Source organism: Benincasa hispida, chromosome 4 (genome assembly GCF_009727055.1).
Source record: "Benincasa hispida cultivar B227 chromosome 4, ASM972705v1, whole genome shotgun sequence".
NCBI classification, from domain to species: Eukaryota; Viridiplantae; Streptophyta; class Magnoliopsida; order Cucurbitales; family Cucurbitaceae; genus Benincasa; species Benincasa hispida.
Window position 1 is genome coordinate 60,271,345 of NC_052352.1, and position 72,089 is coordinate 60,343,433.

General features: G+C 33.1%; 1 protein-coding gene and 1 long non-coding RNA gene across 3 annotated transcripts; both read left to right on the forward strand.

Annotated features, from left to right (window-relative positions):
• Positions 1 to 16,130: 16,130 nt before the first annotated feature.
• Positions 16,131 to 21,252, forward strand: LOC120075278. 2 transcript variants are annotated; one of them, XR_005481275.1, is made up of 5 exons: positions 16,131 to 16,651; positions 16,758 to 16,806; positions 18,103 to 18,301; positions 20,367 to 20,483; positions 20,821 to 21,252. It is a non-coding gene; the product is annotated as an uncharacterized LOC120075278 (long non-coding RNA). The 2 variants fall into 2 exon arrangements; XR_005481274.1 differs by having other exon boundaries at positions 16,132 to 16,651; positions 20,367 to 21,252.
• Positions 21,253 to 37,063: 15,811 nt separating this feature from the next.
• Positions 37,064 to 40,782, forward strand: LOC120076854. The gene is made up of 4 exons (XM_039030801.1): positions 37,064 to 37,482; positions 38,889 to 39,283; positions 39,841 to 40,034; positions 40,133 to 40,782. The coding sequence occupies exons 1-4, from the start codon at positions 37,190 to 37,192 to the stop codon at positions 40,538 to 40,540; spliced, it is 1,290 nt and encodes a 429-aa protein (XP_038886729.1). The 5' UTR covers positions 37,064 to 37,189; the 3' UTR covers positions 40,541 to 40,782.
• The last annotated feature ends 31,307 nt before the right edge of the window (positions 40,783 to 72,089 follow it).

Sequence of the window (72,089 nt, forward strand, 5' to 3'; positions counted from 1 at the left end):
TGCATAAACTTCTTCAACCAAACAACTTTGTTTACTACTGAAACAACTGCAATGAACTTCGCTTCTACAGTTGATTGAGACACTATGTTTTGCTTTTTTAAACACCATAAGAAACAATTAGAGCCAACAGTGAAACAATACCCAAAAGTACTCTTCATATCATCAATTGATCCAACCCAATCACTATCTAAGTAACCCTACAACTCAAAACTCTCAACTTTGCTAAATTCAATCCCAAAAGACAATGTGCGTTTCTGATATTTTAGAACTCCTTTTGCAGCAATTATGTGATTCTTACTTGGATAATGAAGAAATCTAGATAAGACACTTATAGTGTAAATTATGTCAGGCCGAGTGGATGTGAGGTACATGAAGCATCCAACTAGACTTCTATACACATTCTCATCTGTAGGTTCCTCTCCATCAGCCTTTTGCAACTTCTCCTTCTGAATCATTGGAGTGTTCATACTCCTACACTCCATATTAAACCTCTTCAACATCTCTCTCAAGTATTTCTTCTGACAAAGAAACATTTCATTTTTTCCTTGTGAATCTCTATACCCAGGATGTAATGCATCAAACCTAAATTAGTCATCTCAAATAGCTTCATCATTTTTTGTTTAAACACCTTTATTTGAGCACCATTACTTCCTATCACTAGTAAGTCATCTGCATAGAGAGATAGAATCACAATATCAATACCTGATTTCTTCACATAGAGTGTAAATTCACTCAAAGCCTTTACAAAACCAAGTTCATCAAGTTTTCATTCATCTTGCTATACCATACCCTATGAGCTTGCTTAAACCCATAAAGGGCCTTCTTAAAAAAATAAATCTTCTCTTCTTACTCTGTTGTGATGAACCCATCTGGTGCTCAATGTAGATCTCTTCTTCTAACACCCCATTTAGTAATGCTGACTTCACATCAAGTTGATATACCTTCCATCCATGTTGGGCTGACATAGTCAGTAGTTATTTGATTGTGTCCATCCTTGCAACAGGTGCAAAAGTCTCGGAGAAATGAACTCCTAAACTTTTTCATACTCTTTCACCACTAATCTGGCCTTGAACTTGTTCATAGATCCATTGGGATTCAACTTGGTCTTGAAAACCCATTTGACCCCAATCACTTTCGTATTTGCAGGCTTTTCCACCAACTCTCATGTCTTGTTCTTCTTTATCATTCTCACTTCCTCCTTCATAGCCTCCATCCACTTCTGGTCTCATTTAGCTTTTTCATACCCTGCAGGCTCCAACATAGCTACACTACTTCTCTCATACACCTCATTTAAGAGTCTAGTCCCTCTAATTAATGCATCTTCAATTAGTTCATCAGGATCTAGAGAGATTTCTTCTTGCTTCACCTCTGCTTTTTCTGTCTAGTCTCAGTTCTCATCCTCCAAGAACTGAACATTCCTACTAACCGCCATATTCTTTGTGTGAGGATGATAGATCTTGTAGTCTTTGGACACCATGTTATAGCATACAAAGATTCTTGGTTCTGCCTTTTCACCCAACTTGTCTCTCTTCACATGTGGAATATGAAAAAAGCACAAAAAACCAAACACCTTCAAATTTTCCAATCTTGGTTTAGTATTAAACCAAGCTTCGTAAGGTGTCATCTTTTCTAATTCCTTTGTTAGTAGTCTATTCAATAGAAAAATTGATGTGGTAGCTACTTCAACCCATAACTCTTTTGACAAGTTCGTTTCATGCAACATGCGTCTTGTCATCTTCATAATACTCTTGTTTTTTCTCCCATTTACTCCATTTTGTTATGAGGTATATGGAACAGTGAGCTGATGCTCTATCCCAACTTTTTCACATAAGGAATTGAACCTGTGTGATGTGTATTCATTATTTAGTCCCATTATCAGACCACACTGCTTAATTTTATAATTATTTTGATTCTCAACCCATCTTTTAAACTTTATAAAGACTTCTACTACTTCAGATTTTTGTTTCATGAAGTAAATCCAACTCATTTTGGTATAATATCAATAAATATAATATAATGAAATACATACTACCATTCAATGAGAGGGTTGGTTGAGGTCCACGTAAGTTAATGTGGATAAGTTATAACTTCTCAGTTACTTTCCACATTGACCTCTTGGATGGCAATCTTGTTTGCTTTCCTGTCAAACAAGCTCTACAATTTGTGTTCAACTCCTCTAAAACTAGTACTCCAATTGTCATCTCATTCTTCTACAAATACTGCAATCCTTTCTTATGAAAATCCCTAGCCTTTTGTGCCACAGTTCAATATCGTTCACTTGACACTTGAAAGCTATTTGTTCCTTCTTGAATGGATCCAGTGAAAAGCTCTTGTGCTCCATCTTTATGTTGAACAACTCATTCCCATTGGAGTCGAAAATGAGTCATGTTCCATTTTCAAATAACACTTTAAATCCCTTCTTTACTAGTTTACTAACACTTAACGTTTCGATAAATCTCAGGAACAAGCAACACTTCATTAATCAACTTGGTTCCTACATAGCTCTATATTGACATCGTACCCTTCCCCTTCACTTTTAGATATTCACCATTCCCAATCTTCACCTTTGACTTGAATGACTTGTCAAGGTCCTTGAACAACCCCTTGTCACATATCATATGATTGGTACAACCACTATCAACCAACCAACTGTCACATTGAGTGGCTGATGAGAAACAAGTAGTCACAAAGAGTTGATCATCATCTTGTTGTTCTGCAACATATGTTCCTCCTTGATGTTGAGTTTCCTTATAGAAAATCTCAATGTACCCCATTAGATGATACCTTCTGATGATTCTGCTTCTCATAATGTTTGCATGTACTACCTTTATTGAAACTCTCACTTCCAGCATCCTTCGTAGTTTCTGAGCTACTACTGCCACTTCCCTTTTTTCCTTTCCACTTCTTCTCCACCTTTTCCCTATTGCATTCTAACTTTCAGTGCTTCCTCAATGCTTCTTTCCTACCTCATCAACCTGATCTACTTCTGTGCTTGTAAAGCACTAACTAATTCGATCACTTTGAGTTAAGAGAGATCCTTGGTATTTTCTAAGGAAGCAATAGTTGTTTCATACCTTTCACGCATTAAAACCAAAATCTATTGAACTAATCTATTGTCAGATAAATAAGTTCTCAATGTTCTAGCATTTATTGGCAATTTCAATCAACTTGTTTGAGTACTTTTTAACAGACTCGGAATCCTTCATCTGCATCCTCTCGAATTCTCTCACCAAGTTCAACACTTTCATGCCCTTAATCCTTTCATCTCCTTCATACTCAACTTTGAGGAATTTTCAGATCTAATTTTCTGACTTCAAGACCATGATTCTATTAAATATGATAGGAGTCATTGCTGCATATAGGCAAGCTTTAGCTTTTTCCTTCCTTGTGACCCTATCCTTGTAAGTCTTGATCCGGTTCATTGTTGGATTATCAAGAAATGGAGCAACTTCACAATCTTGCTTAATTTCTTTCCAATAATCACAACCCTCCATGTAGACTTGCATTCCAATAGCCTATGCTTGACAATTCTCACCATCAAACATAGGTTGAAGAAAGATTGCTTGCTCCTAACTCCATCTCACTCAATCCTCACAAGGATATCATTCAGTTTCTCTTAGGCATATTTCACTCTCACTCACAAATTCCTTAAGAATTCAGCTTTGATACCAATGTTGTTTTTATTAGAGAGAAAAAAGAGAAGTGAGGAAGTGTATAATTTTATTCAATCATTTTTCACTATAAATACTAATGCTACATGCTAAAAATAGGTTAGCTGATAACAAACTTTACTAACTTAACTCTATAAAAATAGCAACTTTTATGCTATCTTCTAGAACCTTTTCTGAGCCTTGTACTTCTATTTAAAATTCAAGTTTTATTATCTCTATTTCGTTTTTTGGATAATGCATTTAAAAATTTTATGTTGAATCATTAAACACTTATCTTTCGCAATGACCTTTACTACTTAAATTTGATCCTCAGTTTCTCAATGTAAAAAGAGACTTTTGAAGTTTCTAGTTTCATCGGGTTAAGATGGTAATGATTTAGTAATCCATACTTCTAAGTTTATAACAATTTAGTTTCTTTACAGATGCATTACTCCAAGAACTCAAATATAATCTTTTATTAATAATGAACAACTAATGGCTAAAAGCCAATTCATACATGAGTTTGGACCGTCAGTTAAAACAACCTAGGTAGCTAGTCATAAAACAATAAAGAAACATAGCTAAGCTTCCAATTACACAAGGTAAAATCGAGGATTTACATTAATGGAAAGCATCTGCCACCTAGATCGCCTACATCGACTCTACCCACCCCAAAATGAAACTCGCTAACGAGTTTGGCTAGGTTGATTCAAATTGGTTTAAAGTGTGGTAAGGGAAAATATCGGATACATTGAATGTATTACTAATCTTCATGGTAGGAGGTAGATCTATACTGTTAGCATTGGAGCCAAGCTTTTCCAAAATAGGGAAAGGACCAATCTTCTTGTTGGTGAGCTCAGAATGTAGACCAGTAGGTATTTGAGATTTCCTAAAGTGCAACATCACCAAGTCTCCAATCTTGAAATCAATAACTCGTTTGTGAGCATCAACCTTAGACTTGTGGGAAGAGTTAGCAACTTCCAAATGGGCATATTAGTTGCTAACACATTATATGTAAGTTGAGCTATATTCACTTGAGATTTTTTTTTATTTTTTATTTTTGGTTTTGAGTTCAACAACTACAAGGATAGGAAACCAAACCATTGACCTTTAAGGAAGAAAGTTATACCAATTATCATTGAGCTAAGCTCAGTTTAGCTTCGTGCTTTGATGAGTTCTAACTTCAGTATGACAATTCAATGAATAATGAATATTTTATTATTCATATTGCAAGTCGTGGGAAAATGACAAAAGGTAGACATACATATCAATAAATAAATGAGTCATTATTATTGTGATTAGTTTTGGCTTTTAGGTGGTTTTGGCATATTTTATTATATAGACAAACTATTGTTCAATATAAGATACCCTTTCAAAGTTTATAGATTTCACTCTATCCTCTAATACTTGAAATTGTTTCTAATATCAAAGTTAATATATAGATTAGTTGCTATGACCTTTTCAATTAAAAATAACCTAATAGAAATTGATCATCCTATTCCTTCTATGATCATTTAGTTGTGTTTCCTTCTCAATGATTTGGGAACACAAAAGTTGAAACAAAGACATGTTTCCTTGGAAGAATATAAAAGTGAGAAGATGGAAGAGGATGAGAGTAAAGAAACGTATGACAAAGTTACCAAATCAACATCGTCAAGTTTTTGAGTTTGATCCCAAAATTTGGAGCAATTTTGATGGCCAATCATCTTCCTTATTCCAATTGGCTAATGAGTTTTCAAATGATGTGGGAATATGAGAAGAAATAGTTGTTGAAGGCATCCACATCAACAATAGACATTTGGTGGTGTAGGGCCAAATAATCGACCTTGCAAGATTCTCAAATGATGAACTTGTTCCTGTTGCCACCATCATAACAAGTATGTAATTCTAATTCTATGTATATGACCTCGTTTTTCTTAACAAAAACATATTTTTAGTTATTATTATTATTTTTCCCATTTTGACGAGTGAAATTATCATTTGATCAATACCATAAATTTTGCAAACCATACTAATAAACTGAACAAAAATCTAAATAATCTTCGACTTTAATAACTTTGTGAGGTCATTTAAATCTAGGTTGGTTTAAAAAAAATTACTATATAAGTACCTTGGATCAAACGTGAATAAATGTATGGAAATGATTGATCATTTAGTTAAAACGGAGTTTTATCAATAGAGATATGACAAACAAAAATGCACAACGAGAGGTATACGATTTCACACCCCAAGCTATGCGATCGTGCACCTCTTGGTGCATAATTGCATTGCTCGCATGTGCAATTTTTTTTTTGTCATATCTCCGTTGATATAACTCCATTTTAGATAAATGATCACTCATTTTAATAGTTGTTTTGTGTTTTCAACCATGGTTACAAATTGAATGAAGTGTTAAAATATCTTGAATTTTAAGTGACCTCACAAAGTTTAAACTGAGATCATTTCAGCTTTTGGAGTATTAAAGTCAAAGATCATTTAAGTTTTTCAATTATGAGCATGATTGAAAAAATCACAATAAAAATTATGCAAACATGTTGTCATTTAGCAAAAACGAAGTTGTATGTGAAGGAACTCTTATACAAGATTACCTATGAGTGGAAGCTCCAATTCATTGTGACATAATTTCCACATTTACATTCACATAAACAAATATACATTAAATAACTAAATTACTGGCATGCTTTCAGATAAATAACACAGAGAACAAGGACTTACCGGTTGAAGACTTTCTTCAGAACAAAACTCGTTCTCACGCGAACAGACTCCTTGCACTCGAATAGCAAGTTAACGTTCAGCACCACTCCAGTCGTCTACCACGAATGGCTTCACGCGAACAATAGGAAAAGCTAGACATCTATATGATCATTTAGTAAAGCTCAGGCACTACGTGATCGCTTAGGAAAAGGTGGGCGATCGTTTAGAAAAGTGCATGCGGGTGAGCGATCGTTTAGTAAACTGATGTACTATTGTATAAGCTCTGAATTATTAAGCAATTGATTGCAAACACCTCATGAGCAATTTTAGCGTGTCCTTTTCGATCTCTTTGTAAAATGAAAACAATTTTCATTTTATTCTTTAGTTACGAAAATCGAATTAAACTCCCACTAACGCATGGTTACGGAGAAAACTTCGGACAATTATCCCATAACTGTCCAATTAATAAAATAATATATATAATCATATTATATTCATAACCTATAGTTCGATATCATATATTAACTATAATGTTTTCTCTTCTACTTGATATAAATCATATTTATATCCAATTTCCTCTAAATTAGTGTATCTCATACATTTAGTTAATCATATCATATATAATTAACGAGTTCAATTATATCATATATAATCGAACTTCCTCTTCTCAATTTGAACATTTCAAACTGACCCAAAAACTGATTCCCAACTTATATTCAAGCTACCAAGGGGACCTTATGGACTTATGGCTCGAAGCTCCAACGGTACGTGAATAGCTGACTAAACTCTTTAGCCACGAGATCCACCATTCGTAAACTGCCAGCCATTCTACTAAAGACCGAAAACTGCACTTTTCTTACCACGGGTATATTTCTGTGTCCATCGGATATAACCAATCATGAGTACGATAACCCTTCACAGATGCTCGTAAGTACAGTTGGGCCAATTTGTCGTTTTTTCCCTGGAGTTACATCTTATTCCTTAAGTACCACTGATCACTTTAATGAACAATACAACATAGTCCTACTATATGTGAACACCTCTGGGGCCAAGAGAAGATGTGTGGTGTCACATCGTTTAAGCCGCGGGAACAGTCCTTATGGGAGCAATCTATCTACTTATCCCTGCTTTGAGGAATGAGTGAATTCCATCTTGTGTAGCTAAGTTCACAGCTCCCAAATCAGATGAATCTCCAAATCAGATGAATCTCCAAAGTTGTAGGTTTGAGTTGGCGAACTGGCCACCCACACCCATGCAAATCAAAGGATCTCCCTCAATGGTAGAAGATCCTAACTCATTCAGGATTGAGGCCATGTTACCTATGGTCATCATAATGAAGTGAAGTCTCTATCATGAACGACATTATATAACGAGACGTTAACACTTCGTGGTTAGGTCTTATACAAACTCTTTGTATAGGACGCCTCCACTCACACGTCCCCACATAAATGATTAGGATCAGACTATCTATGGCAAGTCACAACACTTGTAACCATTCCACAAAGCGGACCACATCCGTAGCGTTACCAGGATAAGTTTTCTCTCTTATATCCATATACTACAGACCATTTTGGTTATCACTTAAGACATGATCCACTTGTTTGTCACCACATACATGCTTAAGTTACATAATGACAACCAGGGATTTTAGTTTATTGGTTTATGGTAAAGCAAATAAAACATCCAATATGCAGAGTCAAGAAGTGAAATAAATATCATATATTATACATCACAAGCGTTCGTACAAACTATGTTTACAAACTACAGGACATGAGACTTTAGGGCATCATCCCCAATAGTATGAAGATGTGGATGCATTGCACGTTGATTGTTGGAACACCTTGAATTTGTATTAGCATATTTAATTATTTATGGTTATTTACTATTATGACCCTAGGGTTTAGAGAAGTGCGATATATAAACTCTCTAGTCTTAGTGGCACCATTTTGTATTCAGAAAATATTCATTTTAATAATATAGTTCTCTCTCTGCTCCATGGACGTAGCTAACACACTGTTATTGAACCAAGTATATTCGTGTGCTGATTCTTTTTTATGTTCTTTTGTTTTCTTTAATTGCCAAAACAAACTGGTATCAGAGCCTCATTAACTTTTTTTTTTTTTAAATTTCGCATTTGTTCGACAATTGAAGATGTCTAACGTGAATGTAAAAAAATCAATAAATTCACTGGGAGGAACAGTTTTAGTTTATGGTAGATCAAGATGAAATCCCTGCTAAAGTAGCAGCGACTGTGGGCACTGTTGACTGGTAAGTCGAAAAAGGCTGTTGTGGATGATAAAGAATGACAGACTCTTGAGAAAAAGGCTCATTTGACGATCATGCTATGTTTGGCCGATGACATCATCATCGAGGTTGCAAATGAAGAAACTCCCGCCGGTCTTTGGTTGAAGTTGGAAAGTCTTTACATGACAAAATCTTTAACCAAGAAGTTGTTTCTGAATAAACATCTGTATCATCTATGTTTGCAGAAAGGTGCGTCTCTTCGAGACCATCTTAATCAATTAAATAAAATCTTATTAGATCTGTGTAACGAGAGATTAAGGATGATGATGAGAATGCTACCTTAGTTTTGTTGACATCTTTGCCCCCTATCATATGAGACTTTCGTTGACTCGTATACTGGAGGGAAAAAAAGCTTTGACCTTAGAAGATAAAAAGTCCACCTTTCTTATGAGAGAGGATTGTCAGAATACAATTAGTCCAGGTATAGAAAGTCAGGTATCTAGATTAACTGCTACAGAGAGCAAGGGTCATAGGAATTCTAATAAGCTGAAGTCGAACTAGAATCATAAATCTATGAAGTCTAAGGGTTCTAAGTTAGACGATGTTTGTCACTATTGTAAAGAAAAAGGCCATGGAAAAACAAAATATCCTAAGATAAAAAGGTATCAGGAAAAGAAGAAAAATAGTGGTAAAAAATAAGCATCCACCTCTGTTACACAAGTTGAAATTGATCCTAAAGAAGTTTATATTGACTCTGAAGGAGAACTAGCTTTAGTAGTGAATGAACATTCACATTCTGATGATGTGTGGGTTCTTAATTTTGAGGCATATTATCATATGTGCCCAAATCGAGAGTGGTTTTCAACATATCAAAATAGACGAAGGGAATGTTAGCATGGCTAATGATGTTGTGTGCAATATAGTTGGAATTGACTCAGTCAAAATACGAACACATCTTCTACTCTTTGGATGAGGTTAGACATGTTCCATTAATGATGAAGAGTTTGATATCCTCTAGTGTACTTGATAGTAAGGGTCACAGTTTTAAAGGTTAGTGGAGCAATGTATACTGAGGTAGTTTTGAGAGCCATAAAGCGTGAAACATTGTATTTCCTATTAGGTTCCACAATAACATGTTATGCTATTGTTGCATTATTTGTTATTCACAAGGATGATATGACTAAGTTATGGCATGTGAGACTTGGTCATATGAGTGAAAAAGGGATGCAAATTCTGTCAAAAAGGGATCTTCTATGTGAGCACAAGGTGTAAGATGTTGAATTCTATGACATTGTGTATTTGGGAAGCTTCATCGCAGTATGTTTACAAGGGGTGTTCATCGTACAAAAGGAACATTTGATTATCTTCATTCAGATTGTTAGGGACCTTCTAGAGTTGAGTTTATTGGAGGCAACATGTATTTTATGTTTATAATTAATGATTACTTAAGAATGATTTGAGTTTTTATGATGAAACATAAAAGCAGTGGAAGATATATATTGGAAATCCAACTGGGAAGAAGATTAAAAGGTTGCGAACTGATAATGGTTTGGAATTCTATGGATATGAGTTTAATGAGTTTTGTAACATTGAGAAGATTACTCACCATTACACTAACAGGGATACTCCACAGTAAAATGGGGTTTCAGAATGTATGAATTATACGTTGTTGGAATGCTCTCTCATGTAGGATTAGCTAGAAGGTTTTAGGCAGAAGCAGTAAGTATAATATGTCATTTGATTAATTGTGGACCTCACACAGGTATTGATTGTAAAACACCTTACGAGGTATGGTCTGCCAAGCCTGTAGATTAGAGTTTTGATTGTATTGTCTACTTTCATGTTAATGAGGGTAAATTAACCAAGAGCTAAAAAGGGTATATTTGTGGGTTTTGGGGATGGAGTTATAGGATATAGAGTCTGGTTACCTTATGAGAATAGAGCTATACTTAGTAGGAATATAGTTGTTGATGAAAATTTCATGCTTAACTCAACTGTGAAGCCTTTTGGGACATCTATTATTAATGTGGAAGAAAGTAGTAATCTTGATAATATGTGAAGATGTAATTCACTTCAGTTGTGAATGAATTACAACACTAAGGTGGAGAAGATCGACACGCTACTACAGAAACTGATGTGCAACCAAAAACTGATATGCCTGAAACATCAGAAGTTGTTTTGTCTGAGAATTCTAGTTCATAAGTAGATTAATTGAGTATAGCTCATGATAGAGCTAGAAGAGTTGGTGTTGGACCTCCTGTGAGGTATGGTTTTGAAGATGTGGGTAATTTTGCACTATAGATTGTTGAAGAGATGGATCCTCATGAGCCATCCACCTATGAAGAAGCTGTGTTATGTAGTGAGTTCGCTCAATGGCTTGCTGCTATGAGGGATGAGATGGAATTTCTTGACAAAAATAAGATTTGAGAATTAGTTAAATGACTTAAGGAGAGAAAAACTGTCACTTGTAAATGGTTCTTCAAGAAAAAAAGGAAGAAATATCACCTTTAGATGCCATCAAATATAAAGCTCGAGTTATTGTTATAGGGTTCTCACATAGAGAATGAGTTGATTATAATGAGATCTTCTCACAGTAGTAAGGCATACTTCTATCAGGGTATTACTAGCTACAGTAGCTCATTAGAATTTGGAACTTGAGCAATTAGATGTGAAGACAACTTTGTTACATGGAGAGTTTGGGGGTGAGATTTATATGACCCTGATAGATGGTTTCTAGTGTTCAGGTAAAAAAGATTATGTTTGCAAGCTGAATAAATATTTATATGGGCTAAAGCAGTCTCCAAGGCAATGGTACAAATGATTTGACATCTATATGGTTGGACTTTGGCTATAACAGAAGTCCGTATGATTGTTGTATATATTACAACAAAGCTGATGATGGTTCGATGATTTATTAACTTTTATATGTAGATAATATGCTCATACCAACAAAGTCCAAGTCTGACATTCAGAAATTGAAGAACCTTTTCAGTGTTGATTTTGATATGAAGAAATTGGGTGTTGCTAAAAATTTTTGGGTATAGAGATCTATAAAGATGAAGATAAAATAAGCTCTTCCTGTCACAAAAAGGCCATATTAAAAAAATATTGTCCAGATTTGGTATGTTATCAGCTAAGCCTATAAATATTCCCAATGCTACAAATGCTCGTTTTTCATCTGTGCTTTGACTACTGTATAAAGCTAAGAATGAGTAAATGTCTCGAGTTCCTTATGCTAGTGCAATAGGAAGTTTGATGTATGTTATGGTCTGTAATAGACTTGATCTTGCCGATGTTTTTAGTGATGTTAGCAGGTTCATGGGTTAACATGAAAAGAAGCATTGACAAGTTATTAAGAGGATTTTTGGTTACCTTAGAGGTACATCTGATGTTGGTCTTGCTTAAGGGAATGACACAAAGTGTTTGGTGACTAGGTATTCTGATTTTGATTATACTGGAGATGTTGACAATAGGAGGTTGATAGCTGTAAAAAAAGAACTAGTTTTATGTCCCTTATTCTATCCATTTTATATAATTCTTATGCATAAAATGTCAATTTTATAGGTAAATTCATCCCAAGAAGCAAAGGAGTCATTTAATAGAAAAAGGAGCAAAAAAGGAGTCAATTTGGAGCTTGGAAGCATTAAATATAAAAAAGTTAGCAAAATTACGAAATTTTCACTATTCATTGTAGGGTAACTATGCTAGCTTTATGCTCCAACGTTACGCTTGAAGGCAGAAGCTAACAAAATAGGGCATCACAATTACGCTACCCACAATGTAGTTATGCTACGAAAAATGATGAAAAACTTAAAAATTTCAACGCTTGCACTTTTTATTCCACTCAAAGTTGTCATCCTATTGTTACCCTCGCTTTACGCTTGAGGGTAGGCTACAGCAAGAGCATAAACATGCTCTCATCAGCGTAATTATGTTGTACCCTTAGTATAAAAGGAAATTTTAGCCAATTTACGCAAGAGATCCAATCTTCACTCAATTTTCTCTAAATTTTCTTAGCTTTTTGCACTTTTTTTTTTCCCCATTATTTTCTTACCTTTGATGCATCTATGCAATTATTTGATCAAATCTTGAAGGAGATGCTACATTAAGATAAGTAAATCTGGTTTAGTTTAGGATAAATTCTTAATTTTCTTGGTATAAGGTTGAATCTTTTATAATTTCTGATGTAATTTCCTTATTTCATTAATAAATTCTTTTTTTAAATCGTTCTTGAATGATGAATAAACTTCTATGCATTGGATTTTGGAATCTTTGGCCAATTTTCTTTAATTCAATGAATGCTAGAATTTAAGCACGTCTATATGTTTAATTTCTTAGGCAACAAAACTAAAAAGTGTAAATGTGTGAATTTAGGTTAATGAGATTAATCTTGTTCACAATTATGCATGATTAGTTAATTGAAGAATAACTAAATTAGTAACCTTGGCTTTCTGAACTATTAATTCGATCTTAGTCATGGTTGCCTTTTCTTAATGAAAATGCATGATTAAAATGGATGCTACTGAACCTAATTAATTGTGTCATTTAGGATTGATTGAATTGTTTAATCATGAAATTGAAATTATGCAATTCTACGCTTTTAGGTTGCATAAGCTAAGTGAATAAGTAGCAAGAATCTTGACTTGTTTAATTCCTATAAGTGCCAAGAAGATTATGAGTGCCCCCCCAATCATGATATCAATGGTTCTTTGTGAACGATCCCTTTGTTGTCATCTATGCTACATGTTACTATAGGTTGTTAGGTTAGAGTTATAAATCTATTTGGGCCTTGGAAGTGTGATAACTGTAGAGATCAAAGCTCTAGCGCAACGAAAGAAAACAGGATCATACTCGAAATTCATTTAGAAATCATGCAACACCAGTATACTAGGAAATGCAAAATATTTCATAGAGATTTAACAAAAATTAAAACTTATGTAAAAATTTAGGTTAATATGCTTTGTTAAATAAATTCCATAGAGGAAAAAGGAAACATACTCTCGTCAAAGACTTAACTGATAAGACCAATTCTCCAATTGGGGTTGAAATAAAACCATCAAAAGACTACCTTCCTATTATGTAAGAATTTTTTAGGTATTGGTTTGCAGGAATCAATTTCACAATGGGGAAAAAGGAAGTGGAATTTTTTTTTAGAGACAAAATTTACAGAACCCTTCTGCATTCCAAATAAATCACACATACCTTTACTCTCATCAAAGGCTCGATTGATAAGACCAATTCTCCAATTGGGGTTGAAATAAACCCATCAAAAGGCTACCTTCTTATTATGTGAGAATTTTTGAGGTATTGGTTTATGGGAATCAATCTCACAATGGGAAAAAGGAACTGAAATTTTTTTTAGAGAAAAAAGCTACAGAACCCTTCTGCAATAAATCACATGTCTTCTTCAATTATTTTGCAGGTGTTTAATCAAAGAACAGAGAAAGAGAGAAACATAGGAGTAATCTCACGTTTCTATGAACTTCCTACATGGGAGTTAAAATTTGATTTTAATAAATCAAATAAATTAATTTAATTAATTTAATTAATAATTAACTAAATCTTATTTAATTAAGTATTTCATTTAAATCATATTTAAATGAAACATCTCTCACATAACCTATAGTTAATTAATCACCAAATTAAATATCAAATATTTAATTTAGACTATACTTGAATCATATTCAATGTGCATCTATTACACATTAATTTCAACCTATAATTTTAATATGAATCCAATTCATATTAAATTGATATTTGAATTCCTTCAAATATTTAATTCTCCCATAAATTAAATTTTCATATCCATAATTGAATTTATATTATAAAGTTTAATTAAAATAAAAACTATATATTATATTGTATCATTATACATTATACTATTTCCCTATGTAAATTTGAATATTTAAAACTCTATTCAAGAAATAATTACCTCAATTTCCTTTACGAGCTAGGAACGAGACCTCATGAACCTACAGATAAAAAGTTCCAACGATATGAGATTAATTGGTTAAACTCATTAACCACATTAATCAATATTTGTTAGTTGTGGCTATACTCCACTCAAAATCTACGATTGTACTCTTCTCACTGCGGATATATTTCTGTGTCTACGGATATATACCAACAATAGCAAATTAGTCCTTCATGAGTGTTCGTAACACCGCCGGATCAAATTACCATTTTACCCTTAAGTTACCTCTATCTTTAAATACCAGTACTTCTTTAATGAACAACCTGTTTATGGTTCAACCATTAAATAGAAAACCCTCTCAGGTCAGTAGAGGGTAGGGCCCTTAAGTCCTGGATACACCACTTAAGGGAACATTTATCTACTTACCCTTAAGTCGGGAAGAAGTGAAATTCATCTTGTATTATTATGTCCTAGCTCCCTAGTCGGTCTTGTCTCCAAAATGGTAGGCATATTGAGTCGGAAAATTGACTACTCACATCCATACAAATCAAAGGACAATCCCTCGTGAATAAGAGTTCATAATACACTCAAGATTAAGACTAAGTTACTTAGATCATCTTATTTAAAAAGAAACCTAACCAGTCAATGAAGTTACATTTAGTGGTTACTATTTTGCAGTCTGATGCAAACTCATTGCATAAGATAACCCCACTAACATGTCACCTATACGAACGCATTGGATCATTGTGTTTGTATCAAATACAAAGTGGGTCGTATTCATAGTGTCACTAGGATAAGGTATCCAACCTTATCCTTATACTATAGACCCTTCAGGCTGTATCTTGAATATTGATCCCTATATGTCTCCACATATAGTTCAAGACTTATAAGATAGCCTAGGATGTTAGTTTATTGGATTTAGGGTTATTAAGATAAAACACATACAACACAATCAATAACACTTATTGAAATAACATCGATAACTCTTTATTAATAACAACCAATTGTTTACATTTACTATCTACGAGTTTTAGTGCATAAAATCCAAATAAATCTCGCTTGAACTAAAACTCTAGTGAATGGAATGTATATAATATCGATAACCCAAAACAATGGGAATGCTAAATAAATACAATAAACTATGGCATCCATATGCCCATTACACAACTTCCACTTGCCCTAGATTATAATATGTACATGTCTTGCAGACCTAGACTCTCTAGATGACTTCGAACACTTTAGCCGAGAGAGCCTTCGTAAATGAATCAACAATTTTATGCTCTGAAGCGATCTTTGTGATGAACACATCTCCTCGTTGCACAATCTCCCATATCAAGTAATACTTCCTCTGAATATGTTTTCCTCGTTTGTGGTTGCGAGTATAAGGTGATAGGCAAGTCTATGTTTGGAACAACTTCCAAATCACTTAGAAACTTTCTACTACTATAAAAATTGTATTACTTGATGTTTGAAACTTTTAATTACTTGACATTCTTGTGAAAAAATGTCAAGTAATATGTGATTTTTAATAAAATAAAAGTCAAGAATAATAATAAAAAAAAAAAAGCAGAAGTTGATGGAGTTTTTCGTATTTTTTTTCATACTAATATAAAACTTGATATTTTAAAGATGTCAAGAGTTTTTGTCTTCCTCAAAGCCCCTCATGCCTCCCACACCTCTTCCTTGTTTCATTTTCCCTCTCATCCCACACGCTTCGACTTTCGATTTCCATCTCTTCCAGCTTCTCCCTAATTTTATTTCATCTCTCTCTCTTTCGGCAGCCACCTTCCCCTCTCACATTTTCTTCCTCTTCTTCACGATTCTCCACTTTTTCTTCTTTCTTCTGCTCCATTCGTGCATTCAGTAGCACACACGCTGGCATTTTGTTTTCGCCGATAGCCGAAGAGGTGCCCAATCGCAGATCTGTTGCTGTTCTGTCGTGGGAGGTCGACGTAGTCTCGATTGCTAGCTGTGAGGTGTGTTTTTTGCCCTCTTTCTCTTCTCCAACCTATCTCTCTCTCCTCCAGCCTCTCCCTCGTAGCTTTTAGACCTACAATCCCAACAACCATTACGTCGCGCATTTGTTTGTAGCTCATCGTCGCTACAATCTCACCTTTGATCACTAGCCATTCAATTTTTGTCAGATTTTGTAAGTGCTCTATTTTTTTTAGTTTGGAGTTGTTATGGGGGTGGGTTTTGATAACCCATTAAGTAGTGATGCAAGATTGTGTTTACCTATTGTGTTTGGAGGTTAGGTTGCTCGAAGTGTTGGCCAACAGACATTGAGGTTTCAACAAGCTTTTGGTAAGTGTTTTAAGGGTAGTAACGATTCTCGCCAATGGGTCGAGCGGATACCTTTCATTTTCTTGTTTGATTGTCCCCATCTTCCTCCCCTTTTCCATGTTTCCCATGATTTTTCTTATTCTGGATTGTGGCTAAGTTGTTCGAATCACTTAGGAATATAATGTGGTTCTCAATTCTTATTTTTCTTCTTATTATTGCTATTTGCGTATTGAGATTTGTTTGTTTGATTGAATTTTGTTGAGATGTGGCTAAAATGAATGGATGATTTAATGATTTGGTCAATGAATTTCAGATGATTTTGAATTCTTGTTAGATTGTTTTGACTGGGAATTGGGGTAAATTATTGTGTAGTGTATTAAGTGGAGTGATATTTTATTCCTTTGCAACTATTTGGAAGTTTTGTATTGTGGGATAATTGAATTGACTAGGGCCAGACCTTTTGGTCAATGTTTGCTAGCACTTATGGAAGAAAGTCTACAATGCCTTGGTTTTTATACTTCTTTCTCAGTTTCTTATGTCTGCCACATTATTGTATTATCATATGGATTACTATTGAAGATGAGAATATGGTTTTGTATAACAATATGACATAGTTTGAAATCATCCATGTGATGGTGGAAATATTTTCATAAAGTTAAAAAATAGGAACTTTAATATTCATGAAAATTTGACATTAAGAAATTAAAATATGGATGTTTGTATCTCTGAGATTTTTCTGTGCGAAGGAAGCTTAGACCTTAAATCACTTGATGAATATTTGTTGGTAATACTTGTGCATAATGCTAATTGCAACTTACAGCTACTTTGTGCATTGAAGAGACTCTAAGAAGAGTGATTTCTTATTGCATGATTTAGTTAATGATTTTCGGTATATGCTCAGTTTTTGCATTGGTAGCCTTGGTGTTTATAAGAAAGAAGTATAATACTAAGTATGTTTACAATGAGTTTTCATTCTCTTGGAAGCTCTGGTTAGACCATGCTTCTTTTCATTTTGATTTGTTGCATGATGATCTATCCATCCATGGGAACATCTTCATTGTTTTCTATGTTTGATATCTGTGTACATGTTGCTAAGCCTACACTCTTTTTTTTTTCTTTTTCCTTTTTGCTCATTTGCCTTTTCCCTATAGTTTGTGAACATCTTCACCTTTAGTTTGTGTTGATGGAAGCATTTGTTTGGACATTCTGCAAAATCAATGGAGCTCAATCTATGATGTAGCATCTCATTTTCTATTTTATCTCAAATTTTTTGAAAATTCCTTTTGGAGTTTCTTTGACAAACAATTGCTGGTGTAGGTTATCTAGCCTTCATGCGCGTGAAGAGAACCAAATTTTAGATTTGGAGTTTCCAGAGACGCTACCAACCAAATTTTAGAGAACCAAATGTTATAACTGTCAAGTATATAAGATCTAGCCTTCAAATCTTATGTACTTAACAGTTATAACATATCAAGAAAATTACAGCTTGACGCTTTTGGAGATTAGCTACAAAGAGGTTGGGTATCTTATTCATCTACTACAAACCACACTTGTATGTTTCTATATACTTGTTTAAATTACATGAAATAACATCGGATCTTAGTTTATTGGATTGGATATATGCTTATAAAATAACACTTATTTTTTTAATAACAATATGTTTATACATAGTTTACAAACTACGAGATTGCAAGGAGATTTATGACACCATTCTCAACAATGAGCTTCATTCCCAAAACTGTCTGGCGCACAATTTTTTCTCATCGTTCTATGACCGCCTCGGGTCCGTTTTCAATTTTTCGCTTGGAGCGGAAAGTTTGCACACAAAAATTAGGGGCCTTGAGGCACCCGCAGGCCCGGGAGTCGTTTGGGGCACCAAATGAGTCCCCGTTCCCAAAATCATTTGGCAACGGATTTTTACTCATCGTTCTGAATGCCCTGGGTTTGTTTTCAAAATTTTTGCCACGAAAGTTCACCCATAAAAATTCGGCCACGGGACACCCGTGGCCTGATAGCCGTTTGGGGTACAAATGAGCTCTGTTCTCAAATCGTCTGTCGCACGATTTTTTCTCATCGTTCTGAAACCCTGGTCTGTTTTCAAATTTTCACCCGGTGAAAAGTTCGCGCCAAAAATTAGGCCTTAGGCACTTGCATCAGGCTTGGTAGCCGTTTGGGGCCCCAAAATGAGCTTCGTTCCAAAATCGTCTGGTGCACAACTTTTTCTCATCATTCTAAACCCTAGGTCCGTTTTCAAATTTCACCTTGCGAAAAGTTCGCACACAAAAAATATGGACCCGGGAATCCATGTTGGTTTGGAGCCGTTTATGGAGAACCAAATGGGCTTCATTCCCCAAAATCTTATGGCGTACGGTTTTTTTCTCATCGTTTTGAACTCGTGGGTCCGTTTTTCAATTTTCATTTGGAGGAATGTTCACGCACATGTTTAATATATAGTTAATTAAAATATGATATATAATTAATATAATATATATGAGATAAAATAATATATTTATACTATATATATATATCTAAAACAGTAGTTGACATTTTGCTTTTTAAAAAAGTAATTATTATGTTATATATATATATATATATTATATATATATAAACTACTGAAATAGTAGTTTAGTTTTTCTTTTTTTTTTTTTTTTTTTTTTTTATAATTTTTTAATATAATAAATTTAATCTGATATTAATTTATAATAAAAAAACAAAAAATATTTTGTAATTATTGATTAGTGGAAGCTTAAGGAACAAAATTTATTTACAGGGGTAAAATGGTAATTTTAACCAGCTGTAAATACAAACAACTTGTGAATGATTGACTTACTGATTTATAGTTAAAGTGAACAGAAATATATCTACAGGAGAGTGCAACTATTGAGCTATATTGGCGTGCCTCGGTAATTCGGTCTAAAGAGTTTATGTAGGTCCATAAGGTTCCTCTACTAGCTCGTAAAATTATACCTTGGATTAGTGAATTGAGCGGATTTGAAACGTTTAAAATCGAAATTAGGGTTTTGAATTTGAAGTATTCAAATTCAATTTAAGGTTTGATAAATTATATTCGATATAAATAAAACATCTAAATTTGTCAAAATTAAACGCAATCGGAGAGATTAAAATATTAAAATATTGATTTAAATATTAATTAACATGAATAGGATTCATGCATAAATTAAGTATTTAATTAATTTAATATTTGATATTAAATTATTATTAATTAATTAATTAAGTTTGTTTAATTAATTATCTAAATAAAAACATTTTTTCATTTTATGAAATTCAAATTCAGATATTAATTTGGATTTAAAAAATTAATTTAATTTTGGTGAAAATTAAATTGAAAATGAAAAAAAATAAAATTTAGTGGTGTTGGATTAATCTATTAATCAACACCTATCTCACTAGGATAATGTTGATTGAAGTGTCATTTAGCTTGTTCCGTTAGTGCTTGCATGAATTAGCTCCATAAATGCTTCAATATTCAGAATTTTGAAGTTTCATGCAATTAGTTTTTCAGAAATTCTATATTCTCTCCAAAACCCTCCACCTTCTTTAACTAATTGAGTTCAATTCAGTGTTCCACCACACATTCTAAGTTAGAGGATAGTAGAGAAGATCCTCTTGGTGGTCTATTGAACATTTGAAGATTGATTTCGTGCTGAGGAGCCAGGATTTGAAGAGTTACATCAAAGGTAATATTCTTATGAAACCCTATTTTAATGACAGTTTCAATGCATGCTTTAAAACTCAAATTAAATGTAAATTGAGTGCTTATTGATTCTGATTTTTTCTGTTGCATGTTAGTTTGCTCTATCAATCGGTATCAGAGCATGATTTAAGCACTCAATTAACGTTAATTTGAGTTTGGTGGGTAAATTTCTATAGATGCATGTTTGGTTGACTAATATGGTTGAAATTCAAATTTAGTATTAGATTACTCTTTGAATATGCTGTTAAATTTGTAATTGGTTCTTAATTAATGAGCTTATGTGTGTGCTCTAGAGTCTGTAATTTTATTGGAGTCAATAGAGTTGAAACTAGGTTGTAATCGAAGATTGAAGCAAGCAAGGTCAGCTGCAAAAACTGGACTGGAGCTACTGCCCTCGCATCGTTGCGACGCTGTTCATCTCTCTGCCCGAGGTGTTACAATGCTGGGATGGAACATCACAACATTATTCATCCCAGCCTACAAAGGCACACATTTGTGAGCCGTTTCACGTGGGAGGACGTTCGGTTTGACCGGTTTGGTCTTCATTCAGTTTAGTTTAGCAACATCTAGTCCGGTTCAACCTCGATTGGAGCATTTAGAGGCCGGTTCGAGCAGTTCGGGTTCGGTTTGGGTCAAGTCGAGCGGTCTAAACCTCTTTTGAAGTTGTTTTTAGGTTGTTTTTGTAATAATGAGTTATTTTTTTTATTTAGGATGCCAAAGTTGAACCATATTGGTGTTGTTTAAGTATTTTATGCATGTGATATATGTTATATTTAAATTAAACATGTTCGTGCATATATTATATCATTTAGATTTAAAATTTCACCATAGAAAAGCACGTTGCATGCATAATATTATGTTATAAGTTAGTTATAATATATAGTATGCATGCTTAAGGTTTCTTAAAATTAATATAATTGTTATGTTAATTTTGAATGTCTTTGATGTATGTTATGGATGGATAGCATATCTATTGTTTTATAAATTGTTATAAAATCACATTAGACATTAAAATGGATAACAAATATTATCAGCATACTCATTTAGGTTAACAACTTGTTTTAATAGTTAAAATAGGTCGTTATGTTATAAAATACGATTACAAACTCAATCGGTTCATAAGCTTGTCTAAGGTTGGAGGTATTTAAGTTGACAATTTACATAACATTAATGGAACATAAAGAATACATCCACAGTGGAAGTGATAAAATCGACAACGTTCTAATTGCATTAAAAATAAGAATAAGCATGCAAAGGGTTAGAGAATACAACCTTTGAAGACTCTACCACAATCTTCCTCTCCCGAGCTCAATTGACACCACCAACGATAAATCCCGTTATTCTCCGATTGAAGAACACGGTTGTGGGATCGTTAAGTTAGTGAAAATAAGGGAATTTCACTATAGAAAGAAGGAGAGTAAAAAGAAAAGAGGTGGAAGATTTTAGGTCAAAAGTTGTGGAAGCATTAGTTTTGCAAATTTAAAAAACAAAGCCTTTTGTAGAGAAAACACATGTAAAACTACCTCAAATTCCATTAGCATGTAATCTCTAGGTGCCAAGCTTGGGAAATGCCACTCCAAAGTCCAATTAGTTAGTGGGAAAATCCAACAATTGAATTTTTCCACTAACTATTTTTTTTAATAAAAAATGAAAAAAAATCAAATTTTAGAAAAATATTGAATTAAAAAAAATTCAATTAAATAAAAAATAAACAAATTTAATATCACATATTAAATTGTTTAAGACACCTAGCTTTGATTAATCACATTAATCAAGTTTTAAAAAAAAACTTTCATGTTAATGATCAAGTATACTCTAAAAAATAATTAATTAATAAAATAATTATTTAATTGTAAATTATATCTCATATAAAATACAATATTCCCTTAAGACCGAATTTGAACATTTCAAATTCTCACTTCATCTAGTTCTTCAATTTTGTCCATATTGAGCTAGCAAGGAGACCTAATGGATCTATAGATCATGGGCTCCAAGGATCCAAGACTAACTGGTCAAACTCTTTAACCTAGTTAATCAACATTCGTTAACTAACAGGACTGTCCACTATAGCTTGTAGTTGCACTCCCCTCACTGTAGATATATTATGTGTCCATTTGATATAACCGTCATCAATAAGTTGATCCTTCACAAGTTGTTCGTAACCTCAGCTAAGTCAAATATCGAAATACCCTTGAGTTACATATTTTCTCCTTAAGTATCACCGTCCCTCTAATGAACAATCGATTTAGGATCATAATCACTAAATCCATTCCCTCTTAGGCCAACGAGAGAATGGGGCCCCTTGTTCAAGATCCGGGATCAGCCCTTAAGGGAACAACATTTCTACTGTCCTTAAAATGAGTAGGAACGAATTCCATCTTCTAAATTCTATGTCCCCAGCCATCTACCCGGTCTTATCCCTAAAATGGGAGGCATATTGAGCAGTTAAGTACCACTAGGCTTACCCTTAGCTATACAGATCAATGGACAATCGCGAATAAACAAAAGTTCATAGGCAGCTCAGGATTCAGATCAAGTTATCTAGGTCATCAAGAAGTGAAATTAATAAATGTTAATAGTAAACGGTGTTAATACGTAACAATGATTATTTCATGGCCTGTCTTACACAATCTCATCGTGTAAAACACCCCCACTCATATGTCTCTACATGAGCGAACTGATCACATCGTTTATGACACTTTACAACATTTGTAACAATCATAAAGCGGGCTGTATTCAATAGTATCTCTAGAAATAGGTACCCAACCTAATCCAAGTACTATGGATGGTTTAGGCTACTTTACTCGAACTTGATCAAGTTTATATCTTCACATAAAGTCCAAGTATTCATGACAATAGCCAAGGGTTCATAGTTTATTGGATTTAGAGTTATTAAACAATCAACAACACTTGTCTAAATAAACTTCATATATGTTTACTGTTTACAAAACTACGAGTTTTAGGACATACAACCCAACAAACACCTTCCACCTGGGATTATGACTGAAATGTTGAGCATTATTAATCGGTTTTATGAGCTTTCATGAGCGGTGTGAGGTTTAAAATTGGTTTAACACTTAGATATCGTAGGTTTAGTTCCAAATATAAACGGTATACTTGGATAAATTATATAGACTTAGATTGTTTAAAATTAGTCGGAATATACCTAAGTAAAAGAATACCCAAATATTTAGAACACTTCAGTGAGAGATTAATAATATATACGATATATCGTTTTTAGCTCTCACGTTCCCAAGAGTTCACACTGTCAGATCCATGCTCGGCTTCGTGTTGCTTTTACTGTGACTACTCCATTCGAAAAGTGTTTGCATGGGTTGATAACAAGGTGAATGGGGGAAGTAATTCATAGTAAGTCGGTGAAGGAAACGTGTCAACATATCCTACAGTCTCCTCCATTAATTTGAACCGTGAGATTCTTATGTTACGTCTGCTGTCATTTTTACACGGCACTAGGTAGTCGTTAACTACAATGATCCCTTTGGAGGGTTGTAACATAGGATTCAGAACAACCCAAGCTTCATAAATGAATAGGGTTTTGTAGTTTCGTCTTGAACATCGTCTTCCAATTTGGGGGAATGTTCAAACTGTTCTATAAGATCTAAAAATGGTGGATCACACTTACAAGAGTTACTAAATGTTATTGTTTGACCGAAAATGGTAACCAAACTACTATAGGAATAAGAATTATTCTAGATATAGTATTTGGTCAAGATTGTCTTGGTTTAGTGAAATAGTATTTGACTGCCCCTCGGTAGCATCTATTCTAACTCACTAAAGTATCATTGAAAATAAATAAAGAAATGTGGGTACTTTATTACGTTTGCTAAAATTGGATTTAAATACATAAGTTTAATAGAATTTATTTATTTTTCAGCAATGTCGAACTCGATTATTCAACTTCTTGCTTCTGATAAATCCAATGGAGAAGGTTACTCTAACTAAAAATCGAACATAAACACAATTCTAATGGTTGATGACCTGAGGTTTGTTTAACGAAGGAATGTCCTCCTCTTTTCAGTTTAAATACTAACCGAAATGTTCAGGAAGTTTATGATAGATGGGTAAGGGCTAATGAGAAGGTGAGAGCCTACATCTTGGCGAGCATATCTTATATGCTCAATAAGAAATATGAAGCCATGCTCACTGTTCGTGAAATCATGGCATCATTGCAAGAGATGTTTGGGCAACCGTCGTCTTCATTATGACATGAGGCTAGAAAATATGTTTATAACTCACTCATGAAAGATGGGACCAATGTTAGGGAGCATTCCTGGACATGATGGTCCATTTTAATATTGTAGAAGCTCACAATGCTATCATAGATGAGACTAGTCAAGTTAGTATGATCTTGGAGTCTTTTCCGAAGAGCTTCTTGACCTTCTGAGCTAATGTTGTAATAAATAAGATTAATTACAACCTGACTACTCTATTGAACGAACTCCAGACTTATCAATCGATGATGAAATTAAAAGAAAGTGAAGCAAAAGTTGTTTCACACAATTTTTTTTAAGGAATCATCTTTGAGAATGAAGCCTTCAGACAAAAAGAAGTCAACCCCTTCCTTTTCTAAAGATAAAAGTATCCAAATGAAAAAAAAAGGGAAAATGGAAGAAGAAACCTGCTGCTAAAAAAAACCAAGGCTTCTAAAAGAAAACGTTTTCATTGTGGAGAAGAAGGGCATTGGAAATGCAACTGCTCGAAATATTTGGTTGAAAAGAGAGCCGAAAAGGAAAAATAAGGTAAATCAGATTTACTTGTAATTGAAACATGCTTAGTGGAAAATTCTCACTTAACTTGGATATTAGATTTAGGCGCCGCTAATCATGTTTGTACTTTTCTATAGGAAGCTAGTTCTTGGACTCAACTCTCTAGGAAAAACTAGCACATAAGTGTTTATAACGTTTCCAATATTCAGACAAAGACTCACCCACAAATTGTTTTATACCATAAAAATCATTCCTTATAGAATGGGCTCTAGAAGCTGATTTTTTTTTTAAGAAATTTCTTTTTAAGCTCATTCCAAGTGATGATTCACCCTAGAGCCAAGTAGTACAACAAATCCTTGGCGTCGTTCTGTAGTAAAAAAGGAAACACCCTAAGGTTTAGTTTCTCTTCTGTGACTCCATGGGGTCTCATACTTACACAAACAATATGGAAGTCTTTGATGTGTTTGTGGGGGTTCTCCCCTGCATGCCCTCTGAAGCTTGGCAATAGATTGACCAGCCTGGGTTTGAGTTTGAATGGCACCGTGGTAGGTGGAAATACGATGCACAGGGGTTGCTGGTCCATGTCAGGCTCTGCCAGCTCCCTTAGGGTTTTCTCATGAATTTCTTCTCCTATTGTTGTGTTGTCAGCAACTTTTGGATTTCCTTCTCCTGGGATTTCTTCTCCGCGCCTCCTTCGAATTCTCCTCTCCTCCTGGTCAATATCTGCAAGAAAAACGAAACCTGCACTCCCAGAGGATTGGGTCATAAACCAAAAGGAAGCAACATACATTCCTTTTTTTTTTTTTTTTTTTAATAAAAGGAATTAAAAAATTTTCCTAGGCTGATTGCCAAGTCTCCCTGGCAACAGCGTCAATTTGATCGAAGTTTGAGACTAAAAAGGAATCTGAACTTAAAATGAGCTAAAAGGACCAAATTATGCTTAAAGAAGTCAAAATCGAGCAATAGATAAAAGAGAGTGAAGAGAAGGGATGAAAATGTCTAAAAATCAAAGGGTAGGGCAACGTAAAACATAGTATTACGACGCTGCCCCTTTACGATAGAAGACAATAGCTGCTCTTAATTGAGTGTCGCAACTTCATAGATTAGTGTTGCATTGCTATGAAATTTGACAGAAGAGGTTCGCACACATCCAAAGTAGCGTAGCAGGGAGCATTACTACCTTCAACCCTTTACGCTTGAAGACAGTAGTTGCAGTTAAAACGTAGTTTTGCAATGTTACGATCAGCATAGCCTTATGTTATGGCAACATCTGACCAACGTTTCAATTTCGCAGCTGAGCGTTACAACACTGCCTTTCCTTAATTAAAAATTCTTCAAATTTTGGAAAGATTTTATGCCCCAAATTTCTACTTCTATATATTTGGACGTCCCTCAACACTCAAGACACGAAATCCTAATCTAATTTCAGACCTAAAAGAGTGAGTTCTTACCCTAGAAGAGTTAGAGAATGAAGAATTATTATGAAGACCATTCAAATTCTCAACGTGCTGATCAAGAGGAGATTGACGATTTCCATAAAAAAAAGAAGCATTATGATAGTTATCTTCTCTGGTTTTTTATTTCCCTATACTTTTATGTTGTCAATTGTATGCAAATATGTGATTGAGAACCATAAGTGGCTAGACTCTCTTGTTTTAGGGTATTGATAGATTTACCTATGAATTTTGTTTAATACTTAGTGATTTCATGGAATTGTAGAACTTTATACCTAGTAATGTTATTGTCATTAATTTCTATTGGGTGACCATCAATGAATGCTAGATTAAATATTCAATTTGATAAGTTATCAAATCTATAACTTTGGATTGCTATTAACCTTTCATGTACATAGCTAGGAGAATAGTAAAAGTTGTTGATGAAAATATCTAATGCCATGAATCTTAATTTGGTATCATGATGTTAGTTATCAATTAGGATTGCATGAAAAGGGATTGTTCTCGAAAGATAATAATCTGGACTTTAGTTTCGAGACTTAGGTAAATTTTTATGTATAATTCCATGATTAATCTAAGCATTATCTAATGAAGTATGTGATGAAATCAATACTCTAAAACACTCTTTTAATATGTGGTTGGAATCCGGGACTGGCGTTGTCATCACCGCCCCTGGTCCGAGCAAGGGTAATTTATTTTACCACAAAAGCAGTAAAGCAGTAAGATCGAAGTCGAATCCACAGAGAGACTGTTGAATCAACTTAGGACAATTTATGAATTCCACTTAAAAAGGGGTTTTGATGGTTTTGTTTTGTTTTGTTTTTTTTTTTTTTTTTTTTTGTTTCTTTTTAATAAAGTAAATTGACAAACAAATAGAGAAAAGCAAGAGTTAGCATAGAAAAGGGTTGAATCAAATTGAGAGAAAAATCTTGAGATTAATTTGTATGTTTTTTTTATTTTCTATCATTAGGCACTAGTTAATTTTTCGAATTATGTGAACCCCTCAACCTATTAGAAATTCTAATAGCCTAATTAGCATGATTTATTTGGAAAAGATTATACTAGGGCATACATGAATTTGGCCAAAAAAATTATAGACTCTAAATATGTGATCCTAATACATGCAACTTAATCAATCAATAATGCATAGACTAGAATGATTTTACAAACAAGAATTTCAACAAATTAACTTTTTAGAAAAATCTATTGAAACTCTATTAATATTAAAATGAATCGACCCAAAGGGTTCACAACAATTGAATAAATTAAACTAGTAACCTTCAAGAATCAAGATATACAAACTATCCCAAGAAAATTACCTATCCTCTAAAAGGCATATCAGAATTACAATGATAAAAAAAAGAATCGAGGTTGATTATGGCGACAATTACTCAGTAATTTGACTTCAATGGCTCCCAAAACTGGACTAATCCCGAGCGTCTTATTTATAGGTTTCACGCAGCGTCACAACGCTGCAACGCAAATTGGCAACATCACCTCTAATGCTCGGTTGTGTCGCGCACGACATTAAATTTCTGTCAATTGTCATAGCGTCGCAATGCTCTGAAGGAGTGTTGCAATACTAAGTGTTCTGTCCCTTATGTTAGAGTTCAAGCGTCAAACGACGTTGCAATGACGGTGATGATCCAACTTCGGAGCGTCGTGACGCTTGGGACAACATTGCAACGCTGCCCTGTAACTGATGCTATTGCCTTACAGCATCGAATGAGCATTGGANTATTGCCTTACAGCATCGAATGAGCATTGGACTTAGACTTATGACGAGCGTTGCAATGTTGGAACAAGGCAAAATTGTCCTTTTTCATCTTAGCTTGATTTTATACGTTTGACTCCCGGTTTTTCCTTTCTTTTTGCTTGATTCTTCATCCTTGTAATGTACTTGCTTCATTGGGTTAATTTTCCTACAAAATAAGACAAATAAAATACAAGAATTATCCAAATATAGGAAAGTTAAGGCCATAAACTTAGTTCTTTTTGGAGCTAACAATATGAAATTCACACTCAGTTTTTCTAGTCATTCAGTTTTCTTGCAATTAAAAATCAGTCAAATCCATTTTTCAGTTCCTTATTTAAAATCGATACAGTTCTGAATAGATAAGTATTAATTGTTCATTTGATCCCTAAGAACGATACTAGGCCTCTTGGGCCGTTTTAATTTACTATAATTTGACCATGTTCACTTGCGCGTGGCACTACCAACGGCGCCAAAAACTCGATAAGCCAAAACTTGGTGTTATTGTAAGTGCACAGGTCAAGTTTTAGTAAAATGGTCAAGAGGCTGAGTATCATCCTCTAGAGATCAAATAGTTGAATTATACCTAGCTAAGAAATGGTCTTGTGATAATGTTTTTTAGTTTAAATAAAACAAAAGTAAAAAACAATGGTGAAATTCAAGAGATAAAGATATTCAAGGGTGTCGATTTTCTTAATTACTTCATTTGGTCATGCAAAGTATTTCTGTTGATTCTTATCCTAAATATGTGTTTAAGTCTAATCTTCCAATAACATTATTTTTCTCATGCAAACCTAATTGCAAGTACTAATTTATTGAACCCAATTTAAGAAGCATGACATGAAAGTTAGTCATAATCAACTTTCATTAGCAATCTAACTATTTACATGATAGATTATCTAACAATCCAATATTATAGGTCCGGTTAAACATGCAATCTTTCTAACTGAATGTTCAACCTAACATACATCTACAAACAATGGATGTAATAAGCACAATAATACTAAAAAAACTATTAATTACACACATCCATAGAAAATATGGATGCATTAACATAAATCCATAAAAACGTTCATCAACACCCTAGAACTAAAGTGTTTAGCCTCTCATTGATGCTACAAACACATTCTTAAACTTTGCAATCATCATAAGCAGTAAAGAAAAATAAAGGAAATGAAGAAATACTACCCTCGAAGCAAGCTCCGCCATCAAAGCTTGACGATCTAGCTTTGATTCGCACCTTGGTATCTCGAACGGCCTCCAAACGAACTTTTAATATTTCTTCACTTTTTCTAGACTAAAAACTCTCTCTAAGGCTCTCAATTTTGTGGTGTGTGGAATTAATTTGGCATAAAAAATCCTAGGTGATAGAATTTATAAGAATTGAACTTTTTCTATTGCCGTGTGGCAACTGTGCTATGCTATACGCTACGGCTGGCCAATTTTTCTTAACATCTCAAGTTTTAACGTCGAGGGTAGCACCAACCGAGTGCCACGATGGTAACTTGTTTTCGAGGAACTTGTGATATTTCTCTATTTTTCTTCAGAGATGTTTGGCTCGGATTTAGTTTTATTGGGCTTATTTGAGGTTTTTTTTAGCTCATTTTGATCGTAGTTTTTAAAAATTTTCAAATTTTAAAAAGTAGTGTTTTAAAAACTTTTTTTTTTGGGTTAAAATTTAGGTAAGAATTCAACGAAAAAAGATGCAAACCTATTTGTGCATGCTTGCATGCGTCCATGCATACGTGACCTATGTGCGTGTGCATGTGCGTGTGCATATGCGTATGTGCATTTTTGTGTACGTATGCGTGTGCGTGCTTGTGTTTGAGTGTCTATCATTGGTAGATAGTTATAAAAGCTCTTTATCAATATCTATCAGTAATAGATATTGATAGACATCTATCCGTATCTAATATTAATAGACAATGATAGAATACTATCGTTGTCTAATACTGATGTATTTCCTATTAGGTCTATTATTGATAGAAAATGATATAACACTATGAACGATAACTTCTAAAACAAAAAGAAAGTTGCATGAGAGAGAGGGGAAAAGGAGAGAAAAGGGAAAGAAAATGGTGATTCTTGAAAGTTGAAAGAAGGGAGAAGAGATAATGTAAACTAATAATTAGCTTTGGAAGTTGGGATAAAAAAAGAAGATATTTTATAATCAAAATATATAATATTTATATTTATAGTATATAATATATAAAACAAAAATGATATAATATTAATATTTGGTTGGCAACCGTCAGTTTCAATTTATACGTCCATTGGAGATGGTTGATTTTTAGCTGTATTTTGACAAAATCGATCCAATCCTTTTTTTTTCTTTTTGAAAAATCGACCTCCAACCTTCGATCAACTGATTTCGATTGTTTAGTTCGATTTTTTGGCCATTCTTACTCACCTCTAGGCGACATGGGGAAGTCTGAATAAAGAGTGACACGAAGGACTTTACGAATTTGTCAAAAAAAACAAAAAAAAAACAATTTGCAAAAAGAAAAAACAGTTATTGAAAAAAAATTAAAAACCGTTCAACAATCATTAAAGGAAAAAAAAAAGTCGGATTGCAAAATATAACCATTGGGTCTTCTTTTTAAAATAATAATAATAATAACAATATTGTTTTCTTTTTATTTTTAATCTTCACCCTTGCCTTTTCTTTTCATCTAATGGTAAAAATTAAAATCCGATTTTTACCTCTCTTCCTTCACTTTTCAAACTCCATCTTTTCATTTTATTATAAAGGTGATTATTTTATTGTACTGTGAGAATTAAATTGTGTTAGCTCAAATCTGTATCTCCATTCTTTTTAGAGAGTTTGTTGTGTATTTTTAAAACTTGCAAATATTGTAACAGTTTGATCCAACCCGTGGAATGGATCGAGTTTGCTCTTGAACTAGTGAAGCAAGGTTGTGGTTAGACTCTAATTTATGGAAAAAGTTGACAGAATTTCTTTATTTAAATTCCGAAAAGGATCTTGGTGAAAGAGTAGGTCGAATTTGACTGAAACATTATAAATATTTTGTTGTTTTCTTTTCTAACTCTTTCATAGTTAATTTTGTAATTAATTTTAGTTGGATGCTCTAGATTATTTTTTTTTTACTAATTGAGTCATTGACTTTATTATTTCATACTTTTTATCATTCTTGTTTTTAGCATTAATTAGAGTCTTTTTCTTATTATTAATCTGTCTTATAAAATGTCTAATTAACTTAATTTAACATAGGAAAAAATCAATTAAACAATATTCACCCTTTTTATGGTTATCATACCGATCTAATAGTTTTATTAATATCACTTCCATTATTGTTTAATCTATAAACATTGAGTAATTCGAAGCTATTTAAAGCATCAAATGAATAAGGATTATATTTGAGTTAATTGAGCTTAAATTGAGCAACCAAATCATTAGTTCACGACTATTTTGAAATGTGGGGGGAGGGAGGTTGGCTTGGGAGGGGGGTTGGCTTGTTTAGGCATGTAGAATAAAACCCTCGAGAATAATAAACCAAACTCATGGATTTGGAAGGGAGATTTTTAATGAATGCTTAGGAATGGAAAACGTTTCCCTTTATTTTTTTTTACCTCTTATACTTAGACGTTAGTGACTGTTGATGATCATCACTAGCCAACCCTCTTGAATGTCATCTCAGGCAATCGTCATGATCGTCGTCAATGAATGTCTAAGGTGATCGTCATCGATCGACAATTGTGATCCTTTTCGACAAATGTTGTCGATTGACCACCCGCCTTGTGAACCTCGACTCGGGCAGTCACACCTATTAAAATAAGAGCAAAAAAAGACTTCAAACTAAAGAGATACAAAGGTAGTGTGTAGAGATCGTTGTTCGTAACCGTCCATCATGATCGCCATTGGCAACCGTCTACCGTGTCATTATCGGTCTACCATCGTGATCCTCATCGGGTACTATTTTTCGTTGACCGTCATAGTCATTTTTTTTACTGTCGCCAGTCAACCATCATGATCATTGCCAGCCGACCATTGTGATCATCGTCGACGACCAACCGTTGCGACTGTTGTGAGCTGACTACCCTAGTCAGTTCTATCGTCGATGGTTGACAATTAACAATTGCTTTTATTTGAATTGCATGAAAGAATGAGAGAAAAGAGAAGGGAAAAGAGTGAAGGAAAGGGGAAGGAGAATAAAGAAGAAAAGTAAACTGTATAGAAAGGAAGGAGATGGTCTTCAGTGGCGACAATTATATTGGGGTTGATACCCTAAATCTTGTAGTCTTGTAGTTTGTAAACTTTATTCGTATAAATAGATTATTTATTTCCAAATTAGTGTTATTTTATTTGACATTTAGTTACATTAACCCAAAACCAATGAACTAAGATCCAAGGTTATTCGATGTAGCTCAAACATGTATGTGATAACATACAGATGGATCATGTTTCTGTAATAAATTGAACAATTTGTAGTAAATGGATAAGGTTGGTTACCTTATCTTAGTGACGCTACGGATAGCCCGAATTGTTATAATTGTTGTAAAGTGTTACAAATTATTTGATCCTGATCATTCATGTGGACACATGTGAGCAGTGGTATCTATACCAAGAGTTTGTATAAGACCGGACCACAAAATGATTAGTTTCTCTTTATAATGTTGTTACTAGAAGAGACTTATATTTGATCAAGATGACCATATGTGACTTGACCTTAAGACTGGGTGAGTTGTGAACTCCTACTTATGAGGGTGATTCTTTGATCTGTATAGTGAAAGTAGTTATATTCGCCGACTCAATATGCCTACCATTTTGGGGATTCATTCGATTAGGGAGCTAGGAATACAACTACACTAAGGAATTCTCTCATTTCGATTGTTAGGATAAGTAGATAAATTGCTCCCCTTACGGGTTGATTCCAGGTCTTGAACAATGAGATGCCTCACCCTCTCCTGGCCCATGAGGGTTCAGTTATAGTTGGACTATGACTAATTGTTCATTAGAGGGATCAGTAGTACTTAAGGAGTTAAATGTAACTATAGGGGTAAAACAGTAATTTTGACCCAGTTGTATTTACGAGCAATTTGTGAAGGGTTAATGCTCTATTGATTGGTTATATGTAATGGACATAGAAATATATCTATAGTGCAAAGAGTACAACTGTCGGTCTTTAGTGGAGTGGCGGGCAATTAATGAATGGAAAAATTAACTTAATTAAAGAGTTTAATTAATTAATCTCGTACCATTGAAGCTTCAATTTGTAGGTCTATAAGGTCCCATTGTTAGCTTAATAAGGATTAATGAGAATCAAATTAACTTTAGATTAATTTGAATTGTTTAAATTAATTAAAGAGAATTAATTGTATGAGATACAATTAATATAATGTATCATATAATATATGATTGCATCTAATTATATTAATGTAATATAATTAAATTAAATTAAAATTTTTGAAATCCAAATTAATAACTCCCAGGGAGTTCTTTTTCCACATTGTGGGAGTTATCTCTCATATGTGTGTAGAGTAGTGAGGAGGATAGACTCATTACATGAAAAATTCTGCAAAAACTTCATCTCCTTACTGCTAACACTCTCTCAAGAAAAACTCTCTTTCCCTTTCACCAAAGTTAATCAAGGAAGCGCACACACTCTCCTTGATTCTCACCTTAAGAATAACAAAGTAATCATTATGGTGGTATCTCATTGCTATCGGTGTTGTAGTTGCTGCATTCGAAAGAAGATCTGTGTTAGAGGGAGTAGATCTCACTATTCGTGATCATTCATCAAAAGGAAAATCGAGAAGAACGGTTCTTCAAGGGTTAGTGTACCATTTTCCTTTTCTCTCTGTAATTTACAATAGAAAAGTATGCTTAGATTTATGTATGCTTATCTTGTTTCTGTCCCCTCTGTTTTTTTAAGATCGTAAAACGAAATTCGAGACATCCGACATTCGTAGGCTTTTGCTATGGAAATTCCAATCCCTTCAAGTTGTTATAGATGTTGAAGTAAGAAGCGGTAGAATTAGATGAAGAAAGGAGTGAGTAAGAGAAAAAAGGAGTCAAATAAAAATGTTTTTTATTTGATAATTAAAAATTAGATTTTTTTTTTTTGAAAGTTAGGTGTCATGTCAACTTTTCATAAGTAATTAATAGACATATTAACAGATGGATTAAGACTGTTATAAAATTCAAAAATCATGGTAAAAATCATTTCATTGCTCTAAAAATATAGATAAAATTGGGAATTTATAGCAAAATTAGATTTGTTGTAAGTTTGTTAATATTATTAAACTAAAATTCAAACTTTGTTACCTTGTTATCAAAAGTTAAATTTGTCAATCATACATTATTTTCATGAAAATTAATAGAGTAAATGAGTTAAATTATGGGTACAAAAACGTAGAAATATAAATTTAATTTTCAATTGAATAAATTAAGTGTTACATTTAATTAGATCATAAAAATATATAGTTTAGAAAAAAAATATTAAAAAATAAATTATTCGAATCTAGAAATTAATAATCTACCACCGAACATAGATTTCAACAACCCAAACTTCAAGATCTTACACTCCAAACACAGATACTTGAGATTTCCAAATTTCGAAACTCCCTTAAATAAGTCCCTAGACATTTGATTCTCAGACTTTCGATTCTGAACTTGCACACCAAACGCCCTCTTAGGGTTAGTAATTAAGTGTATAACAACATTTTTAAGAATTGTAAATATAGCAAAATCAATTAGTGATACACTTTATCGATGATTGACTCCTATTTAGCGATATGGTTTATCACCGATAGACTCTTATTAGCGATATAATCTATCATTGATAGACTCTAAGTGTTGGATCTAAATTTTGCTATATTTGTAAATTCTTTTTCATTGTGCTATCTTTACTAATACTTTGAGTTGCATAGATTTCTAAATTATTTATTTATTTATTTATTTTTGCCTTTTTAACTAATTGTCGTATTTAACATTTTGTTTTGAAAAAAATAGCCTTATTAAACACAAAATTAAAAGTTTTATCAGATACAATCTCTAAAAAAGAACTTATTACTAAACATAACCCAAATAAAATAGAATAGGCTAAACAAAAAAACAATTTAAGATGTAGGTGAACCCAAACACATTTGAAATGAAATTTATGGCTTGTACCACTTATTTTTCATGTCAAAACATGATTTATTAATATCAATTGTTCAATTGATTAGTAGATATATCTTCAAATATGAAAAGTTTGAATTTCATCCTCATATGTTGCAACTAAATAAATAATATATTAACATAATCAAGAAGTAAAAAAAAATATATCAAAAGGATAAAAATAATATATTAATATAATCAAGAAGTCAAATTTTAAAGTAACTTATTCAAACAACCTATATATTGACAAAAAATCAAAAGGTCAAATTCACCAAGACTTTAGAATTCAAGGGACAAAAGTGTATAACAAAATCATAAAATGTAACATGTTGTTACTAGTAAGTGAGAATTAAAATATGAATGTTGATATCGATATTGAAAGTTTAATTTACACATATATACCGATAAAATATCCATATCAGTAGATATTTTTGTGAGAAAAAATTTATAAAATTTTTTTAGATTAACAATTAAATTATTTTTAAAGACAATTACAAATATAGCAACCTAACTAAAGTATTAGAAAATATAGGACAATGCAAAAGAATTTGGAAATATAACAAAATTTATGTCTAGATCTCAGACTATATCAGTGATAGACTATATCGCTAAGAGGAGTCTATCAATGATAAACCATATCAATTATAGGAGTCTATGAGCAATATAGTCTATCACTGGTTGTTTTTGCTATATTTGCAATTCTTAAAAATATTGCTATGCACTTAATTATTAACCCTAAAAGTGTTACTCATTGCAATTATCCTTGTTTTTACTTCCAAATTAAGTTATAAATATCGATGCTAGTATTAATAATATTCGGGTACTTGCTTTAAATGGTGAAACTGCAAAAAATATTCTTAAGATTAAAAACACTTTTGGTTCCTAAATTTTCATGAAAGTAACAATTTAGTCCTTGAACTTTACTATGTAACAATTTAGTCCTTGTACTTTTAAATTCATAACAACTAATACAAACAAATTTATCAAAATTAGATATCATTTTTTATTATTTTATTATTTTATGATGTAGACTTTGTATTTTATAAAAATATTGAGTCTTTAATTAGTTTATCTGTTTATTTGTGCAAGAAATCTTATTAAATCTTAACTCTAATTTCTACAGTAGAGACTAAATTGTTACAAATTTGAAAGTGTAAAGACTAAATTGTGACGTAGTAAAGTTCAATAACTAAATTGTTACAAAATTGAAAGTATAGGGACTAAATAGTTACAAATCAAAATCGAGAGGCTAAACTATTACTTTCATGATAATTTAGGAATCAAAAGTGTTTTTTAACCTCTATTTTTTAAAATAGCACAAAGTCACTATTTATTATTATCTATTATTAATAAATAGTGATATTTTATTATAAATAAGTTATTCATTTTCTTATATTTAAAAATATTGTGTGATAAGAGATATTAGAGATTATCAGTATCGAAGTTGTTATAATATTTTAATCCATTGTAAGGAGTAAATACACGAAAAGAAATGTTGGTAATAAATAAACATAGGTTCGTTGAGAGATATTGTTGGTAATCTCAACCTCCTTCCACCTCAACTAACTATTTACTCTCTAACAAGCTAATACTAATCTACGCATCTTTGTCCGCCACCGCCACCGCCACCACCAAATGCGGTGGCCGGCCTTCAAGATCGGTGGGCTTGGCCTCATCGCCATATCATATGTCTCCATTGACTACCTCAGCCACCTCTCGCCAGCATGGCATTCCCGTCTTCAGCCAGCCCTCTGGTCCCTCCTTGCCCTTGCCGCCGTCGTTCGTGTTCCTTTCTACAAACACTGGTCCTCCGAGTTCCGTTCCGCCATTCCATTTCTCTCCTCCATGCTCTTTATGCTCGCGGCTCTGCTCTTCGAAGCCCTCTCCGTTCGATTCGTCACTGCCGTCCTCGGTCTCGACTGGCACAGGTAAAGTTAGGATTTGGATTTGTCTCTTTTGTGATTCCTGTGTTAGTAGACTAAAAATTGAAGTGGATTTCTTGAATGTTCAGTTTGATTTGGACTTGGAGGGAGAGGATTGATTTCTGATTTTTGAGCTGATTTCTAATTGTTTTAGGTGGTCAAGTTTAGGTACGATTCTGTGGATCTGCTTTAGTTAACTCGCCGGTTTTGGAAATTCTTTCATTTTCTTTTTGTGTGAATCGGGAGATTAATGATGGATCTGTTATTTTTGGCATGTGGTTAAGCTTGAGTTTCCAGATTTGAACTTCACGAAGGCGTTGACTGAAAAAATGATTTGTTTTAGAAGTTTAAAGAACGAAAAGGCATTTATATCCATCTTGATTGTTTGTCTCATTATGAGACATTAATGGCATACCTCGTTCTTTGTGAAGGATTCATGAGTTTAGATCCGTTATAGTGTTAAAGCTCTTTAGATTTTGTCTATCACCAATGGAAAGGGATCCGGCTAATAAATTCATTTTTGGTTCCCCATAGATCGACATTTCCTTAATTCACTGACATAACCCAGTTTAGAAATTGCATAGCATCAGTCAATTAGTTTTCTTATTTTCATTTCTTAAATATGTTTTTTTCCCTTTTTATTTTTTTAAATGAATTGAAATTGTGGATCTAATTCCTATGTTTATTCAGAATATATAGCCTCAATCTGATGAAATTAATGAGATGCAGTGAGTGTGGATAAACGTCAATGTCGTTATTACTAGTCACTGGAATTAAACAACATCTGATGATAGTTGATGCAGTCATTATGTTTAAAGAAGTCTACAAAGTCCTTGCTTGTTGTTTTTGAGTATTGAATCTTGCAAACAACTGGAAAGTCTATAGGATTTTTAACAAGCATAATAGAATAATTTCAATCTATGAAACAAAAAAAATTGTATGCGTTTAGTCTTGTTAATTCCCACTTCTGTTTTCTTCTGCGGCAATTCAGTAATTTACTTCGTACTAGTAGATTATGTTATGGTATACAGACTTCCAATATAGCATACAACTGGGAATATAAGTTTCAGAAAATCTATTTTTGGTTGTGAAATGGCTCTTCTAGAACTGATGAATGATAGTAAGGCTCTTCGAGAACAGAATTATAGTTCTTGTATGAGTACGCCACTAGGATATTAAATCCTAGGTAGGTGGGCATCATGGATTAAACCCATGACCTCTCAGCCCTCTATCAAGAGAATGTTCCCTTATTTACCACTAGGCTAACCATGATGGTTACTTTCTTTCATTATACTAATAACTTAAAATTTGTGAAACTCCTTTACTCATAAGCAATATATCTGGTTTCATTTCCCTGTTGGTTTTATTTTCAGTTAAAATTCTAAGATCGTGGCTTTCTTGACATTTGACAGTGACGCATCTCCTCTTCCTGATACTGGCCAATGGTTACTCTTGGCATCGAACGAGAAACTTCCTCATGCTGTCGTGGAGATATTGAGAGCTCGGATTATTGGATTGCACCACTTCCTGATGTTGTTCATTATGTTAGCATTCTCTGTGCTGTTTGACTCAGTAAAAGCTCCTGGACTTGGACTTGGTGCAAGGTATATGTTCACCATGGCAATCGGCCGACTTCTCAGGGCCATAACTTTTGTCTCTACAATTCTACCATCTGCAAGGCCATGGTGTGCTTATTCTCGATTCAGAGTCCCAGCATACCCTCATCGGTGGGCACAGAAGTACTATGTTCCTTATGCTGAAGATGCTGATACAATTCGCCAGTTGATAAATCGGGACATAGCTTTTGGTAAGTGACTTAAATCTTCCCATTTTTTTCATGCACACTTCCAAACTCTTATCCTGACCATAAATGCTTTCCACTGAAACCATCGTATTTGAAACTGAGTAATTTAATCTTGCATTTGAAAAGAGTTAAAAGCACTCAAATTGCTTTGTAAGAGAAGACTTGATGGGTGTTTCGGACATTGAGTTATGAAGTCTGGAGTTAATATTTGAAGTTAGGAAATTTGTGTTTGGAGATGCAGAGTTATAAGATAGAGTTCGTCAATAAATGTGCAAATTTCAATAGTGTTCGCTATTGAAGTTGAGTTATTTAACACAAACTTAGGAAGTTGGTGGGCTGTTTTTAGCTCAAATACTTGGCTAGATAGCACTTTTATAGTTTTAGGAGTGTAGAACCAAATGTTAAGATAAGATAATTTGTTATTGAGCAACCTTTTAAATTCCTTATACGTCTAGCTTTGTAGAAGATTGTTCGTACATAATGACTGGAAATTTCTCTATTTTATGCATTGTGCTTCCACTTTTCTGAGTTGTTAACATGTAAAATTGTTATTTTCCCAGCTGATCCTGGACAGATTCTTGGTGACTACAGACCTGATTGGGGTAAAATGAGTTTCCTACTAGATTTTCTTCGACCAACACCCTCTGAAGGATCTTCCTGGTACAATTTGCTTAAGAAGGCTGGGGGTGGCTGCAATGACCTTGTATACAGTGGCCACATGCTTGTTGCCGTCCTCACTGCCATGGCCTGGACGGTATATACTCTATTGTGCAGCGTGCTTGATGTGATATAATGTTTTGCTTTTGGCTATAATTATACTTAAGTCTCTTAATACATGAAATACTGAAACAGGAGGCTTATGGAGGTCTTAGCTCGGCTGTTGTATGGTTTTTTGTAATACACAGTGCTCAGCGTGAAATACGAGAACGCCACCATTACTCTGTTGATTGTGTTGTTGCAATATATGTTGGCATCCTTTTATGGAAAATGACTGGCTTCATTTGGTCAGCTAAAGATGTCGTGAAACGTCAAAGGCTAGCGAAGTTGGAGAAGATTCAAAATAAATTAGTGCAAGCTGCAAAAGATGCGGATATTGATAAGGTGAGAGAACTTCTAAAAGAAATAGAGTTAACTAGTCAAGAGAGCAACATTGAAGGCAATCGAGGCCAGAGCGGAGTGTTGTGGTTCTTCGCTTGTGCAACGATATTTGCTGCACTTGTTATTGTTCTTCTAGCCTTCACGTGGACAAGTGATGGTTAAATTTACATAGAGCGATCACACGTTCCACGGGCTCACGCACACTGATTATCCATGCAAGTTTTGTAATTTGTATCGTTATCCGATTTCTTCCTTTCCCAAAGAAGAAAAAAAAAAAGAAGTCTTCTTTAGTTTATTGCTAGGATTTGAGGCAAATGTTTTCTTGTAGAGTGTAATGAATGCTGGTATGGTTTTATATTGTGATGTTTGATAAATTAATTAGAAACTACGTTGTCTTTGAAGTAGGTTTTTAGTAGTGTTGCACCCTTATCCTCCATTTATGGGTTTTGGTTATTAGTTTAAATGAGCAGCCAAGGAATTAGTATTGGAGTTCGAGTTCATTTTCATTGATCGATGGGATTTGGTATCATTTTCATGACTTCAATCAAATTTGACTCTCAAAATTAGACTCTGAATTTAAATAAATGTCAGTTTTATCTTCGGTTCAACACTAATTCACCCACTAATTCTAATAGATGATGTAAAAGTCTTCATAAAACATAATCTAACATTCGTTTTCTCTAAAATTTTATCAAATTTGTATCATAATTCACACATATGCTTTTCAATTCAGTGAATGAATAAGAAAGATTTTTTCTTTTTTTAAAGACTTTTGGTGCGAAAACTATTAGAGTTGAAATTGCAACACTTTTTAAAGTTTAAAGTCAATATTACAATATTATCTAAATTTGAAGTATAATTGGATGAAATTGAAAGTTTAGTTTACAAGTTGAGTGTAAAAATTATTGTTTTTTCCTATTTTTTTTAAAAATAATAGTAAGGTCCAATTTGGTAACAATTTTTAGCCTTGTTTACTAATCATTTGATTTTTGAATCGAAAATAAAAATAGACATACTTAATAGGTGTGTTTTAAAAATGCCTAAAACAAACTTTGGTTGCCAAAAGGCATAAATCTATATCAAGGGCAATTTGTTAGAAAACTTGTGACAAAAGTACCCTCTAAGATTTTGATTTTTTCCAAGTCATCAATCCCTATACATAAGGATAACTAATAAAGAAAATTTGAACAAATATAAATAAAAACATAAACAAAATGACTAAAATAGTAAATAAAAATATTTTCTCCACCTATCTCCAAACTCACACACGCATGTCGTATATATGCTTAGATACGGTAAAACGATATAAATATGTAATAAATGTGGGTGTTCTTGGATATATATAAGATTTGAAAAGATCTAACTTATACATTTAACATTTAAAAGTAAAATAGGGTGACGTTTATATACATAAATGTAGGTAAATGTGGTACAATAATAAATATAGGTAACACAGGAAGGTAAAACATCCAACAATTCAAAGGGTATAAATAAAAAATAAAAAACAATAATTGCTAATTTTTTTCAAGCTATCCCCATCCTCATAGACTAAAAACTTATCATATGTGGATGAATTATGTGAAGTATATATGCATAAATACATGTAAGATTATAATAATAATCTCTACTATGAAATTCCCATTTTGCCTTTACTTCTTTTACAATTTCCATTTTACCCTTTTTATCCTTTTTATCCTTTTTCCCTTAATTTTATTTTTTCTCTTTATGTAAGATGTTTTTTCAAGCCTCACTTTTTGATCTTCACATTACACCCTTTTTTTTTTTAATCCCATACCCCTTCATTTTAAAACGTCTCAAGTATAATTAATACTTTATAACATAATGATAACTCTTTATGAATGAAAAGTGATAAAATTAGTTTGTTTCACCATGATGTCTTCATTAAAAGTCGTTGGATCCCAAGAACAATGATCAGGATTTTAATTATAACATAATGATAACTCTTTATGAATGAAAAGTGATAAAATTAGTTTGTTTCACCGTGATGTCTTCATTAAAAGTCGTTGGATCCCAAGAATAATGATCAGGATTTTTGAAAGGTTAGTGATCATTTAACTTAGTTTTATAATTTCATTGACTTTTAGTTTTTTCATATTCATTCCATGGTATGTTGATGGCCGGAGATGTTGCAATTCTTCTAAGGAGCGATCAAACTTTATAGACGTAAATGATGAAGAATGAAGTTTGCCTAAAAAGGAAAATTTTTATTTTTTTTAATTAGAAGAATTTGTTTGAATTGAGAATTATCGTGGATTTGAGCTTGTTTATTTTTTTTTTCTTTTCAGATGTAAATGGTGAACAAATCACTTAAAATTATGTTCTAAAGATTAGGTTAGATTGGATTTGGCTAGTTTTTATTTATGAAAAATGTTAATTTTTTAATAAGATTATTTCTTTTTATTATTAAATTTTGATTTTTTGTTTAAATATATGATATATTTATAAGTGGTTATGTTAGACAATCTCTTGCTTTTCCCTTTTATATCTTGACTTTTCCTTTTTATTCATTCACAATAATAATTTTTAGACTTCTATTTCGTATTGTGGTTGTAGTGGTATATTGTTCCTAAAAAGATTGATGTTTATGCAACTTCTAAAATTCTCGCTCTAATCCCGCAAAAGGTACAATTATGTTTTCTTTACATTATATTTTAGTCTTATAATTTTGATTTAAATGCCATTTCACCTCCTATGTGACAATCCAAATTTTTAAGTAATTTTTAATTTAAACACCTTAAATTATTTGGATGTTATTTCGAACGTTGGGCTATAATTGAATTATTGGGATTAAGATAATTCAATGCTAAAGATTTAAAATTTGGATATATTGGAGAAGATTTGGAAAATTGGGTTAGTTAATGAAACCATTGGGAATGTGTGAAATTGGTTTTGGAGAGAGATGTAGAATATAAATATACTTGGAATCCAAGTAGGATTTGGGGTTAAAAACTTATTTATGTTTTATTAAGGAAAAGGAATTGAGCTTTTTGAATATATATGTAGGTTTGTGAAAACCATACGTAACCGAGATTGGATCCCAATATTAATTTTTCACAGGCACATAAAATTACAGAGATGAAAAACGTTACACATTCAACAAAAATAGCATGCTTAAAGAAAAGAGAATAGAGAGGAAATTAGGGTCTTTAAAGAAAACTTACCCTTAACGTCACAAAATTCTTCACAATTCGTCTCCTTTGAATTGCATAAAAAACAACGAATACCCAGAAACAGATAGCACCAATCGGAAACCACTGTATTCTCATTTGGGATGAGAATCCATAAGAGATTGTGGGCTTTATGATTAATTTCTTAGGGCAGGGATAGAGAGTTTTTGAGAGGAAGCTTTTGCTCAGAGATTGATTCGGAAAGTCGTAGGAGAAAGATCATAGACCTTTTGTGTTTTATGGTAGAAGACCAGTAATTGAAAACCACCCCACTCCTAGGATTTTGAAGTGAGGGAATTAAGGGGAAGTTATTTTCCCTTTTTAAAATTAATTAAAAATTAAATTTAAAAAAACAAACCTATTGAAGTTAATTTAATATAATAAAATTATATGATAACTAACCTATCATATAATATACATTATACTATATGTTATATCTTAATATAACATGTAACTTATAGTTTATATTATATCACATATAATATAATCTATAGTTTGAAATTCTCTCAATAAACCTATAGTTATTTAATATAAATCAAATTCATATTAAATTTAACTTATGGTTTTTAAATGAATCCAATTCATTTAATTAATATTTGAATTATATTCAAATATTTATTTCCTCTCAAATTGAACTTTATATTATAACGTATCAAATACATTATATTGATTATATCATATATAATCAATTCATATTAATTCTATCATATATAATTAATTTCCTCAATTAATTTGAACAATTCAAATTAACCCAAAATTAATTTGATTCTCAATAATCCCAGTGGGTATTTGGATTGAAACTACCGAAGGGACTTTATGGACCTATAAATTGAAGCTCGAATGGTATTTGGACAATTAATTAAACTCTTTAATTAAATTACTCAACTTCCATTCACTGTTGGTCACTCCACTAAAGGCTGACAGCTGCACTCTTCACGCTACAGATATATTTTTGTGTCCATTGGATATAACAAATCGATGGTGCGTTAACCCTTCATAAATTGCTCGTAAATATAGCTGGGCCAAAATTACCATTTTGCCCCTTTTGTAACATCTAACTCCTTAAATACCACTAATCCCTTTAATGAACAATAAGTCATAGTCCAACTATGATCAAACCCCTCTCGAGCCAGGAGAGGTGTAGCGCTACATTGTTCAAGCCTCAGAATCAGCCCTTAAGGAAGCAATTTCTCTACTTTCTCTAACTACAGAGAATGAGTGAATTCCTTCTTGTGTAGCTGCGTTCCCAACTTTTCAATCAGACAAGTCCCCAAAATGATAGACATATTGAGTTAACGATATTGGCCACTCTCATTCATGCAGGTCAAAGGATTGCCTTCATAGGTAAGAATTCATAAATCACTCAAGATTTAAGTCAAGTCACTTATGGTCATCCTGGTGAAATGTAAGTCTCCTCTGTCAACAGTGTTATATAGTGAGACTAGTCATTTCGTGGTCCAGTCTTGTACATATTCTTTGTATAGAACATTCTCGCTCACATGTCTCCACATGAATGATCAGGATTAGATCATTTTTAGCAATTTGCAACAATTATAACAAAGTGTCACCAGGATAGGGTACCCAACCGTATCCATCTACTACAGACCATTTAGGTTGTCTCTTAAATATGATCCACCTATATGTCTCCACATACATGTTTAAGTTACAGAAGACAACCATGGAGCTTAGTTTATTAGTTTTGTGAGTTAATGGTACTAAATGTCAAATAAAAGACTACTTATGTTATTAAATAATTAAATTATTTGTACATTACAATTACAAACTATAGAACCCACGAGATTTAGGGTATCAACTCCAACAATCTCCCACTTTTCCTAAAGCTAGCGGGGTGTACATCATAAAAGTCAAACTATTACAAAAGTACACATAAAACAAGAAACTTGGGCATACAATACGCACCCAGTACAAAATCTCCCACTTGCCCTAGACTAAATGTGACATTTCTCGTAGACCCATACTTTGCAGGTGACCCATAAACTCCTTAGCCACGAGGACCATTGTAAATGGATCAGCAACATTGTGTGTCGAAGCTATCTGTATGATGTTCACGTCCTCTCGATGCACAATATCTCGTATTAAGTGATACTTCCGCTCTATGTGCTTCCTGCGCTTGTAACTTTTGGGTTCCCTGGAATTAGTCATAACACCATTATTATCACAATAAAGAATGATGGGCTTTGACATGTTTGGAACTACTTCTAGACCAGTCATGAATTTTCTAAGACAAACAAGCTTTTTGGCAGCTTCACAAGCCACTACATACTCTGACTCCATAGTGGAGTCAGGAATGCATCATTACTTGGTGCTTATCTAAGCTACAGCCTCTCCATTAAGTGCCACTAATCTTGAAGTAGATTTCCTATAATCTTTATTAGTCTAAAAATCAGAGTCTATGTATCCTATAAGGATCAAATCATTGGACCCATACACGAGCATGTTGTCCCTCGTTCTCCGAAGATACTCGAGGATGGTTTTAATGGCAATCTAGTGATCTAATCCTGGATTCGACTAATATCTACTGACTATCCCCACTGCATAGCAGATGTCAGGTTTAGTACATAACATTGCGTACATCAAGCTACCAATAACTGATGCATAGGAGATCCATCTTATCTCCTCAACTTCTTGAGGTATCTTAGGATATTGTTTCTTAGACAAAGCAACTTCAAGTATCTACGGTGAACGAGGAACTACATGCTTGTGTATGGTTATAAGGATTTGATCCTTACAGGATACATAGACTATGATTTTTAGGTTGATAAAAATTTCAGGAAATCTACTTCAAGATCAGTGTTTGCTTTTAACGAAGAGGCTATAGTTTAGAGAAACACCAAGCAATGATGCATTTCTGACTCCACTATGGAGGCAGAGTATGGTTATAAGGATTTGATCCTTACGGGATACACGGACTCTGATTTTCAGACTGATAGGGATTCTAGAAAATCCACATCAGGATCATTGTTCACTCTTGACGGAGGAGTAGTAGTATAGCGAAGCACCAAGCAGGGGTGCATCGCGAACTCCACCATGAAGGCTGAGTATGTAGCAGCTTGTGAAGCTGCTAAGGAGGCCTTTTGGCTCAAGAAATTTCTGACTGATCTGGAAGTTGTTCTAGACATGTCAAAGCTTATCATACTTTATTGTAATAATAATGGTGCTGTGGCTAATTCCCGAGAGCCTAGGAGTCATAAGCGCGACAAGCACATAAAGCAGAAGTATCATCTCATCCAAGAGATTGTTCATCGAGGAGATGTGATTGTCACGAAGATAGCTTCAGAGTACAATGATGTTGATCCGTTTAAGAAGACCCTCACGGCTATAGCGTTTGAATATAACCTGCAGAATATGGGTCTATGGGACAAACCACGGTTGGACTAGGGCAAGTGGGAGATCTTGTACTGGGCGTGTTATGCCCTAATTTATTGTTTTGTGTACTTTGTATTTTATTATATTGTACATCCCACTAGTTTTAGGACAAGTGGGAGATTTTTGGGGTTAATGCTCTAAATCTTATAGGGTCCTATAGTTTGTAAACTTTGTATGAACAAACTCTTATGTAATTAATAAAATATATGGTATTTTATTCACTTTGTCTATAAAATATGTGATATTTTAGTTACATTAACCACAAACCAATAAACTAACATCCAAGATTATTGTTGTAACTTAAACATGTATGTGGAGACATACAGGTGGATCATGTTTAAGTGATAACCTAAATGGTCTGTAGTATATGGATAAGGCTAGGTACCTTATCCTTGTGATACTACGAATATGACCCGCTTTGTAGGTGTTATAATTGTTGTAAAGTGCTATAAATGATTTGATCTTGATCATTCATGTATTAGACATGCGAGCGAGGATATTCTATACAAAAAAGTTTGTATAAGACCGGATCACGAAATATTTAATTTCATTATATAACATCATCTCAAGATCTTTTGGTATTTGTTTCAACAAAGTTATGGCTATAGATATAGGAGTATTTGAGAAGAAAGAGATACATAGAACATAGTTGAGAAAATTAGGGAGATAACAGGTAAAAATGAATTTAATTTTCTTAATTTGAAATTCAACCTTTCTTTTAAAAAAAACATATCAACAATTCATCTTCTGCATTTTTTTGAACAACATTTTTAGAAATATTATGCATATAAAAGAAGTTCATAAATTTTGTTTAAATTACCAAAATAGATAACTTTATAATTTTATTAACTTTTAGGTGCATTGAGCTACTTGAGATTTATAGATGATTTTAAAAATCGTTATTGCCCCCTAAAGTCATATGAAAAATTTTAAAGTAGAAAACAAACAATTTTTTTTAATAAGATAAGAAAGAAGATTCATTAAAAAATAATAATAATAATAAAAACAAGTTTTTTTTCCTAACAACAAATATTTACATAAATGTTAAAATTAGAATTTCGTAAATGGAAAAACATGTATTGATGTTTTACTTTAAAAAAAGTTGTAGAAATTAAAATATTTATTTGTACATGCTAAAACCGATTTTTTCTTGACTGGTCAATAAAAGTGGATGTTCATGTATATATATGGAGACCCTATGAGACCTAGCTTGTGCCTTCAACATTTAAAATTAAAATATGGGGAATTATAGTTGATCCCAAACTCCTATTAAAAACAAATTTTTTTATAATGATGATTTTGCATGCAAAAGTTAAATTTAATGTAACATCTACATTCAATAGCTTCATGATGATGATTATACATGTCTTATACTTCTAAGAATAAATTCTATCATCACAAACTAATACAGGTCCTCTCGACATATTTTGTCCTCATTCACATGCATCTTACGAAAATTCCCAGGAGATTACTGAACATAGAAATACTCCAACCTAAACATGTTTAATTTCGGAGTTCCTATGATTGAGTAATCTTGTTGGTATAGATAACAACTTTCGATAATTTCACGTCCTCATGATCCTTCTCATTCAGATATAATTTCAGTTCATCCATGTTTCCTTCCTAAACTCGGACCATTACAAACTACCACCTTTGCCTATTGACAAGGACACCTCGATAAGATGATTTTTGGAGTCAATGCATCCATTTGAAGGTTACACACCTCACTTTTCCTCTCATTAGGTTTCTTTTTGTTGCCATCGATGTAAAATCAAATGGTACACTGCATCCCCCCGTTTGAGTATGACCATCACCAAAAATTCAAAATGTAGATAATAACCCTAAATTTAATGATAATATGGATATAATTTAAATAAAAATATTTAAAAGGTTTTGTTTATCATCGAGTTATAATATGAAATATTCGAGATTTTATACGGTTACATTGTCCATTAAAATGAAAATTAGTCAAATCCCTTATTTTGGGAGCTTGTAGATATTCTGAAATTTTATAAAAATAGAGAATTATGCAAAATTAGATATAAGAGTCCAATTATAACCTCTCTTTTTTTTTTTTTTTTTTTTTCCAAAATGGTCACTAAAACTCATAGTTAGAGATATAATGACACAAAATAAGTGACGAATTTTAATTGTGACCGTTTTTCAATATAATAGACTTCCAATTTTATTATAGTGATTACATTTTAAATAAACTAGAAGGCATTGACGTGCGTTGCATATGCGAAAATTATATTGTAACTTTACTTTTACAATTATTTTAAATGTATTTTTTTGCTAAAAAAAGTAATACACTATTGATAAATATTTATGGATTGAGTTGGTTCATAGGTTCACCTAAAATAACCTAAACCAACATGAATTTATTATTAATTTTAAAATATATATATTTTTTACTAACACATATATTTATTATAGTTTTTATATTTATTATTGTTGTTGTTATTATTTAAAAGAAACTAATGCATCATAAGACAGTGTATTTATACACTTAACTCAAATCCCTCCATGTTAAAAAAAAAAAAAAAAACTCAAAGCACTCTTGCTGTATAATAATAATAATAATAAAACTCGAAGTATTTTTTGGTTTGATTTCACAGTTGATGGCTTACACATGTATATCTTACTCTTAAATTACAAAGTATTAACATCTTAAAAAAAAAAAAAAAAAATACAAAGTACTAATATATTACAACACACAAGTAAAGTCAAATCAAAGATGAAAGTTAGATTAATATCAATTTCATAATAGAAGTTATAAAGCAAAACAAAACGCATAGGGACTAAAAAGAATTAAAGCAAAGTTAAATAGAAAAGAAATTCAAATATTTAAAAGAAATGGTTGAAGACAGTTCTTTATATAGTTGTAGAAGGTAAAAATTACAAGGTCTTTTGGAATCTCATCATTAATAAAAATTAATAAATTTTAGAAATTAAATTATTGAAATAAAGGCATAAAAACTTTTTATATTTTTTCTAACATCTTTATCTCTTAAATAATATGTTGGGTATGGAGGAGAGAATTTAAAAAGATAACCAATAGTTAATGTAATGTTAATTTTATTTTTTTATATTAAATAAATAATAATAAATTATAATCAATTCTAAAGTTTATATAATTAATAAATTTCTTTTAAACAGCCCATGAATATGTGGTGTTTTTTTTTTCTTTTTAACTATATATAAAAATCATAAATTACAACTAAGATTTATCTTAAAACATAAGACAGTGTTGTAAATTTAAGATTTGATTCTCCTCTCAAGCCACTTTTTGAGATAGTATGATACCAATATCTAATATATTATTGAAACACTAACGTTATATTTTTTTTATGAATTTTGTGAATGAAGGTTGATATAAACTATTGATATACTAATATTATACTTGAAATTATATCTTTGTAGTGTTATTGTACCATGAATGCACCAATTATTTACTTTAAATGCATTTTGACTAAGTATTGACATATCGTTATCGATACACTAATGTCTTATATTTGAAATGAATTTTGAATGAGTGTTGATATCCTACCAATGAACCAATAATATATGTCATACCTAAAATTGTATTTAGATGTGTGTTGATATATAATATTGATACATTGACGATCTACTTCAAATCATAAACTTTTAATGAGTTCTGTACCGATCAATTATTGATACACCAATGTTATATATCAAATGAATTTTTAATGAGTGTTGATATATATATTAATTGGTAAGGAAATAATTGATAATAATTAGATGAAGCATTAAATGGGTTACTTCCAGCTAAGCTTCAAATCAAAGTGAAGATTTGTGATTCTCCATGCATCAAATTTCACATTTTCATCCAAAATTCACTAAGTCTAAAATCCAAATTCATCCACACGTTTAATGAGTTATGTATCATTTAATTTCTACGTATTTATAAAGTATTTGAAAGAGTGTTAGATGAATTTAGTCAATTAGATGAAATGTTGTGATCTTTTCATAGTGTTTTTTCAATTAATATAAATGCTGAGGTACTTTGTCATTTAAAAAAGAAGACTTTGAATTTGAATGAAATTTTCTTAAGAGTTCATTATCTCAAGTTTTATGTTTTTTTTGTATTCTTGTATTTAGAGTATATGTTTTTAGAACTTTCAATCTAGTTTGATCAATTAGATTGTGAAGAGTTCGAAATCTTGAAGTTAGGAACAAGTTCTCATTTCTTCTTGATCATCGATTAATTTTTCAAGCAAAATCTGTTTAGCTTTCTTGGGGTTACTAACCAATTAGTTAATCGAGGTTATTCTTATAACTGTTTTGGGGGTTCACCTGGAATAAAGGAAGTTCTCAAACCTGATTGAGGTAGTTCCTTTTATCATTTGGTATTAGAGCTTTGGCTCTAAACAAATTATATCTTTTATTATTTTTCTTTCCATGCCAATTTTCTTTCTTTAAATCAATTCATCTATATACATCTTTTCTTGTAACTCTTCATCTTCTCAATTTATTTTTTTTCATTCTTTTATTGTGCTTGCTGGAAAATAAAAAATAAAAAATTGCATCTTTGTTTTTCATAACCTTCGATATTTTTAGTTTATTCACATTTTTGTAGGATTGTATCAACAGTAGCAGAAGCACAAGGGTCATCTAAGCACTCAAATTCACTAATTTTGGCAAATTATAAAGCATGCTTTTACAGGGAAAAATGAGTTTCAAGACATACTTCTTATAAAACTTCTTCAAAACTGCTACTATCTTCTCCAAATCTTGTTGTAGACCACCTCAAGATCTTCTCCACTATTCTCTTGGTGCTCTAGATTGAGTTGTGGGACTCAAAACAAGCTTGAATCAAGGGTAGAAGGAGAAATGCTCACTGCAGAAAATCAGCTGAAGAACTCTTTCTTCAAACCAATTTCTCTCAAAATTTATATAGATGCATGCCCGATTTTCACTCCAATCTTTTAATTATATGCAGATCAACAGCGCAAAAAAAAAAAAGTTGCATGAGTTGCAGGCTCATGCTTGGAGAAAGACAAAGCAAAGATATTGCTTCTTGGTTGAGCTACTTCAAAAGATGGATAATGGAAAATCCTCATTTTCCATTTAAGTGTTTTGTTTTCTTTCCTTTTCAATTTTATCTCAAAAAATCAAAATTTTTGATTTTATTAAATCTATTTTTTATTTTAAAATGAAAATTTAATTAATTTCATAAATTAATTATTAAATAAAACTTAATTAATTTAATATCAAATATTAAATTAATTTTAACACATATTCATCTTTATATATTTAAATCATATTTAAATATATAAATTCTCCTATTCCGTTTAATTTTAAAATTAAACATATAATTATATCTTATATAATTACTAATTCCCTTAATTCTAATTTGAACGTTTCAAATTAACTTATCACACTATTCTAGAGCTAGTCCGTTATGAGCTAGTAGGGGGATCTTGCGGACCTACAGATCATGGGCTCCAACGATCCGAGATTAATTGACTAAACTCATTAGACCAAATTAACCCCAATTCGTTAACTAATGGGTTACTCCACTAAAGCCCATAGTTGCACTCCCCTCACTATAGAAATATAATGTCTACAGGATTTAACCATAATTAACAAGTCGACCTTTCACAAGTTGTTCGTAATAACGGCTGGGTCAAATATCTGTTTTACCCCTGAGATTACGTCTTATTTCTCAAGTCCGTACTTATCCTCTAATGAACAACTGGTTTGTGATCCAATCACTAAACCAAACTCTCTCAGCCCAGTGAGAGGGTGAGGTCCCTTGTTTGAGACCTGGATTCAGTACTTGAGAGAACAACCTTTCTCCTATCCCTAAATTGGGTAGGTGTGAACTCCTTCTTGCACCCTATGTCCTCAGTTATCTATCTGGTCTTACCCCTGAAATAGGAGTCTTATTGAGTCGGTGCTGAGCCAACCCTCAACTATGCAAATCTAAGGGCAATCCTGAATAAACAGGAGTTCATAGTTAGTTCAAGATTAAGATCGAGTTACCTAGGTCATCTAGGTGAAATAGTCAATCTTAAATAGTAAATAGCGTTATAAAGTAAGAGTGACTTATTTCTTGGTCCTGATCTTATGGAAACTCATTGCATAGGACGCCCCCACTCCTCATGTCATAACATGTACGAATTAGGATCACAACTCTTTGTAACAACTATAGAGTAGGCCGCATCCAATGGTGTTACTAGAATAAGGTACCCAATCTCATTCATGTACTATAGATCATTTTGACTATTTACTCGAACCTGATCGACTCTTATGTCTCCACATAAAGTTTAAGTACTCATACAATAGTCATGGGTCTTAGTTTATTAGATTTATACTTTCATACAATTTATGAGATCAATAACAAGTATATTGATAATAGAAAATATTTATTATTTTACAAACTGCGAGTTTTTAGGACATAAAACCCAACAATTCTAAGTTGTATTGAAAATTCTTGCATGATTTCCATAAGAATACTAAGACTTGTTGAAGTTTCATATATTCAAAGTCTTATGATATGTTTCACAAAAGAAGAAATCATCATGCAACCTACAATAGCGATGATGATAATTTTTGGAAGAATATTCAAAGAAGTTTCGCTGAGTTAATTAATTTGATGGATTACATATCTCAATTGAATGAAGAGATGAAATTGCAAAAACAAGCAAGGAAGAATCAAGTCACATAATCTATTCTAAATTAAGAAGATTGTCTAATTCTTCATGATGACCAACCAATTCAAAATGATGGAGATCGTTCTCCAGTTGAAAAGGAAGATTCCAATGGTAAGGTTATTGAGATGAATGAGGGTGATCATCAAAGTTTGAGAGATGAATTAAAAGGTGAAGTAGTAATGGAGAGCAAGAAAATATTTAAAGTATGTGTTCAAATGAGCTTATGACAATCCCCAGAGCAAAGCGAGGAAAGAAAAGTGACTAAGAAAATAGAAAAAAGTGACACGTCAGAGAGTATGATTAAGAGTGGAAGTGAAAGAAAATATTCATGTGAGAAAAATCATGGGAATAGTTTTCCAACTAACGTTTGTTGCTATTATTTTCCTTGTGTTTTAGCTGTTGCACAAAGCCACGATGCGAGATGGTCAATTTTGAAAATTTTCATCAACGATGATTGAGGTGGAGTACTCTACAAAGAAATTTCACCCTTGATTTTGGAGGAGACAAGTCTTTCAAACTTCTATCCAAAATTCGAGACAATGATTACGAAGTTGCGTTACAAGACCATCTATGATTCGAGGATGAATCTTCTCGAATAATGGGAGAATGATAAGGAAATAATTGGTATTGATTAGATGAAGCATTAAATGAGTTACTTCCAAGCTTTCAAGCCAAAGTGAAGATTCGCGATTCTCCATGCATCAAAAGTCACATTTTCATCCAAAAGTCACTATCAATCTAAAATCCAGATTCATCCACATGTTTAATGAATTATGTACCATTTTAATTTCTATGTATTTAGCTTTATAAAGTAGTTAAAAGAGTGTTAGATGAATTTAATCAATTAGATCAAAGGTTGTGATCTTTCATAGTGTCTTTTCAATTAGTATGAATACTGATGTACTTTGTCATTTAAAAAAAGAAACTTTGAGTTTGAATGAAATTTTCTTAAGAGTTTATTCTCTCAAGTTTTATGTTTTCTTTGTATTCTTGTGTTTAGATGCATGTTTTTAGATCTTTCAATCTAGTTTGATCAATTAGATTACGAAGAGTTCGAATCTTGAAGTTTGAAACAAGTTATCATTTCTTCTTGATCATTAATCAATCTTCCAAGCAAAATCTATTTAGCTTTCTTGGGATTATTTATGAATTCGTTAATTGGATTATTCTTATTTTTGTTGTGGGGGTTTATGTAAAATAAGGGGAGTTCTCAAACGTAATTGAGGTAGTCTCCAACACACAATTGAAAAATTCAGTATATCAATAATAATTTTGTATATCAATTTTATAACTAACTTTATATTTTGTATATTAATGATATATCAGTTGATTGAAATACGAAATATTAAGTATATCAAATATACTTTTAATATTCCGTTGTCAACAGAAATAGAATATAAATAGTGAGCTATCAATCGAATTAAGTTTAAGTCGACTTGTGGAAATACTTTATACATATACTTGTGAGTGTGAAATAACCAATTCTTTAATATTATTTTTATACAATTTTTTTTATCAAAATGGAAATGCACTAATAATGCCTTCCAAATAATCGTAATAATATAAACAAAAAATTGTCTCTGTCAAATTAAAATATAAATGCCAACAAATACTTTTATGAATAAAAATGTAAAGAAACAGTTTTCAACCATTTATATTTTAATAAATTAATGATCACGAGAAATACATTTAGTAAACAAGCATATCAGTTTAATAAAATAAACAACATTATTGCACCACATTATCGATTTAATTAAAGACAACCGAATAAAATAAAGTAAAATACAACAATTTGATTTCATCAAATAAGTTAGTCACATTTGTTTGTTTCAAAATAGTAATAATGGTTATATTTTGTGTGGTTGACAATATTTGTTTAAGCATCTCAGATGTTATGAGATGTGTCTTTGCATTGTTGGTTTTAGGAAGAGGAATGTCTATGACAATGCTGATTCTGCAAGATACTTTTCTTATTGGTGGTTACCTTTGTAGCTTTATTATGTCATTATTTTTTTTTTTCATATTTAGCTCTCGATTACTATGGAAGTTAGGGTTGTCTGGTGTGTTTCCACTCCTCTTATTTAAATGGTTCTCTGCCTTTTCAAAAAGGGTTAGCCATATTATACTTTGGGTGAAAAGCTCGATCTGTGTATTCAGCTGACAATATAATGCATTGACGAATCTATGTTTTTTTGTGTTTCTCACATTGAGGTCTGTTGAGAAAGGATTCTCAAGCTAAGATCTGTTGAGAAGTGATTCTTAAGCTTAGGGGAACCTAAGTCATTCGAGCAAATGGGACTTTGCTTTTAGAGAGAAAGATACAACACAAGTGAAAATGAGTCTCACGACTTGAGGGGAACTCGAGCCTATTAGAGAAGAAGTCTCGATCTTAGAGGGAGCCTAAGATTTGCTTCACTAATTATACAACTTAGGGGAAGCCTAAGACATCGTGAGAAGGAGTCTCACACCTAGGAGGAGCCTAGGTTATTAGTTGAGTGATAAAGTTGTACGAGAGTCACTGTAATCATGCATCTATTATAGACTAGTACTACGTTGTAATTTCTTATCATTGATATTAGTGAAGTTATCTTTTCTAAGCAGTTTGAACCCCAAATGTAGGTAATTTACACCGTATTGGGTCACCAATGTCTGATGTCATTTTTGATCTCTTTGCATTTTTTATAACTGTCTTATGAATTACTATAACATAAGATGTAGCATTGTTAACTTGCAATAAATACCTCCTTATCGTTTTCACAATTAGTATCAGAGCGGGTCACCATTATTTCTGGTGTTGTGATCTTGCCCATTCTCATGAAATGAGTAAAAGAAGGAGGCTTTACCTCTCATCCTTCAGTACTGGATAGAACCAACTATGCATATTGGAAAGCGAGGATGACTGCTTTCCTGAAGTCCTTAGACAGTAAATCCTAGCAATCTATAATCGCATGGTCACATCCATATATCTCTAATGAGAAAGGTGAGTTGAAGCTCAAACCTAAAGTTGAATGGTCTGAGGAAGAAGATGAATATTTTCTTGTAAATTCTAAGGCCTTAAACGCCATATTTAATGGTGTAGAGAAAAATATTTTTCGCTTGATCAACAGCTATGTGTTTGCCAAAGAAGTCTAAGATATTCTTGCTATTGCTCACAAAGGAACATCTAAAGTCAAGGTGTCAAGATTGTAGTTGCTGGCTACGAAAGTTGAACCTCTGAAATTCAAGATGATGAAACTACTACGGAGTTCAATGTCAAACTACTTGACATTGTAAATTAATCTTTTGCTTTGGGTGAAAAGATTCTTGAAGAAAAGCATGTTTGAAAAATTCTCAGATCTCTACCAAAGAGATTTGATATGAAGGTCATTGCTATAGAGGAAGCCCAGGATATTTCCAGTTGATGATCTTTTTGGTTCTTTACTAACTTTTGAAATATCTTTTAGTGATAGGCCTGAGAAAAGAAACAAAGGAATTGCCCTTGCAATTGACAATTGACAAACATTCATTTGAATCAAGAAAGGAACGTGAAGAAAATCTTACTGATACAATCTCTTTATTGTCAACACAATTCTCTCGTGTGCTGAATAAATTTGAGAAGAAGTTAGGGTTTTATTCCCCTAGAGTGGAAAAAAATGGCAACAATTCTTGGTCAACCATTCAAAGATGTTAACATTCTAAGAAGGACTCAGATAAACCAGAAGGGAATGACACAAATAGAGTTTCGATGCAGAAAATGCAAAGGATTTGGTCACTATCAACCAGAATGCCGTACATTCCTGAAGCGACAAAACAAAAGTTATGATATGACTTTGTTAGATGAAGAGTCTAATAACAATAGTGATTCAGAAAAATATGTCAAGGTGTCTGTCAGTTGTATTTCATCCAACAATTATGAAAATAAACATCTCATAGATGAACTCTCTATAATGGTTAGTGTTGATGAAACTCACGACTCATCAATTGTAGCTGTCTATCATGATCTTTATGAAGGAACTCTTATACAAGAGTATCCATGAGCGCATTCGGATCTTTCCTATTTCATTGTGATCGAATTACCACACACACATTCTAACAAACAGGTATGCATTTTCACACTAATTATAACCATGCTTTCACAAATAAAAAATAATAGATTGAGTAAATGTACCAGTTGAAGACAATCTTCAATCGAACTCAATCCAGCGAAAGCGACTCCTCTACGGTCCAAATCGCCCAGCAAACAGTCGGCTACTAGCACCACGATCGTCTACACGAACGGTAGCGCACGAATAAGCAGCAACCGGAGACGAGACCACCACTCAGAGCCCTTGGTATTCCCGGAGTGAGAATCGAAAGAGTAGACTTTGATGAAATTGGTAGAGGAATGAGGAAAGGATGATCGTGTAAAACGACAAGCAAGTGGGAGATAGTAGGTGACTATCGTATAGTCGGGTGCTCGTCGTTTAGAGAAAGGTACACGATCGTGTAGGTTTTACTAAGCGATCGTTTAGTATAGAGCAAGTGACCATTTAGAAAAACTCAGCATGCTAAGCGATCGTTTAGAAAATCTGAGCGATCGTTTAGCGTGCGAGGTGTGCGATCGTTTAGTACGCTGGTGTGCGATCGTTTAGGCGATAGGCACTATCGTATAGGCTCTCAACTAAGCGATCGTGACATTTCCACACCTTGAGCGGTTTTTTCGAACTCTTTGCAAAATGAAAACAATTTTCATTTTATTCTTCAGTTACAATAACCGAAATTAATCTTCCCACTATCGCACGATTCAGGAGAAATTTCCGGCCAATTATCATATAATTGACTAATTAAATAAATAATGAATATTATCATATTATATTCTTAACCCATAGTTTGATATCATATATCTACTATAGTAATTTCTCCCCCACTTGATATAAATAAAATTTTATCTAATTTCCTCCAAAATAATGTATCTCATACATTTAGTCAATTATATCATATATAATTAATCAGTTCAATTATATCATATATAATCGAACTCCCTCTTGTCAATTTGAACATTTTAAACTGATCCAAAAACTGATTCTCGACTTTATCCAAGCTACCTAGGGGACCTTATGGACCTGTGGCTCGAAGCTCAAATGATACGTGAATAGCTGACTAAACTCTTTAGCCACGAGATCCACCATCCGTTAACTGCCAGGCATTCCAATAAAGACCAACAATTGAACTCTTCTTACCACAGATATATTTCTGTGTCCATCGGATATAACCAATCATGAGTACGATGACCCTTCATAGATGCTCATAATTACAGCTGGGCCAATTTACCGTTTTGTCCCTGTAGTTATACTCACTTCTTAAGTACCACTGATTCCTCTAATGAACAATACAACATAGTCCAACTTGTGTGAACACTCTCGGGCCAAGAGAAGGTGTATGGCGCCACATCGTTCAAACCCTGAATCAACTCTTAAGGGAGCTATTTATCTACTTGTTGGGATTGGTGTCCTAATTCTCCCAGAGTCTCGTTGTTTTGTAAAGATACACAATGTTTAATGAATAAAATAAGTGTTATTTAATTCTGGCATTTACTCATATCCAATAAACAAAGCTTCTTGGTTATCTTATGTGAACTTAAGCATGTATATGTGATATACAAGTGGATCATGCCTTAAATGATGACCTAAATAGCGTTTGTAGTATAAGGATTTAAGGTGGGATATCCTGATCCTGGTGACACTACGGATATGGCCCGCTTTGTAGAGGCTTACAAGTGTGTAAACTACTACAGATGGTAGATCCTGACCATTCATGTGGAGACGTGCCGGAGCGAGGGTGTTCCCTATACAAAGAGTTTGTATAAGACCTGGACCATGAGATGTCTAGACTCTGTATATGATGCCGTTGATATTAGAGACTACATATCAACTAAACAACCAAAGGTGACATGACCTCAATTCTGAGTGTTTTGGAAACTCTTACCTTTGAGGGCAGTCCTTTGATTAGTATGAGTGAGAGTGACCAGATTGCTAACTCAACATGCCTACCTTTTTGGGGACTTGTCTGATCTGGAGCTGGAACTTAATCCACAAGATGAAATTCACTCCTTTCCCGAAGCAGGGATAAGTAGAGAGATTGCTTCTGAAGGGCTGATTTTAGGGGCTTGAATCATAGTGGCCACAGCTTTCTTGGAAGAGAAGACTCAGTCATAGTAGGATGCTTTCATTAGAGGGATCAGGGTTACTTAAGGAGACAGATGTAACTACAGAGCATAACAGTTATGGCCCAGCTGTACTTACGAGCGATTTGTGAAGGGTTGTTGGCAACTGCTGACTTGGTTAAGATGGACACATAATATATCTGTGGTAAGGAGAGTTTAGCTGTCGGTCTTTAGTGGAGTGTCTGGCAGTTAACAGATGGTGGATCCTGTGGCTAAAGAGTTTACCCCAGTTATTCATGTACCGTTGAAGCTTCAGAGCTATAGGTCCAATAAGGGTCCCCTTTGGTAGCTCAATGGATTCAGTTAAAGGATCAGTTCTTGGTGTTGATTTGAAATGTTCAAATTTTGACAAGAGGTATTTTTGATTATATATGATATAATCGTATAATGTATAAGATATATCTAGTGGAGAATTGATGTAAATGAGATTTACATTAAGTACCATGGAATAGAAAAAGAACTATGGTTTATATGTTTCATTAGATGAAATATAAAACTATATGTTATAAATATAGTATGTGATAAGTTGGTTATTCATTTATATTTATAAAAATATTAATTATTGGATAATTAATTCTTTTTCTTTAATATAACTAATTGAGTGGGTGGTTATTGGATTTTCAGGGTAACTGTGAGATAAAAGGAAAAATGGTTTTCCTAATTTTAGTAAGTTTTACAAAATTGTTGAAAAAATTTTTCAGAAAAAGTTTTTGAGATTTCTCTCTCGCAAAAGGATCTCACGGAGTTGTCCAAGTAAATACAGATTTACTAAATGACAGCTTGGGCTAGCTAATCGATCGTGCAGTGGTGAGCTAAACGATCGGTATAGTGTTTACTAAACGATCGCATAGATTTTGCTATACGATAGCTTGCTCAAAGTAAATGATCGTGTAATGTCTGTAGGCAACAGAACCAAAGCTAAATGACGAGCTAAACGATCACATAGCTTTTGCTAGATAATCGCTTTAGCTTTAGCTAAACGATTAGACATCGACCTATACGATATGTCTCCGCCATCTCCACCTTGCCCAGTCGTGTATCATGATCGGTGTTTTCCTCCTTTGTCTGCCTCAATCCAAGTTCGACAGAGCCCACCCTCTGGATTCTCACACCGAGAATACCAAGGTAGCCTTGTTAGTGGTGTCATACTCAACTCGACACCATCGAGGTGTTATGGAGACCATTCAGTGCTGTTGCTGAGGAGTTCGTGGTCGAGGCGATCGTTGAGGACGAACGCAAAGTGTTCGTGCTGTGTTGTGGTCGTGTAGATCGAGCGTTTGAGGTTGCTATTGTTCGAGTGGTCGTGCGGAAAGAAGCGTGGAGACGCATCTTCAAATGTTCGTAGAGTTTTTCTTGTTGTTCATTTGAGTTTTCATGCTATAATTTCTGTATTAATTGTATAATCATTTGTTTTTGTACGACTGTAATATGTGTTGTTTATTCATGATTGTAATTTGGAATGTTCTTATTTCTGCTGCTCATGGAAATCTCGAGTCCGATTTCCTTCACTACTTGCCCCTGCTTCAGGGAAAGAGTGAATTTCATCTTGTGTAGCTGAGTTCCCAGTTCCCAAATCAGATGTATCCCCAAAATGGTAGGTTTAAGTCGGCGACTTGGCCACTCGCATCCATACAAATCAAAGGACTGCCCTCAATGGCAGGAGTTCCCAACTCATTTAGGATTGAGATCATGTTACCTATGGTCGTCTTAGTAGAGTGAAGTCTCTGCCATGAACGGTGTTATATAACGAGACGTTAACACTTTGTGGTCAGGTCTTATATAAACTCTTTGTATAGAACGCTCTCGCTCGCATGTCCCCTACATGAATGATCAGGATCAGACCATCTGTGACAAGTCATAACACTTGTGACCATTCCACAAAGTGGGCCGCATTTATAGTATTACCAGGATAAGGTTTCCCTCCTATATCCATATACTACATACCATTTTGGTTATCACTTAAGACATGATCCACTTGTATGTCACTACATACATGCTTAAGTTACAAACAGATAACTAGGGATTTTATGTCTATTGGTTTGTGCTAAAGCAAATAAAACAAACAATTGAGAAAAATCAAGAAGTGAAGTAAAATATCTTATATTATATATCACAAGGGTTCGTACAAACTGTTTACAAACTCTAGGACACGAGACTTTAGGGCATCAACCCCAACACTTTACAAGTAGAAATGTGAGGATGCGAAGATCCTTGTTGTTCAAAAGGGAAGAATAGAATCTTTTATTGCTGATAACACTCATCTCTTGTCAGTTATCTTTGTTGGGTTTTATGTCTTAAAACTCGTGGTTTGTCAACAATAAACTCATTTAATTATTAATAAAGATGTTATTGAGTTTTATTTAATAAAGTTGTTATCGAATATATGAATTGTTCATTTTGCTTTAGAAAGAATCTAAATTCAATAACTAAGATCCATGACTATTACATGAGTACTTGGACTTTGTGTGGAGACATAAAAGTGGATCAAGTTTGAGTAAATAGTCAAAACGGTCTATAGTATATGGATAAGACTGGGTACCTTATTTTGGAGACACTGTCGGATGCAACCCATTTTGTATTTAGTACAAACGATGTGATCCTAAATAGTTCATGGGGGACATGCGAGTGGAGGTGTCCCGTGCAAAGAGTTTGTATAAGAATGGACCAAGAAATAAGTCACTCTTACTTTATAACGTTGTTTAATGTTTAAGACTAACTATTTCAAAACGATGACCTAGGTAACTTGACCTTAATCCTGAACTAACTATGAACTCCTGTTTATTCGGTATTATCCTTAGATTTGCATGGGGTGAAGGTTGGCTCAACAGCGCCGACTCAATAAGCCTCCCATTTCAAGGGTAAGACCGGGTAGATAGCTGGGGACATAGGGTGCAAGACGAAATTCACTCATACCTGCTATTAGGGATAGTAGAGAGGTTGTTCCCTTAAGTGCTGACTCCAGGTCTTGAACAAGGGGCCTGACCCTCTCATTGACTTAAGAGGGACTCGGTTTGGTGATTGGATCACAAACCAATTGTTCATTAGAGGATCATTGGAACTTAAGGAGCAAGATGTAATCTCGGGGGTAAAATAACTTTTGATCCAACTGTTATTATGAATAACCTATGAAGGGTTGATTTACTGATTATGGTTATATCAAGTGGACAGAAATATATGTATAGTGGCGAGAGTGCAACTACTAGACTTTAGTAGAGTGACCCGGTAGTTAACCAATGTTGTTTAATTGGGTTAAAGAGTTTAGCTAGTTAATCTCGGATTGTTGGAGTTCATGATCTGTAGGTCCATGAAGTCCCCCTACTAGCTCATATCGGACTAAACCTTAGAATAGTGTGATAAACAAATTTGAAGTGTTCAAATTTGATTTTTGGAGTAAAGTGTTAAATATATTTGATATATTTAACCTAATGTTTGATTATGAATTAAACATAAAGAGAGAGAGACAAATGTTTAAATAAGATTTAAATATCAAGACTATGAATAGGAATTCATATTGATTGGGATTAGCGTTTGACTTAATGTTAAATTAAATTAATTAAATTGTTTAGTTAATTATTTAATAATTATTTAATTTTAAATTAATTATTAGAATTAATTTTGAAATTAAATGGAATTGGTCAAAATTGCAACAGAAGTCAAATTTGTTGACTAGGTCAAAAATGCAACAAAAGTCAAAATGTTGACTTTAGACTTTAAGAGTCAAAAAGTAAAATTGTTGACTTTGGACTCTTAGAGTCAAAGATTGACATTTGACCAAGTTAGTGAAAAAATCCAACATTCATTTAGTGGGAAAATACATCTTTTATATTTTTTGGATAAATAATGTTGCTAGGTGTTCATTCCACTTGAAGACACTCATTGCACTTTGAGTTAATGGATTTTTTAGTGTCAAATTCTCATCAACTCAAAATTGTATGATTTGCATGTTTTTTTTCTTATAAATAGATATGTTCTATGTTTTTTAATTCTTCTTGGCAAAGTGATTTTTTAATAAGATTTTTTAGAAAAAATCTATCCCTAATTCATTCTCAAATCTTTAACCTTTTTCTCTCCAAATTGGTCACTCACCAGATCCCACCATTCGGTTCTAAAGTCGAAGAATAGTTGGGAAAACTGTCGTGGTGGTGTACAAACCATTCGTGAGGAGATTGGAGCGAATTTGGAGAAGAATTTAAACTACAAACGTTGTATTATCTATCCCTTTGTTTTAAATTAAATTGCATACTTATTTTTATGAAATGAACATGATTAGAGTACTTTAGATAATTTATTTCTTTCACAGCACATGTGTATATTCCATCAATCTCTAACTTGAAGCATGATCTCAATAAAGTTAAAGCTAAGAAAGAATCAATGTGTAAATCTATACGGATGTTAAATTCTGGAATTGATCACCTTAAACAAATTCTCTCCAAAAGTAATCCTTCCAAGGATGTTCATGGTATTGGGTTCTCTTGTTCCAACACTTCAAAAGGGAGATAGTGTTTAGACAAAGGGAAAAAAAAATTGTTTTTATCAGAGAGAAAGAACCTTGAAAAAATTCGCCGTTTGAATGTTCTACCACAAGTCAATTTCGAAACAAGAATTATGTGGTGGAGTGCAGTGGATCTGTCATTTTTGTTGAAAAAGAGGTCATATAAGACCCTATTGTTACAAGTTACATGAATATCCTAAATGTGAGAATCACTCGAGATTCCTTCAGTTTTTCTACAACAGAAAATCACATTCTCTCCTAATAAAGAAGGTGTGGGAAGTTAAATCCAACCCAAATCTCTGTAATGTGGTCCTTACATCTCTTCAATCTTCAACCAAAGGTGATCGATTTTTTGACAGTGGGTGTTCAAGGCACATGACTGGTGAAAAGAGCTATGTTTCTGATATTAAGGTAGTTGGATCAGGTCAGGTCACATTTGGTGATAGAGCCACAAGAAAGATTGTTGGTAAATGAAAGCTAAAATATCCCAGATTACCTTTTCTTGATGATATGATTCTGGTAGAGGGCTTGACCGCAAATCTTATTAGTATAAGTCAACTCTATGATTAGGGGTTGAATGTAAACTTTACCCAAGATGGTTGTGTTATCACAGATAATGCTAAATCTCTTGTCATGATAGGAAAACGCTCTTTACACAACTGCTATCTATGGACTTCTATTAACTCAACACAAAGATGTTTTATCTCTAAGCAGGATGCATCTGTTTTGTGGCACAAGCAACTTGGGCATATCAGTATCAAAACTATATAGATGGTTGTGGTGAGAAATGTTGTGATTGGCCTTCTAAATGTCAGCAGCTGTAATGGTGTTATATGTCGAGAATGCCAAGCTGGGAAGCAAATGAGAGTATCTCATAAACATATTCCAATTAATATTACTAATTGAAAGGGTATGTGACTACCTACAGTGGAAAAAAAAATCAAAGTCCTAATTAATTTTATAGAACGTTTAATTACATAGGACTAAAACTAAGGATTTAACATTCTATAAACATAAATCGAAGAGCAAGAAAGGGTTAAAACTGGCTTATTCTGGAAGACCAAATCTCCACGTTCCTTTCCAATTCACATACTGTTGCTTCTCCCACGAAATCATAAATGCCCAAATGCATAGCAACTAAAAACCGTACAACTCCACTTGAAAACCACATTATTGTTGAAGGATAGAGAATCTTTGAGAGTGTGTGCTTAAGAATATCATTTTTAGCAGGGAGAATTTTTTATTTTGAGAGAAAATTTGCACTTAGGGTTCTCAGAAAAATGAGTATTTCACTTCTGAAAGAATAATTGCAACCGAATAAAGGAGACTCTCCCACTCTCTTCTTCACACGTTTAACAAGAGAAAAAGGGGGGAGCTATCCTTTAACTCCCTCCCATATTTAATTTAATTAATTAATAAACAAATATAAACTAATTTATTATATATATATATATTAAAAACATTTGTTATATCTAATATAACATATAACCTATAATTTGTATTATGTCACATATAATATAACCTATAGTTTAATATTCTCTCTTTTAATCTCTAGTATTTAATATGAGTTACATTCATATTAATTTTAACCCGTAATTTTTATATGAATCACATTCATATAATTAATATTTGAATCATATTAAAATATTTATTTCCTCTCAAATAAAGCTTTATATTATAATATATCATATACATTATATTAATCATATCTCAGATAATTAATTTTATATTAATTATATCTTATACAATAAATTCCCTCTATTAATTTGAATAGTTCAAATTAATCCAACATTAATTCGATTCTCATTAATCCCAATTGAGTTAACGAGGGGACCTTTTGGACCTATAGATTCAAGCTTCAATGGTACTTGATTAATTAATTAAACTCTTTAATTAAATCAACCAACTTCCATTAGCTGTTGATCAATCCCTAAAGACCGACAGCTGCACTATTCGTACTACAGATATATTTTTGTGTCCATTGAATGTAACTAATCAATGATGCCTTGACCCTTCACAGATTGCTCGTAAGTACAACTGAGCCAAAATTACCGTTTTATGCCTATAGTTACATCTAACTCCTAAAGTACCATTGAATCCTCTAATGAATAATAGGTTATAATCCAACGATAACCAAACCCCCTTGGGTTAGGAGAAGTTGTAGTGCCACATTATTCAAGCCCCAAAATCAGTCCTTAAGGAAGCAATTTCTCTACTTGCCCTAACACTAGGGAATGAGTGAATTTCTTTTTGTGTAGTTGTGTTCCCAACTCCCTAATCAAACGAATCTCTAAAATAGTAGGCATATTAAATTAGTGAAATTGGCCACTCTCACTGATGCAAATCAAAGGATCACCTTCACAGGTAGGTGTTCACATCTCACTCAGGATTCAGGTCAAGTCACTTATGGTCATCTTAGTGAAATGTAAGTCTCTTCTAGCAATGGTGTTATATAGAAAGACTATTAATTTCGTGTTCCGATCTTATACAAAGTCTATGTATAGAATACCCTTGTCACATGTCTCCACATGAATGATCAGGATCAGATCATTGTAGAACTTTACAACAATTATAACAACTACAAAGCAGATCATATTTGTTGTGTCACAAGGATAAGGTATCCAACCTTATCTATCTACTAAAGACCATTTAGGTTATCACTTAAACATGACTCATTTGTATGCTTCCACATACAAGTTTAAGTTACAACTAATAACCTTGGATCTTAGTTTATTGGTTTTTATGTGTTAATGCAACTAAATGTCACCCATTTTTTATTAAACAAATAAAATATTTGTATAATACAATTACAAACTACAAGACTACGATATTTAGGTCACCAACCCCTACATTAGTCGCATTCTTAAGCTAAATCATATTGATCTCATGGGACCCATACAAGTAAAAAGCCTTGGTGGGTAAAGATATGTTATGGTACGCGCTAATGATTTTTCAAGATACATGTGGGTTAAATTCATAAGAGAGAACTTTGATCGTTCCTAGTGCTCAAGATTCTGTCTCCAATTGCAAAGAGAGAAAAGGTTGAACATTGTTCGCATTCGCACTGATCATGGTAGGGAGTTTGAAAATAGTCAATTTGTTGAATTTTGTCATTATGAAGGTATACGTCATGAGTTTTCTGCTCCCACCACACCTTAGCATAATGGAGCTGTCGAACGAAAAAACCACTCTACAGAGATGGTTCGCGCAATGCTTCATGCTTGTTGTTGGTTTTTATACCCTAAAGCTCGTAGATAGTAAATGTTATTAATTTACTGTCATCAATAAAGAGTTATAGATGTTAATTCAATAAATGTTATTGTTTGTGTTGTTTGTCTATTTTTGTCTTAATAACCCTAAGTTGAATAAACTAACATCCAAGGCTTCCGTATGAGTCTTGAACTATATGTGGAGATATATAATGATCAATGTTCAAAATATAGCTTGCCGGGTTTATTGTATAGGGATAAGGCTAGGTACCTTATCCTGGTAACACTATGGATACGACCCACTTTGTATTTGATACAAACACAATGATCCAATGCGTTCGTCTAGTTGACATGCGAGTGAGGCTATCCTATGCAATGAGTTTGCATAAGACTGAACCGCAAAATAGACCTAGGTAACTTAGCCTTAATCCTGAGTGTATTACGTACTTCTATTCACGAAGAATTGTCCTTTGATTTGTATGGGTGAGCGTGACCAGTTTGCCGATCCAATATGTCTACCACTTGAGGGCCAAGATCGAGTGGGGAGTTGAAAGATGAAGTTCACTCCTTCCCGCCTTATGGGTAAGTAGATGAGTGTTCCCTTAAGTGGTGTCTCTGAGACTTGAACAAAGAGTCCTATCCTCTCATTGACTCGAGAGGGTTTTTGTTTATCGGTTGGACCATAAGTAGGTTGTTCATTAGAGAAGCACTGATACTTAAGGAATCAGAGGTATCCCAAGGGTAAAACAGTAATTTGATCCAGTTGGAGCTATGAACACTCGTGAAGAACTAACTGGTTGTTATTGATTTATATCCGTGGAAACAAAAATATATCTATAGTGAAAAGAGTGTAGCTATGGGAATTTAGCGGAGTGTACCCATATTTAACGAATATTGATTAACTATGTTAATGAGTTTAGCCAATTAATCTCATATCGTTGGAGCTTATGATCTACAAGTCCATCAGGTCCCTTTGTTAGCTCACTAAAGGATATTTAAGAGGGATGATTTGAATTGTTCAAATTAATTTGAGGAAATCATATAGTAATGAGATTAATATATAATTGATTATGGATATGATCTATAATTTAAATTAAAAAGGAAAGTAATATTTTAATAAGATTCAATTAATTAATATTTTAATAAGATTCAATTAATCAACTCAAGTGAATTAGATTCACAAAGAATTAATTAATAGAGAGGTATTGCACATGTACATACGATGTTTATGATAATTAAATATATATACATTAATTTAGATTTAATGTATAAGTAGTTATTTAATTAATGTGTAAATTAAATAAATAAGCGTTATTTAATTGTATTAATTAATTAATTAAGTGTTATTTATTTAATCAATTATGGAAAAGAAAAATAGGAAAATGATTAGGAAAAGAGCTTGACCCTTCTCTATATAAAGACCTTCCTGTGGCCCCTTTGGGATATTGATACTAACACAGACACTGACAACACACAACACACAAGTGTTATTGTACAAAATTTTTCCTAAGTCATAAAGAAAATACCCTCTACTATCCAAAAGCCTTTTCTCCTCTCCCTCTCCCAATAGTTCGATATCACCTATCCTTCTATTAGAATCCTAGAGAATAATGAGGTTACTCTCGTGGATGTGTTCGAGATTATTTAACAAATCGTTCGTGATCAAAATCGTAGGAAGAGCTATTTGTTGGAACTTTGAGAGGAATGTTCTTGGAACTTGGGAATCTACAAAGGTAAAAATGGTTTTAATATTTTTCCCTAAAGCATGCTATTTTACATGTTTATATTCTGTTTTAGTGTAATGATTTTTTTATTTTATTTTATTTTTTTTTTGTAAAAACCGAATTGTGGGATGCAAAGTTTTCTCACAAAATGCTTTGGCAGTGGGATTTGATCCCGTTACTTGTGACCTCCCATACATTTTTGGGTCGAAGCCTTGAGTACTGCTTGCCACATATATAATCGAATTATAATCCATCCTAGTACTGACTGCACAAATTATGAAATTTGGAGGGGGAGGAAACCCCGCATCAAATACTTTCATATTTTTGGTAGTTCATGTTATATATTAGCTGATCGAGATGCAAAGAAAAAATGGGATTCCAAAAGTGATGAAGGAATAATCCTAGGGTATTCAGCAAACAGCAGCATATGAGGTCTATAACAACGTACAAAGAGCGTTATGGAATCTATCAATGTTGTCAATAATGATAAAAATGGCAAAAAAGTTACAACTAAGACAAATAAATATGATGATGAATCTATTTTGTTAGATGGATAAAAATTGAAATCGACTGTTTCACTAATTGTCGATGACAATTCCTGTGAGAATACTCAAAATTATAAAAATAGCACAATCTCAGATAATGAAGATGATAAAAAACATACCAAGCACCCTTCTAGTAGAATCCTGAAGAATCATCCTTCTAGTAATATTATAGAGATATTAGGTATGGAATTTCCACTAGGAAAAAAGAAAGGTGGACTATCTCCAAATTATTGGTAAATTTGTTTCACATCTCTTGTGTAATCTATTAATGCTACTGAAACATTAAAAGATGAGTGTTTGGTTAATGCTATGCAAGAAGAGTTGATGCAATTTGAAAGATTTCAGGTCTGGACTTAGTTCCTCGTCTTGTTTCAGCAAATTTATTGACACAAAATGGATCTTCAAGAACAAATCTAACGTAGATGGAATAGTTACAAGAAATAAGGCTCGTTTAGTTGCTCAAGGATACTCTCAAATAGACGGTGTTGACTTTGATGGGATGTTTTCTTCTGTAGCTCATCGGGAAGCCATCAAACTTTTGCTAAGTATTGCTTGCTTACTAAAGTTCAAACTTCATCATATGAATGTCAAAAGTCTTTCTTAATGGGTACTCGAATGCAGAAGTTTATGTCAAGCAACCTAAAGGCTTTTTTGATTCAATTCATCCTGATCATGTGTGCAAGTTTCAAAAAGCCTTGTACGGCCTGAAGGAAGCACCTTGTGCTTGATACAACTACTTATCTGAATTTCTTCTTAAACAGGGATATGTGAGAGAAGGAGTTGATAAAACGCTGTTTGAAAATAATGAAAAAAGGGAGTCTTATGATAGCCCGAGCTTTATGTGGATGATATGTATATGGAGGAATGTCTCAGCATCTCATAGATCATTTTGAGATAAGTTTGGTGGATGAACTGACATATCAAGCAACTTAAAGACGGAACTTTTATATCTCAAAGAAAATATGTAAAAGGCCTAGTAAAAAGGTTTAGGCTCGAAAGACTTGTACAAAGAAAACCCTTGCTCCAACTCATGTTAAAATGTCTAAAGACTCTGATGGGTCATGTTTTTATGAGAGTTTGTACCGAAGCATTGTCGGGAGTTTACTTTATCTCACCACTAATAGACATGGCATTGTTTTTGCTAAACCCAAAGTGAGTCATCTATTTGGTGCCAAATGAATCATTAAATACATTAATTGTACATGTGACTATGGTCTTCTATATTCTATTGATACTAACTACTCTCTGGTTGGTTATTGTGATGTAGATTGGGTTGGTCGCTCAGAAGATCGAAAAAGCACTTCTAGTGGATGTTTCTTTTTGAGAAACAATTTGGTGTCTTGGTTTAGGAAGAAGCAGAACTGTGTATCTGTCTCCACTACTGAAGCCCAATATGTTGCTGCTGGAAGCAGTTGCACTCAGCTTCTCTAGATGAAACATATGCTCAAAATATGATGTATCACGAAATGCTAGACATTGTACTCTGACAACTCGAGTGCCATAAATATTTCTAAGAATCTAGTCCAACACAGTAGAATAAAACATATTGACATCAGACAACATTTCATCCAAGAATTGGTTGAAAATAAATAGATTGTCTTGGAACATATTCGAAATGAAAATCAAATCACCAAAATCTTCAAAAAAGCTCCAGGTGTTAAATAGTTTGAGGCTCTTCAAATTTCTTTGGGCTTCTACTTAATTGATTCGTAGAAACTAATCAAATTTTGTAAGTAGGTCGTGATGGGATTAAGGCCCATTTCACTGAAACTGGACACATGGCTTTATGCATATTGTGGGGCAGGTCAGTGTAAGTTAAGAAATATTTACTATTTGTGCTTTTACAATAATTCCTGTCAGTTGTGTTTTGGTAGGAAATTTTTTTTTGAATTTTTGCATGTTCATATTCTTTTCAACGTCCCCTGTGATCGTGATTTCTCTCTAGTGAGTTCCAAACAAAATGGTGAGTACTCGAAAAGGAACGCACACTTCTAAATAAAAAATGGTGTGCTACAAAGAAAAGGAAAAAAAAGATCTATGAATCCACTGATGGGAATGCTTCGACGAATGTGATAGAAACTGATCACATTTCAAACCCTAATGCTGAGACTTTGGGTCAAAGTAAGGTTGTTTCTGCTTCTGTTGCAAAGCGTAAAAGATCACATCACATGACAAAAGGTAAAAGTAAGAAGAAGAAGAAGGGGAAAACCTCTCTTAGACTGACCATGGAGGCTTATGGGTCTTGGAGTTGAAATTGAATCCTCTCAACTTTCATCTGATCCTCAAAAGTATTTAGGTACTGATC

Excerpts from the sequence above, each read along its gene's own strand:
- LOC120076854 (XM_039030801.1), top strand. The coding sequence starts at position 37,190 with ATGCGGTGGCCGGCCTTCAAGATCGGTGGGCTTGGCCTCATCGCCATA. Across the intron at positions 37,483-38,888 it reads CTCGGTCTCGACTGGCACAG|TGACGCATCTCCTCTTCCTG; the intron begins GTAAAGTTAGGA and ends GACATTTGACAG. Across the intron at positions 39,284-39,840 it reads AAATCGGGACATAGCTTTTG|CTGATCCTGGACAGATTCTT; the intron begins GTAAGTGACTTA and ends TTATTTTCCCAG.